The 72,089-nt window shown below is 36.2% G+C and overlaps 1 protein-coding gene across 3 annotated transcripts; it reads left to right on the top strand.

The window, feature by feature from the left end:
* The first annotated feature begins 35,520 nt into the window (after positions 1 to 35,520).
* nr2f5 (nuclear receptor subfamily 2, group F, member 5) lies at positions 35,521 to 67,663 on the top strand. Of its 3 annotated transcripts, XM_058054072.1 has the most exons (5): positions 35,529 to 36,866; positions 41,002 to 41,007; positions 55,063 to 55,343; positions 57,168 to 57,414; positions 62,100 to 67,663. In XM_058054072.1, exons 1-5 carry the CDS (start codon positions 36,491 to 36,493, stop codon positions 62,417 to 62,419), a joined length of 1,230 nt encoding a protein of 409 aa, XP_057910055.1. In that variant the 5' UTR covers positions 35,529 to 36,490; the 3' UTR covers positions 62,420 to 67,663. The 3 variants fall into 3 exon arrangements, with proteins under 3 accessions (XP_057910051.1, XP_057910055.1, XP_057910054.1); XM_058054071.1 differs by lacking the exon at positions 41,002 to 41,007 and having other exon boundaries at positions 35,541 to 36,857; XM_058054068.1 differs by lacking the exons at positions 41,002 to 41,007; positions 57,168 to 57,414; positions 62,100 to 67,663 and having other exon boundaries at positions 35,521 to 36,857; positions 55,063 to 56,689.
* Positions 67,664 to 72,089: the final 4,426 nt, after the last annotated feature.

The raw sequence follows: 72,089 nt of genomic DNA, 5'->3' as shown, positions 1-72,089 counted from the left end.
GGCTACCGTTTAGGTCGCTAGCCCTCTAGTTTGCGAGTTAGCATGTGTCTCAAGACCCTGCAGTTGCGCAATATGTTGTAAATAAAAAGAGTATAAATGTGACTACATCAATTATTAATTAATTATGAATTATTATTATTTATTTAATATTATTAATATTAACTTTTCTCACATTTTCCCCCATCTTTTATTCTTGTGACTCTTTTTTTTCTTGCCATATTATGACTTCCCCAAGTCCCCAAATGTTATGAATTCATTCTTATCATATTATATTTATCATATTATGTATGTATTATTATTATGTATATTATATATCATATTTTGCCACAACCGAATTGTGCATTCATTTGTTTTTTTTCTTACTGTATTATGATTTGGGGGGAAAAAAAATCCTTTTTGTGTTTAATATTTAAATTTATGCCTCCTAAAATATTTTTTTTTCATATATCATGACTTCTTCATCTGGGATTATTACCTCCATCAAACGCAGTTATAGGAGCAAACTTATAATTTGGATATAACTTATATATTTGAATTGTTAGCTAGCTCCTATTAACTCCTTTTCTTAAGTTATAATGCACAGGAAAGGGAATATATGCAGTTTTTCTTCAACTTTTCCTTTGGATGCATGTGGGAAGGAGAAGTGGAATCAATGAAATAGGTGTCTCCAAATGACTTGCATTGTTAGCTAGCTCATATTAACTCCTTTTCTCAAGTTATAATGCACAGGAAAGTGAATATATGCAGTTTTTCTTCAAATGTTCCTTTGGATGCATGTGGGAAGGAGAAGTGGAATCAATGAAATAGGTGTCTCCAAATGACTTGCATTGTTAGCTAGCTCCTATTAACTCCTTTTCTTAAGTTATTATGCACAGGAAAGGGAATATATGTAGTTTTTCTTCAAATGTTCCCTTGAATGCATGTGGGAAGGAGAAGTGGAATCAATGAAATAGGTGTCTCAAAATGACTTGCATTGTTAGCTAGCTCCTATTAACTCATTTTCTTAAGTTATAATGCACAGGAAAGGGAATATATGCAGTTTTTCCTCAAATGTTCCTTGGGATGCATGTGGGAAGAGAAGTGGAATCAAGAAATAGGTGTCTCCGAATGACTTGCATTGTTAGCTAGCTCATATTAACTCCTTTTCTCAAGTTATAATGCACAGGAAAGGGAATATATGCAGTTTTTCTTCAAATGTTTCTTTGGATGCATGTGGGAAGGAGAAGTGGAATCAATGAAATAGGTGTCTCCAAATGACTTGCATTGTTAGCTAGCTCATATTTACTCCTTTTCTTAAGTTATAATGCACAGGAAAGGGAATATATGCAGTTTTTCTTCAAATGTTCCTTGGGATGCATGTGGGAAGGAGAAGTGGAATCAAGAAATAGGTATCTCCAAATGACTTGCATTGTTAGCTAGCTCCTATTAACTCGTTTTCTTAAGTTATAATGCACAGGAAAGGGAATATATGCAGTTTTTCTTCAAACGTTCCTTGGGATGCATGTGGGAAGGAGACGTGTCCTCCACACACATTTGAATCTGTTTTTGACAAAATGTCAGCCTGCTAGCACGCTCACTAGCGCAATGCTCAGTCGTGTTTAGCTGCCGTCGTCCTTCCTCTTTTTGTCGTCTGTCTCATGCGGCCACAAACTAAAAATCAGACAATTTGACCTTCCGATGACGTGAGATGAAGAATCTCAGGGGGGTATTTGCTCCTCCGGGGCAGCGGAGGAAATATCTGCAGCAAATGTCACGGCACTTCATTTCGCGCGGGAGTTATTTAGCAAGACAGTGCCATCCCTTGCGGCGAGCGCGGCCAAGTCCGTCTCTACAGCAGTCAAACAGACGTAGCGTGTGCTTTTGTGATGCTAAAGTGGACAGTCGTGAGCGACGGATGTGCGGTTTTATTCCTGCTCACAGGCTCCCCCTACAGTTTGGACTTTTTATTACCGAAAACTCATATTCCGATGTTATAGTATTATGTTGGTTTTCATAATCGGAAAAAATCGGAAAAAAAATTGCATAAAAATGTCAACCGATATAATTTTTTATGTTGATATTTGGCCGCTAAATATTGTGAGGAAATTAATGTCATTTTAGTAACATTTAGCTGAATTTTTTAAATATATTTTTTATTTTTAGTTGTACTTTCTGTAAAATAATAATATGTAATAACAGGGATATATGCAGGCTACACGCTTAGACGTTTATGTCATCGTAATCGGGAACATAAGTGATCAACCAAGTAGACGATCTAGTCCTGATCGCCGCCCTATCTTTGAACGGTACCTTTCAGGTACAATAGTCCGCTTGTCATCCACGGCACCGCCATTGAAGGCCCCTGGGTGTGAAAACCGTCTCTATTTAATCGGCCACGGTTGGGGATGGAAGGAATCAAAGGATCAAGAGGGCTTTGGCGTAATGGATTGGCTACAGTTGAGGGCTCTCTATACCTAGCGCATCGCCTGCTAACGCTATAAGTGGAAGCACATGGCTAACACGCTCCTTTTCAGCGCTCACCGGCTCACAAAACAGATCATGTGACTTGGGGATGTCGCGTCAATTGATAACAAAATCAAAATGATACAATTGATACTGAGACGATGCGAGGACATGAAGACGCATTTGGATACCAGAGCAGTTCTTGGGTACAGTAGCACCTCGGTTCTTGTCGCCCCACTTTTTAGAAGATTTGGTTTTCTATGGAAATTCATTCTAAAAAAAAATATGTCGGCCAAGTGTGCAAAATACTGTCGTTTTACAAGAATAAAGTCAAAATATTTAGAGAAAAAAATATATATTTAACATGAAAAATGAAAAATAAAATAAATAAAAAATAAAATCATTTTAAGAAATACTAATGAAAAAAACATGTATTATTTTTTTATGCGGACATAACAGTACAAAAGGAAAAATAAAGAATAAAGTCAAAATATTTAGAGAAAAAAGGACATATTTAACATGAAAAATATAATAAATAAAAAATAAAATCATTTTAAGAAATACTAAAGAAAAAAATATGAATTATTTTTTATGTGGTAATATTTAAGAGAATGAGAAAAAAACAAAAACAATTAAGTTGTATTTTTTGTAACTATTAGGTTGGGGGAAAAGTTATAATATGGGAATAACGTTGAAATATTACGAGAAAAAAGAGAAAAAAAGAAAAGGCTGAAATAGTTGGAAATAAAAAAAAACAATACAAAAAGAAAAATAAAGAATAAAGTCAAAATATTTAGAGACAAAAAGACATATTTAACATGAAAAATGAAAAATAACATAAATACAAACTAAAATCATTTCATGAGCATATCATTGAAATACCAAAGCAAAAACATGTTTTATTTTTTTAAGTGGTAATATTTAAGAAACAAACAAAACAAAATCAAGTTGTAATTGTTTTAACATTAGGTCAGGGGAAAGTTACAATATTATTTGAATAAGGTTGAATAAAATGAAAAAGTCATAAAAAATGTTAGAGTTGAAAAAAACACAGCATAAAAACAGCCATAATTTATGAGAATAACGTTAAAATATTGACAGAAAAATTGGCGTATTTTATTGACAAAAACCTGCAATTTTACTAAAATAAAATTGCAATATCATGAGGAAAAATATCATAATTTTAAGAACATTCATTGGAAATATTATGAAGATGGACCATTTCTTTCATTGAAACAGCATTAGAAAAAAAAGTTGACATAGTTGGAAATAAAAAAAAACAGCTGTATTTGTATGAGAATAAAGTCAACATATTGACAAAAATTGTGTATTTTAATGAAAAAAAAATTGCAATATTATGAGAAAAAATATTGTCATTTTATAAGCTCTATGAGACCCTAATGAGGATATCAATTTTAAATATTAAAGAAAAAATACTTTTTTCCCTTTGAAAAGTATGAGAAAAAAACAAAAACAACTTGTAACAACAATTGTTACAACTTGTTTGTAACTATTAGGTTGGGGAAAAAGTTATAATATGGGAATAAGGTTGAAATATTACTGGAAAAAAGAGAAAAAAAGAAAAAGCTGAAATAGTTGGAAATAAAAAAACAGTACAAAAGGAAAAATAAAGAAAAGTCAAAATATTAAGAGAAAAAACACGAATAACAAGAACAAGAATAAAGTCACAATTTTACAAGAATAAACTCACTTTGAGAAAAAAATTATTTTACATAATTACATTTTACATGAAGTTGAAATATGAAAGAAAAAATATTACTTTAGAAAAAAATGTATATTCTGAGAAACAAACAAACAAAAGTATTTTTTTTAACTATTAGGTTATAATAAAATAAATATAAATATTAAATAAAAATATCAAATAAAAATAAAAAATAAATATAATAAAATAAAATAGTTGTTACAAGTCTGGTCTGTAATTTTGTCACAATAAAGTCAAAATATTAGCGAAAATGCTGATTTTTACAAGAAAAAAAGTTGCAATTTTACCAGAACAAACATGTAATAATATGAGAACAAAATGTCGTTTGAATAGCATAGAGTTGAAATGTTTTTTTTTTTTTTATTCATGATGCATCTTTGTATTTTAATAACGTGTGTTTTAAATAAGAAATGAAATTATGACTATTTTGGAGGAAGGAGAAAGGAGGGCAAAATACGATACGTAGTTTCCCAGTGAAAACAGGACGCTTGATAGGTATGATGAACCGTGGAAGCATCCACGTTTGGAAGGTCCACTCATGATATCTATCCATCAATGGCATCCTACTGTGGGTTCTGGAATTGTGTCGTAAAATTACATTCATTTTTTCGTTTTTTCCAACCATTTCAATTTTCTTCTTGTCATTTTTCGTAATTATTTTTGATTTTTTTTTTAAATTTTCTTTGTCATAATTATTGCTTAATTCTCACAATATTTTGACTTTATTCTCGTAAAATTACATTAGTTTTTTTGTTTTTTCCAACCATTTCAATTTTCTTCTTGTCATTTTTCATAAACAAAAAACAAGAATAGTATTGTAGTATGAAGATTAAATATAATCTTATAATAATAACATAATAATATAATATAATTTTTGTAGTTTTAAGTTGAAAACAGGACGCTTGATAGGTATGATGAACCGTGGAAGCATCCACGTTTGGAAGGTCCACTCATGATATCTATCCATCAATGGCATCCTACTGTGGGTTCTGGAATTGTGGTTGACTTTTTCCCACCAGGAGCGTCCAGCGCTGTTATGAAATTGTATGTAAAATTGATATAATGCTAAAACAAACATCATTTGGAGGGAGTGCTGCAATTTGGACATTGAATTAATACATTTACTCAATTAGTACAGCCGCAGATGAATTGATTTGCTGATCAATCATGTCGTCCATGTTGACCAAAAGTGTTCTATGTTCTACACACACACACACACACACACACACACACACACAGTGGTTGAGTTGATGTTCTGTGTCTGTACATAAGATTTTCAAGCTTACGTCCATGGCAATTATCAGCAATACAGTGAAGCCATAGAAGACGAGGGTGGCATCGGAACAAAGCTCTAAATCAAGACGGCTGACACATGGCTCAGCAGACACTTTGCCGTTTGTCACGGTGCATGAATGGAACCAAAAAGCAAAAAAAAAAAAACGTCGGACGCGGACGCAGTTCGCTCGGCATCGCCTCGGACGCGGCATAAGAGGCCTTTTCAGACAGCGGCAACACTGAGCGCATTGTGGCGAGGCCAATCAAAGGGGGAAATGACGAGCGCGGTTATCGGCTATGGCGGACGCGCACAATGTCTTACGGTGGAAATGAGAGGTGGCGAAAGATGCATTTCGGGACACGGGGGGAACTTTTAGGACATCACAGAGACGCGTAAAAAAATGTATGTACGTCACATGACATTGTATAAAATGTATCCAAACACAAGGATTTGTATTCATAGCGTCTGTTTTCGTGCTTGACGATATTCCTCAAAAATATTGACGGACAAGTAATACGTAGTATTCTGGTAATGTTACACTGATATTACCTTACTTTACATTACCTTAACTTGCGCTGCACAAGTTCAGCCGTGGATGCAGTTTAAAAAAAAAAAAGTGTCCTCCCATTCCGTGTGGAAGTGGTACTTTGTTGAGTGCGTACTCGAATGTTTCGAACCCTTTCTTAAGTTGAGAATAAATAAACTGGAGGCGCTAACTAGTTAGCTTGTTAGCTTGCTATGCTTACAAAAATCGTTGAAATCAACGGTGGTGCTCAGAGCGCATTGGAAGACATGCTAGCCTACATATAATACAGATATCATTTCTCTTAATATTTTGACTTTATTCTCGTAAAATTACATTTTTTGTTTTTTCCAACCATTTAAATTTTTTTCAAAATTATTTTTCAAAATTTTCTTTGTCATAATTATTGCTTAATTCTCACAATATTTTGACTTTATTCTCATAACATGAAGTTTTTCCACAACTTTTTGCCAAAAATGACTACTTTATTTATTATTAGTTATTATATTATGACTTTTTTTTTTAAAATGTGTTTTGCTCTGAGCGCATTGGAAGACATGCTAGCCTACATATAATACACATATCATTTCTCTTAATATTTTGACTTTATTCTCGTAAAATTACATTAGTTTTTTTGTTTTTTTCCAACCATTTCAATTTTCTTCTTGTCATTTTTCATAATTATTTTTCAAATTTTGTTTTTGAAATTTTCTTTGTCATAATTATTGCTTCATTCTCACAATATTTTGACTTTATTCTCATAACATGAAGTTTTTCCAACCATTTCAATTTTCTTCTTGTCATTTTTCATAAACAAAAGACAAGAATAGTATTGTAGTATGAAGATTAAATATAATTTTATAATAATAAAATAATAATAATAATATCATATATTTTTTGTAGCTTTAAGTTGAAATACTAACAATTTTTTAAAAAGTCGTAATATAATAACAAAGAACATTTCCAAAAACATTTTTAATTATTGCTTCATTCTCACAATATTTTGACTTTATTCTCAAAACATGAAGTTTTTCACAACTTTTATTAAAAAATGACTACTTTATTCCTTTGTTATTATATTACGACTTTTTAAAAAAAATTTAGTATTTCAACTTACAGGTACAAAAATTATATTGTATTATTATTATAAGATTATATTTAATCTTCATACTACAATACTATTCTTGTTTTTTTTGCTGTTGGGTTTCTCTTGTTAAATAAAATAATGGCCACAAATGGCCCCTCGGACTGCACTTTGGACACCCTTGCTGTAGATACATCTCAGGCGTCATCTTGATGGTGGAACCTGAAAGGAACCAATGAGTGTTTGGCCTCAGGGCGTCCCAAACGGGAATCAAAGTGTGTGTGTGTGTGTGTGTGTGCGTGTGTGTGCGTGTGTGCGTGTGTGTGTGTGTGTGTGTGTGTGTGTGTGTGTGTGTGGGAGAGCAGCAAGAACAGGGGATTTTTTGTATCGGGGAAGAGAGAAGCTCGGGCACTTCATCTTCTCCTCTGTGCACTGCCAAAAAGGCCAAAGGTCAAAAGTCAGGGCGATTGGAGAATTCCGCGCTGCATGCCGACAGATCGGGTTTCAGAGGTGGGGGGAGGGTGCTGCGTGGGCCCTGTAGGGATGGGTGCTTGTCAGTGTGTGTGTGTGTGTGTGTGTGTGTGTGTGTATTAATGTGCGAGCTTGTTGGGACAGCCGCTTTTTGTTTCCCCTTCCCAAAAAGCATCTTGTCACGGCGTCGCCACTCGGAACATTTGGAACTTTCTCTTGATGTTTACTGGAGCCGCCGCACGCCCATTCTCCCCATCCCCCCATCCCCCCCGTGTCACATTGTTGGCGGCCTTCAAACACCTATTCCAAAAATGCCTCAGATCCATTTTGGGGTTTGTTCATCAGTCAGAATCTGTGAAATTCCACTTCTTCCCAGTTCGTTTTTTTTTTGGTTTAGTCCATGAAGAAAGACCTGTATGAAACTTTATTGTCACTGTAGTCAAGACAAACAAGGAAATCACCGAGTACTTCGGTACGGGACAAAAAATTACAAAATTTTCAAATTAAAAAAAAAAAAAACCCAACACCTTAAACTGTATTATGGAAAGCAGGAAGTGAACAAATGTAATATTGACAGTTACTGTGGTACCCATTATGTCATTCGATGCTCATATCACCTCCTACTTCGGCACGGGACAAAAAAATTACAAAATTTTCAAAAAACAAAAAAAAAAAAAACACCTTAAACTGTATTATAGAAAGCAGGAAGTGAACAAATGTAATATTGACAGTTACTGTGGTACCCATTATGTCATTCGATGCTCATATCACCTCCTACTTCGGTACGGGACAAAAAATTACAAAATTTTCAAATTAAAAAAAAAAAACACCTTAAACTGTATTATGGAAAGCAGGAAGTGAACAAATGTAATATTGACAGTTACTATGGTACCTATTATGCCATTGGATGCTCATATGACCTCCTACTTTGCTACGTGACAAAATAAAAAAAATAAAAATTTTTTTGTTTTTTTACCTTAAAACATATTAGGAAAGCAGGAAGTGAACAAATGTAATATTGACAGTTACTGTGGTACCCATTATGTCATTCGATGCTCATATCACCTCCTACTTTGCTACGTGACAAAATAAAAAAAAATATATATATATTTTTTTACCTTAAAACATATTAAGAAAGCAGGAAGTGAACAAATGTAATATTGACAGTTACTGTGGTACCCATTATGTCATTCGATGCTCATATCACCTCCTACTTTGCTACGTGACAAAATAAAAAAATTTAAAAAAATTTTTTTTTTTACCTTAAAACAAATTCAGGAAAGCAGGAAGTGAACAAATGTAAGAGTTAGTGATTGTAAAAGTACCAGATGGAGGGGTAGGATTTAATAAGCTTTGCTTCTTCCTACTCCTTTTGGACATGTGGAACTGGGAACTGATTATGTGATGCACTCAATTGGAATCTGATGCATGTTCAAATGAAATAAAACCATTACCATTACCATTACCATTACCATTACCATGCTAGGTTAATTAGCCACTCCAAATTGTCCATAGGTATGAATGTGAGTGTGAATGGTTGTTTGTCTATATGTGCCCTGTGATTGGCTGGCCACCAGTCCAGGGTGTACCCAGACAGCTGGGATAGGCTCCAGCCCCCCCGCGAGCGGTTCCTAATCAAGTGGTCTGTTTTCAACATTTTACGTCAATGACGTTGTCATGGTTGGATTTCAGCGATGTTGACAACCGCTTATGTTGACGTCTGCTGTAGTTACTCGGTTGATGGAAGCGGCCCCGCATTGATCGGCTCCAACAAAGACTTCAAGCGTCGACTCGGGCGCAATCAATCCCGGGCGACACATCCCGGTTTAAACATTCAGCAGAAGGCGCAGTCATTCAAACGTCCCGCCACGCAAAAGGAACACCGACCTCGGCGAGCGGCCCGCTCCCTTTGTGGCCTTTTGTCCGGCCGTCATTAACCAACATGTGCTCCGGGGGCCTCCGCCGGCTCCCGGGGAGCCCGGACTGATTAGCACAGCTGCGTCTGCATTGTGCCTGCCCCGCGGTGCCGAAACATAACACAACACCCCGGCCGTGGCTATGTGCTGGAATTTATTGTATTTACCTTCCGAGGCGTAAAAAAAAAAAAGCAGCAGTTGCTCGGACGTGGAGGTAACTTTAGGAGCGGTAACGAGTGTCAGCTTTTTTTTTTCCACAAACGGGCGAAGAAGAGCGATTGATTTATGAAGATTCACTGATTCACCGTGCAGACGTGGCTTTATTTACGCTCTAGACGGGTCACAGCATTAGGAACACTTTTTAACTTCCCTGTTTTACGTCAACATTATTTTAGGATAATTCATAATGCCGCCTACAGAGAACATACTAACTCCTTATTTGTAAAATGACAAATACTTCAACTTGCTGATATAGTTCATCTTCAAACAGCTAAAATGATGCATAAGGCTAAAAATAAGCAATTAGCTAAAAATGTCATCCAATACTTCTCTACAAGAGAGGAGAAATATGATCTCAGGGAAGAAGTTACATTATTAAAAAAAACAAAAAAAAAACCTTAAACCTGTCTTATCTGCCTTATGTCTATTTTATTAGTTAATTTGAGTGTAAAGGTGATTATAGGGGTGTTATTTCATGTCTAGGAGGGCTCTAATAAAGTTAAAAAGCATATTTAGCAGGTGGTAAAAGTGTCGTACTTCGGTACGAGGTATATTAACAAAAAAAAAAACCAAAAATTACAAAATTAAAAAAAACAAAAAAAAAAAACTTAAACTGTATTATGGAAAGCAGGAAGTGAACAAATGTAATATTGACACTTACTATGGTACACATTATGTCATTGGATGCTCATATCACCTTGTACTTCGGTACAAGGTGCATTATTAAAAAAAAACCTTAAACTGTATTATGGAAAGCAGGAAGTGAACAAATGTAAGAGTTAGTGATTGTAAAAGTACCAGATGGAGGGGGTAGGATTTAATAAGCTTTGCTTCTTCCTACTCCTTTTGGACATGTGGAACTGGGAACTGATTATGGGATGCACTCAATTGGAATCTGATGCATGTTCAAATGAAATTAAACCATTACCATTACCATTATTAACCATTAACCGTTATTCATTACCATGACATTTTTTAAATATTTTATACAAATTTTATAAGAATTTATAAGCATTTTATGAGAATAAAGTTACAAATATTATGGGAATGAAGGTCAAAAAAATCTACAAAAAAGCTGATAAAAGGGGAATATTATGACAATAAAGTCATAATATTGTGAGAATAAAATTTACCAGAAAGAAAGTTGAAATATTTGGACATAAAAAAAAAAGACAAAAAGAAAAAAAAAGCGGTAGAAAATGAATGAATGAATGAATGAAAAAAATGAGGAATAATAGCTAAGTTGATATTAATAATAGCCAAGTCTTAGAATATCTACATGTGTCGCTTTACAAAATATCAAACAAAAAAGTTGACAAAGGGGGAATATTATGACAAAAAAGTTATAATATTGTGAGAATAAAATGTAAAATTTAATAACATTTTTAAAAGTTGAAATATTTGCACATTAAAAAAAACAGTAAAAATTAGGAAAAATAGCTAAGTTGATATTAATAATAGCCAAGTCTTAGAATATCTACATGTGTCGCTTTACAAAATATCAAACAAAAAAGTTGACAAAGGGGGAATATTATGACAAAAAAGTCATAATATTGTGAGAATAAAATTAAAAATTTTATTAAATTTTTAAAAGTTGAAATATTTGCACATTAAAAAAAAAACAGTAAAAATGAGGAATAATAGCTAAGTTGATATAATAATAGCCAAGTCTTAGAATATCTACATGTGTCGCTTTACAAAATATCAAACAAAAAAGTTGACAAAGGGGGAATATTATGACAAAAAAGTCATAATATTGTGAGAATAAAATTTAAAATTTAATAAAAAAATTTAAAAAAACAGTAAAAATGAAGAAAAAATAGCTAAGTTGATATTAATAATAGCCAAGTCTTAGAATAAAATATCAAAGTGGTAAATTTGTATCCTTTTTTTTAACGTAACAAAACAAAAGCGTCTCTCTTTGCTTCTTGTCGTGTTTCTTTGTGGTGGCACAGGAAGTAGAATAGCACTCGCTTGTGCGTTGGCAGCAGCGTTGAGGACAAGCGCTTCTCTCTGCGCCACCAAGGAGGCACTAGGGTGCGGGTGGTGGGGGTGAAGGGGGGGGGGGGGTCAAAGAGGCAATTGAGATACACAGGAACTTTTTGTATTGCCAACTTACTGTATGCTAATGAAGTCGGTAGCATGTGGGCTTGGGTCACATGTAACTCGTACAAATACGCACAACGTGGTAAGAGAGTATTTGGAATAGGATTTCATTGCTGTTAGTTAGGAGGATTACACTAAAAGGTCCTAAAAGGGTTTCATCTGATCTTTCAAAAGTCTGACGTCTGACTGAAGCTAAAACTTCATGAAAAAAATGCATTTTAGGTTTGCGATAAAAATGAAATAGTCTATTATTCGTATCAACTTTACTCAATGCTTTTTTCCCCATTTTTGCAGTTTTTATTTTTATTTTATTTATTATTCCTATTATTTATTCCTATTTATATTTATATTTATATTTATATTTATATTTATATTTATATTTATATTTATATTTATATTTATATTTATATTTATATTTATATTTATATTTATATTTATATTTATATTTATATTTATATTTATATTTATATTTATATTTATATTTATTTCCAAAAATGTCAACTTTCTTCATTCGTTTTCTTTTTGTAATATTTTGTATAACTTTACTAGCTGCTTTTCCCCCATTTTTGCAGTTTTTATTTTATTTATTTATATTTATATTTATATTTATATTTATATTTATATTTATATTTATATTTATATTTATATTTATATTTATATTTATATTTATATTTATATTTATATTTATATTTATATTTATATTTATATTTATATTTATATTTATATTTATATTTATATTTATATTTATATTTATATTTATATTTATATTTATATTTATATTTTATCTATTATTCATATCAACTTTACTCGCTGCTTTTTCCCCCATTTTTGCAGTTTATATTTATATTTATATTTATATTTATATTTATATTTATATTTATATTTATATTTATATTTATATTTATATTTATATTTATATCCAAAAATGTCAACTTTCTTCATTCATTTTCTTTTTGTAATATTTTGACTTTATTGCCATAATATTATAACTTTGTCCCTGACCAAATTTTTCAACAATTACTACGTTTTATTTATATTTATATTTATATTTATATTTTATCTATTATTATATTACATTATATTACATACATTATAACTTTTTTTGCAACCTATTTTTCGGAAAGATTTTTAACTTTGTATTGTTTTTGTTTTCTTTTCATAATATTACGACTTAAAAAAAGAACATCTTTTTAAAAAAAATATTTCAACTTTATGCAACTGAAATGATGTTATGTTACCTCATAATATTAATAACATTAATAATAATTAATAACAACATTATTCTAGCAAAATTATATATCAATATTATTCTCAAGTATTTCTTGTTGATTGTGCTTAATATTTTTAATTTATTCTTTTAGCTGCTGTGACTGCTGATGTTTCCATTTATGCTGTTGTTGTTTTTTTTTGGTAAAATATATAAAATATATAATATAAAATATAATAAAATATAATAAAATATAATATAATAAAAATATAATAAAATATAATATAATGAAAATATAATGAAATATAATATAATATAAAATATTTTTTAAAAAGCCATGGGGCACTAATGGCCGCCCCTCGGGGGCACTTTGGACACCCCTGCCTTAAATGTCATGAACCCATAGAAAAAAGGTCCATTAAATATGATAAAGTCTCCTAGCTGTGAGGCCTGCATGCTAACCACTCGACTACCGTGCAGCTCAGCATAAATTTTTGTTTTTCTAAACTTAACAAGCCACGAACTTACCACTTCCACACTGGATGCGAGAAGAACCTCTTTTCATGTCGGATATGCCACGGCTGACTTCACGACTTCAGGCAGTGCTAAGGTAATGTAATGTAAGCTAATTTGTCAGTGTTTTGTGACATTACTGCCCCCTAGTGACCAGAATACTACATGTCACTTGTATTTCAATGTATTTTGACTAATAATACACCATAGTCTACCACCAAACTGCAATACAACTTGGGAGCGATTCTTATATTGCCATGTTGCCAATGACGACTGTAATATTTCAGTTATTAAAGCCTCATTTTCTAAAATAATTTAGTTTTTTTTTGAGGGGGGTGGTTAAAATGTTTCTTTTTTCATGTAATTATTCTCAAGCCAGGTAAAAAAAAAAAGTAAAGCCGATAATTGTCATACATAAATCACTGAAAGGTTATAGTTCTCTCCCATTGATTTATGACAAAGAAAATATGAATGAGACCAGTGGTTGAACTTATGGACGCATAATCTACGTACATTCTTAGCGTTTGTTTCCCTGGAGGCGACCATGCTTTTTTTGCTTTTTTTTCCTGCCTACCTTGGATGTTGGCCGATAACGGCCTCCGAAAAATCAGATGTTACAATAATGACAGAGAAAATGTTTAATGACATCAAAGAATGTGAAAACAGCCGTGGCGTGTCAGGCGCCGCACATACATCATCTACCTATCCCAGCTGGAGCCTATCCCAGCTGTCTTGGGGCGAGAGGCGGGGTCCACACTGGACTGGTGGCCAGCCAATCACAGGGCACATATAGACAAACAACCATTCACACTCACATTCATACCTATGGACAATTTGGAGTGGCTAATTAACCTAGCATGTTTTTGGAATGTGGGAGGAAACTGGAGAACATGCAAACTCCACACAGAGATGGCCGAGGGTGGAATTGAACCCTGGTCTCCTAGCTGTGAGGTCTGCGCGCTAACCACTCAACCGCCATGCCGCCTCATAATATTAATATTAATTTTAAAAAAAAAGGTTTGCAATAAAAATGAAAAGTCTATTATTTGTATCGACTTTATTCGCTGTTTTCCCCCCAATTTTTATTTTATATTTCCAAAAATTTCTACTTTCTTAATTAATTTTCTTTTTGTAATATTTTGACTTTATTCCCATAATATTATAACATTGTCCCTGACTTAATTTTTCAACAATTACTACTTTATTTAGTTTTCTTTGTCATACTACTATGACTACTATATTTATATCTATTTTTATTTTTATTTTTATTTTTATTTTTATTTTTATTTTTATTTTTATTTTTATTTTTATTTTTATTTTTATTTTTATTTTTATTTTTATTTTTATTTTTATTTTTATTTTTATTTTTATTTTTATTTTTATTTTTATTTTTATTTTTATTTTTATTTTTTATTTATTTCCAAAAATGTCAACTTTCTTCATTCATTTTCTTTTTGTAATATTTTGACTTTATTCCCATAATATTATAACTTTGTCCCTGACCAAATATTTCAACAATTACTACATTTTCTTTTTTCTTTTCATAATACTATGACTTTACAAAAAATCCATTCATATTAAAATTACTAAATTAAATTACTAAAATTACATTATTTTATAATTACAATATTTTGACTTTATTATCATAAAAGTAAAATAAACACAGAGATGGCCGAGGGTGGAATTGAACCCTGGTCTCCTAGCTGTGAGGTCTGCGTGCTAACAACTTGTCCGCCGTGCTGTCCCATAATATTAATATTATGTATATATATTTTTTATTTATTTATTATTATTATTATTATGGAATGAATGCGAGTGTGAATGGTTGTTTGTCTATATGTGCCCTGTGATTGGCTGGCCACCAGTCCAGGGTGTACCCCGCCTCTCGACGGAAGACAGCTGGGATAGGCTCCAGCACCCCCCATGACCCTTGTGAGGAAAAGCGGTAGAAAATGAATGAATGAGTTCTCCTCCTATTTTGTGTGGAAGTGGTAACTTTTTGGCTTCTTATTTTGTCTTTCCCCACCCTCGGCCATCTCTGTGTGGAGTTTGCATGTTCTCCCCGTGCATGCGTGGGTTTTCTCCGGGTACTCCGGTTTCCTCCCACATTCCAAAAACATGCTAGGTTAATTAGCCACTCCAAATTGTCCATAGGTATGAATGTGAGTGTGAATGGTTGTTTGTCTATATGTGCCCTGTGATTGGCTGGCCACCAGTCCAGGGTGTACCCCGCCTCTCACCGCAAGACAGCTGGGGTAGGCTCCAGCATTCCCCTGCTACTCGGCTAAAGTTGTGTGGCGGATCCGTGGGTTCTTTCCCGTTGTCGAGGCCGTGCATCATGAAACGGGTCATTGATGGATGGCATGGAGTTGTCTAAAACGTGGGGCTTGACCCTGCCTGCCCCCTTTTTTTTCGCCTCCACTCCCGAAGCTGTTAGGAGTGTTGGGATCAGGAGCGAGTCTCCGCACATAATGGGGGCGACTCATTTGGAGGGGGGGTGGGGGGGTGGTATCTTTGATGCCAAACCCTCTAACAATGCGTCCTTTCTGTGCCGGGCAAGAAGCGGCCAGCGGGGTTCCGGCCAACAGGGGAAAACGTAAACGGGGGATTAGCCGGACTAATGGCCCCAACTTGTCATTGATGTTAATTAGCGTTAATTAGGAAGCCCTTCATTTAGCGCCTTGGCCTGGAAGTTTTTGCAAATGTCCCGGGTCATGTTGTAGCATAGTTTGCTTTCGGTTTGTTTGTCATCACGACGCCTCGATGGCCACCTTTTACCAAAGTCGATGTTTGCGGTTAGCGGCAGACATGAAGCCGCTAACCGATGCCTGGAGTTGCTGTTTATGCTTTTTCTAAAAACCTCTTTTTAAACACGTTTAGACCCCCAAAATTTGTAATTTATTTTCAAATAGCTCTAATTTACTGGCTTTACTCATTTCTTATCAATTCCTATACCCACTAAATTAGAAAGTTGGGTTTCGGCAGTAGTCCGGAAGTCCTCGGGAACACATCAACCATTTTGTCAAGCATTAAAATTGACAAGTTTTGCCAAGAAACAGGAAATTCAAGTAAATACAGCTGGAATTGGTGCAGATTCTGGAAGATCTAGAAATCTTTCCGTGTGGGTTATTGTGTGTCGCTGCTCTATAGGAGTCCACAACTTAGTGGAAGTGTGATCATAACCACAGAACAGGAAGTACTCCAATACTGGCTTCTGAGTACAATATGAGTTCAAAGAGGGAGGGAATATGCCTCGTAAAGTGAAGACATGCGTCCAAATTGCATTCCCCCCCCCCAAAAAAAAAAACCGGACCACCGCCCACTGATCCAGGGGCGCATCAAGCGGATTTGTGATCTCTTTGCACCCGCGATTCCTCCGCTGAGACATAATCAGCCACTTTGTCAGCTCAGTTAACCCCGTATTGTCCTGGAGGGGCCCCTTTCAGCCATCCACAATACCCCCGAAGCGCCCCCCCCCCCCCCCCCACCCCGTGTAGCCCTTCCCGGATTCTGGTGGCACATTTACACAACACGCACATGCAGGAACATTCTGGAAGTGACAAACATTGAGGACACGTCCCGCACGCCACCTGAGGTTTGTTTATACTCGGACATCCACCCTTTTCCACGGGGGCGTGGATCGGGTGGTGTGAAATGGGGCCCGCTCTTGGAAGAAAAAGAAGAAGGGGGGTGCGCTCCTCTGTGGGCAACACCTGGTATCACTTTATTAACCCTTGCCTGTGTTGACCCGAGAGCCGGGGAACAAGGCGGGGAACGAGGGGGCGGGGGGGCGGGCGGTCCAAAGTGTGCACGGACGTCACCGTGCAGCCTTTGAAGGGGGAAGCAATGCCGAGCCCCTGAGATGACTTTACCAGTACCGTGACCCCCTTGACCCTGCATCGCCCCCCCCCCAATGACCCCCCTCCCACCTTCCATTCCACCCTTTTCTTGCAGCTGCCTTTGCCTTGCCTTGCATCGCCGTAGCGGGCGTAAAGAAGGCGAAGACGGGGAGAAGGGGGGCCACGCAAAAAGGTCAAGCATTGGTCAGAGGTTTTTATTGGGACTGCAGCAGCGAGGGAGGGGGCGGGGGAATGCGTTGAAGACCACCGTCTGAGATTTTAACTACAGGGAAGGGAATTTGGACTTTTTCCACCCCTGCACACATTTAGTGGCGAGCTTGACACGCCCCCCCCCCCGAGTCGAGTACGGCAAAAAACGCAGTCGCCACCGACGGCGTCCTCGCCTCAACCTCGTTCATCCAGGCGCCCGGCGGGTGGGTAAATCGGTGTCTCACGGCAGGCTGGTGGAAATTCCACCAGAGGACATCACCAGAGGATTAGCGCTGATCCGAGCCGATGTCACCGTCCGAAAAACCCTCAATGAGCCTCTGATTAGTCACTGGCACGGTCAACGGGGATTCGCCGTCCGCAAATAGGACGTGTAAGAGCCAGGTGACCTTTTCATTAAAATCAACTTGGGGGGGGGGCGGCACTGAGGAGGGGCGTGACTTACGGCGTCGACTAGAACCTTTAGCATGGTTGAGTTAGCATTAAGTTAGTTGACCCTAGTGAGGATAAGCGGCATAGAAAACAGAACTATGAATGGAACTATTTTCAAGTATTCAGTATTTTTTAATTATTAAGCTGTCTTAATATTATTCCCATAATATTTTGACTTCATTATTGTAATATTATGACTTTTTTCTCAACCTCATTTTCTGACGTTTCTCGTCATATTATGACTTAAAAAATATTTTTAAATTAATAATATTATATTTACTATATGTGAATGAAACTATTTTCAAGTATTTAGTATTTTTTAATTATTAAGCTGTCTTAATATTATTCCCATAATATTTTGACTTCATTATTGTAATATTATGACTTCTTTCTCAACCCCATTTTCTGAAGTTTCTCATCATATTATGACTTAAGAATATTTTTAAATTAATAATATTATATTTACTATATGTTTGTCTATATGTGAATGGAACTATTTTCAAGTATTCAGTGTTTTTTTAATTAATAAGCTGTCTTAATATTATTCCCATAATATTTTGACCTCATTCTTGTAATATTATGACTTTTTTCTCAACCTCATTTTCTGAAGTTTCTTGTCATATTATGACTTAAAAAAATATTTTTAAATTAATAATATTATATTTTCTATATGTTTGTCTATATGTGAATGGAACTATTTTCAAGTATTCAGTATTTTTTTTTAATTATTAAGCTGTCTTAATATTATTCCCATAATATTTTGACCTCATTCTTGTAATATTATGACTTTTTTCTCAACCTCATTTTCTGAAGTTTCTCGTCATATTATGACTTTAAAAAATATTTTTAATTTAATAATATTATATTTACTGTATGTTTGTCTATATGTGAATGGAACTATTTTCAAGTATTCAGTATTTTTTTTTAATTATTAAGCTGTCTTAATATTATTCCCATAATATTTTGACCTCATTCTTGTAATATTATGACTTTTTTCTCAACCTCATTTTCTGACGTTTCTCGTCATATTATGACTTAAAAAATATTTTTAAATTAATAATATTATATTTACTATATGTGAATGAAACTATTTTCAAGTATTTAGTATTTTTTAATTATTAAGCTGTCTTAATATTATTCCCATAATATTTTGACTTCATTATTGTAATATTATGACTTCTTTCTCAACCCCATTTTCTGAAGTTTCTCATCATATTATGACTTAAGAATATTTTTAAATTAATAATATTATATTTACTATATGTTTGTCTATATGTGAATGGAACTATTTTCAAGTATTCAGTGTTTTTTTAATTAATAAGCTGTCTTAATATTATTCCCATAATATTTTGACCTCATTCTTGTAATATTATGACTTTTTTCTCAACCTCATTTTCTGAAGTTTCTTGTCATATTATGACTTAAAAAAATATTTTTAAATTAATAATATTATATTTTCTATATGTTTGTCTATATGTGAATGGAACTATTTTCAAGTATTCAGTATTTTTTTTTAATTATTAAGCTGTCTTAATATTATTCCCATAATATTTTGACCTCATTCTTGTAATATTATGACTTTTTTCTCAACCTCATTTTCTGAAGTTTCTCGTCATATTATGACTTTAAAAAATATTTTTAATTTAATAATATTATATTTACTGTATGTTTGTCTATATGTGAATGGAACTATTTTCAAGTATTCAGTATTTTTTTTTAATTATTAAGCTGTCTTAATATTATTCCCATAATATTTTGACCTCATTCTTGTAATATTATGACTTTTTTCTCAACCTCATTTTCTGAAGTTTCTCGTCATATTATGACTTTAAAAAATATTTTTAATTTAATAATATTATATTTACTGTATGTTTGTCTATATGTGAATGGAACTATTTTCAAGTATTCAGTATTTTTTTTTAATTATTAAGCTGTCTTAATATTATTCCCATAATATTTTGACCTCATTCTTGTAATATTATGACTTTTTTCTCAACCTCATTTTCTGAAGTTTCTCATCATATTACGACTTAAAAATATTTTTTAATTAATAATATTATATTTACTATATGTTTGTCTATATGTGAATGGAACTATTTTCAAGTATTCAGTATTTTTTTTAATTATTAAGCTGTCTTAATATTATTCCCATAATATTTTGACCTCATTCTTGTAATATTATGACTTTTTTCTCAACCTCATTTTCTGAAGTTTCTTGTCATATTATGACTTTAAAAAATATTTTTAAATTAATAATATTATATTTACTATATGTTTGTCTATACGTGAATGGAACTATTTTCAAGTATTCAGTATTTTTTTAATTATTAAGCTGTTTTAATATTATTCCCATAATATTTTGACCTCATTCTTGTAATATTATGACTTTTTTCTCAACCTCATTTTCTAAAGTTTCTCATCATATTATGACTTGAAAAAATATTTTTTTAATTAATAATATTATATTTACTATATGTTTGTCTATATGTGAATGGAACTATTTTCAAGTATTCAGTATTTTTTTAATTATTAAGCTGTCTTAATATTATTCCCATAATATTTTGACCTCATTCTTGTAATATTATGACTTGTTTCTCAACCTCATTTTCTGAAGTTTCTTGTCATATTATGACTTTAAAAAATATTTTTAATTTAATAATATTATATTTACTGTATGTTTGTCTATATGTGAATGGAACTATTTTCAAGTATTCAGTATTTTTTTTTAATTATTAAGCTGTCTTAATATTATTCCCATAATATTTTGACCTCATTCTTGTAATATTATGACTTTTTTCTCAACCTCATTTTCTGAAGTTTCTCGTCATATTATGACTTAAAAAATATTTTTAAATCAATAATATTATATTTACTATATGTTTGTCTATATGTGCCCTGTGATTGGCTGGCCACCAGTCCAGGGTGTACCCCGCCTCTCGCCCCAAGACAGCTGGGATAGGCTCCAGCACCCCCGTGACCCTCGTGTGGAAAAAGCAGTAGAAAATGAATGAATATTTACTAAATATCTCATAAAGTTTTTTTTTAATTCCTCCAATATTTTTTACTTTATTCTTGCAAAGAATACAGCAGATTTTTTTCATTTTGCCTCTTATTTTATTTTTATTTTTGTTAACTTTTATAACACACTGCCATTGGTTACATTAGTGACTGTTACCATGGCGACAACACAGCCCCCGACCTCCCTGCCAAAAGATGACAACAATGACCAGGGAGCGAGCAGTGTTTGGATCCAACAGTTGGTCGTCATGGAAACCACACCTTCGCTATAACAGGCTTGATGTCACTGGAAGCTACTGTACGTATAAAGTACGTGAAACAAGGCTTTTGTAGTAAAGTCATCAATAACGCCGGTCCTAAGACTCCTTTACCGTGGGACGGATTACTGCCGGGAATTCTTCCAACTCCAATTACGCCACCGCTAACACGTAGCACAAAAAGCACACACACACACAATAAAATAACAACAAGCAAGGTTTAACTCCTGACTCAACCCCCCCCACCCCACCCCACCCCACCCCACCGTGCAGCGTCAACACTCGGCCAGTCACAAGGACTTCAGTGTGCAGAGGTTAATTTAAGGGGTCTCAAACATGCGGCCCGCGGGCCAAATGTGGCCCGCAGGACACTAGTTTGAGGCCCCCGCCTTGATATGAAAGTTTAATGTTTAAGTTTGATATGGATGCTGTATGGTATCATGTACCCAGAAAAAATGATTACGTTTGATTCATGTTCATGTTAAAGGTTAAATAACTGTTAATAGTTATCCTCCCTATCCGTGTGGAAGTGGTAAGTTTTTGGCGATTTAAGTTGAAAGGAAATAACTCGAAGGCTACCGTTGAGGTCGCTAGCTCTCTAGTTAGCATGTGTCTCAAGACCCTGCGGTTGCGCAATATGTTGTAAATAAAAAAAGTATAAATGTGACTATAGTCGTGTATACGTACAGGGCTCTAATAATGCCCGAGTACCCGTAGAAAACCCACACATGCACTGGGAAAACATGCAAACTCAACAAAAAAAGATGGCCGAAGGTGGAATTGAACTCAGGTCTCCTAGCTGTGAGGCCTGCGCGCTAACCACTCGTCCGCCACGCAACCTTTCAGATCATCAAACAAACGTAAACATTAGACAATGACAATACAACTGAAAACAAAATGCAGTTTTTAAAAGGACCTACTTGTGGACTGCTATGGAGCAGCTACACACAAAAGCTTTCTGGATCTTCCAGAGTCTGCACCTATTCCAGCTTTGGATTTCCAAAATGGCCCGCTTCCAGGCACACCCACTCCGCTGTGATTGGTCCCACTCAGCTTGTACAGGTAACAGATTGTACACGAGCACGCCCATATAAGGAAGCATATAAGCAAATCCGACTCCCTGTGACATCACAGGGAGCCAGTGTTAGAAAAAACTCTCTAGAACCAAGTGTTCAGCGCCATAACAAACTCATTTCCAAATGTGCAAACCTCATCATCGGAAACTTTGGCATCCACTCATTTTTGCAGAATTGTTGTCATTCAGCCATACTGGAGGCTCAATAGGTTTCAGGTCAGGACTTGGACTAGACCACTCCAAAGTCTACATTTTGTCTGATGGACTTGTTTGTGGTGTGTTTTGGATCATTGTGAATGGAACTATTTTCAAGTATTCAGTATTTTTTTAATTATTAAGCTGTCTTAATATTATTCCCGTAATATTTTGACCTCATTCTTGTAATATTATGACTTTTTTCTCAACCTCATTTTCTGAAGTTTCTTGTCATATTATGACTTTAAAAAATATTTTTAAATTAATAATATTATATTTACTATATGTTTGTCTATATATGCCCTGTGATGAAAAACATATTTTTACATTAATAATACTATATTTACTATATGTTTGTCTATATGTGAATGGAACTATTTTCAAGTATTCAGTATTTTTAATTAATAAGCTGTCTTAATATTATTCCCATAATATTTTGACCTCATTCTTGTAATATTATGACTTTTTTCTCAACCTCATTTTCTGAAGTTTCTTGTCATATTATGACTTTAAAAAATATTTTTAAATTAATAATATTATATTTACTATATGTTTGTCTATATGTGAATGGAACTATTTTCAAGTATTCCGTATTTTTTTAATTATTAATCTGTTGTAATATTATTCCCATAATATTTTGACCTCATTCTTGTAATATTATGACTTTTTTCTCAACCTCATTTTCTGAAGTTTCTCGTCATATTATGACTTAAAAAATATTTTTAAATTAATAATATTATATTTACTATATGTTTGTCTATACGTGAATGGAACTATTTTCAAGTATTCTGTATTTTTTTTAATTATTAAGCAGCGAAACAGCCCCCAGACCATCACACTACCACCACCATATTTTACTGATGCTATGTTGCTGACTGTTGAGTATTTTCTGGCAAAACTGAGTCAAGCCTTAATGTACTTCTTCCCACTCCCGGGAAGGTTCACCACTCTTCCATGTTTTCACCGTTTGTGGATAATGTCTCTCTCACTGTGGTTGGCTGGAGTCCCAATGCTTTAGAAATGGCTTTATAACTTTTTTCCACACTGATAGAGCTTAATTAATGTTAATTAATGTCAGTTATGTTTTAATATGGTAGCAATCAAGGCCTTTTTTTTCTGTTTGAGCGTGGCAAACATGCAAAAAAAAAAATTATATATATATACGTATATATATATAATTTCTTAGAATGTGGCTGTAAAGTGCAGGATTGTATCAATGTGTATAGATAAAAGTTCTCCTGTGTTCTTTTTTTTCTCTGTGGGCATCTTTTTATGGAAGTGACATTCCTGGAGTGTGGAAACAGAAGCCCTTGTTTAGAGGTGAAACCCTCCCGCCCCATCCCCTTTTTTCATCTTCCTAGTTTTGGAGCCCCGGGTCAAAGGCCGGGACCCCCTCCAGCTTCAGAGACACGTCAGGTCATGCAAGCCACATAGCATTCCCTGTATAGACCCCACCTTCTCCCTCCTCCCCTGCACCCGCCGCCCCTTTCATGCCCAGCAGTGACAAACCTCCTTCTGACACAGGAGGTGTGAGCGCGTGCACGGCTCACCGAGCGTGCACGTGACACGCTTAGAGAATACAAAGTCAGGCTTCAGCAAGTTTGTGCATCGGCAAAAAAAATCCATCAAAAATTACATCAGGGGAACTCAATTTACTTGTGGGCCAAAAAAAAAGAAAAAAAAGCATTTATTAAATACAAAAAAAAAATAAAAAAACTTCGCTTTGGTTCCAATTTTTTTTTCCAAGAAAAGCTCTGATAAAACATTCCACTGTTCTCAAATATCTTAATTCTTATTTTTCTACACAAAATAAGATGAAAAATAAATAAACAAAGCAAGAATAAAGAAAATCAATCAATCAGTAATAAATAAATATAATAATAATTATAAAAAAATTAATAAATAATAATAATAATATAATTAAAAAAATATTTTAGGAGGCATAAATTTAAATAATAAACACAAAAAGATTTTTTTTTCCAAAATCACAATATAGAGAGAAAAAAAATGAATGAATGCACAATTCGGTTGGGGCAAAATATGATATACAATATACATAATACATAATAATAATACATACATAATATGATAAAGATAATATGATAAGAATGAATTCATAACAATATGGCAAGAAAAAAAAAAGAGTCACAAGATAAAAGATGGGGGGAAATGTGAGGAAAGAGAAAAGTTAATATTAATAATATTAAATTAATAATAATAATTCATAATTAATTAATAATTGATATAGTCACATTTATACTCTTTTTATTTACAACATATTGCGCAACTGCAGGGTCTTGAGACACATGCTAACTCGCAAACTAGAGAGCTAGCGACCTACTAAACGGTAGCCTTCAAGTTATTTCCTTTCAACTTAAATCGCCAAAAACTTACCACTTCCACACAGATAGGGAGGATAACTATTAACAGTTATTTAACCTTTAACATGAACATGAATCAAACGTAATAATTTTTTCTGGGTACATGATACCATACAGCATCCATATCAAACATAGTTATTTCCTTTCAACTTAAATCGCCAAAAACTTACCACTTCCACACGGATAGGGAGGATAACTGTTAACAGTTATTTAACCTTTAACATGAACATGAATCATTTTTTCTGGGTACATGATACCATACAGCATCCATATCAAACATTAAACTTTCATATCAAGGCGGGGGCCTCAAACTAGTGTCCTGCGGGCCACATTTGGCCCGCGGGCCGCGTGTTTGAGACCCCTGAATTAGATGGATGTTGTGTGGAAAAGGTAAAAAAAAAACATCTCGCCAGTGTCATAAATGTCAGCTATGATGAGGTTAAAAAAATTTGTAGTTCCTGTGTGTAATGATTAACTGAGGCGTCCCAAGACTTTTGCCAAATACACGCAAAATCCCGGAAACAAAAAGTAATAAATAACATCGACGCTGAATTAAAAGTGTCAGGGAGTAATGAGGAACGCACCATCTCTCCAAACGGGGGGGCAAAGTTGAGCAGATAGCAAAAAAAACAGAAAAGTACGTGTCAAATGAAAACAAGCAATTTTAGGGAGCGTCTCTGCTGCCAAGTGTCAAAGGTCACGAGACTCGCTGGGGCCTCGGCCGCTCGCGTCCGCCGCGCTGACTCGGCAGATGGACTCCAGCGCCGGCGCTCACACGCCAGAAGCCCGCACATGAAAAATGGCATCAGCAGATAAACAAATAAGCAAATAAATCCTGGGGACATTGGGGGCAGGGGGAAGCCACCCCCGAGGGGGGTCAGAGCAGGAACAGATAAATCTCCCGACCGAGATGCCTTGCCTTTCCACGGCTAACCTCTTAATCAACCCCAATCGGCTAAAGGAAACACAAGTGACGCTTCGAGTGCTTGGCAGGGAAACGGGCGGCGCACGTGCGGAGGAAACGCCGACATGGAACTGATGACAAAGCGCGCTCGGCAAATGAAGTCCGCCACGGAAAAAAAGCCGTTAGCAAACATGTCATTCGTACGTAGCTTCTGGTGTCTATTTGCGCCACATGCTCAGGTTACGTACCTGCTGCCCTGATGGCGGATTGTATTTAACCCCCCACGCCCCCCGCCCCCGCCCCAGCCACCCACCCCCGGGCATCCGTCACCCTCCTAACTACAGCGTTGCATCGTCAAGCCCGCCGTGAATTTCCTTGCCCATCCGGTGTGGCCGTGTTTGCCACCCCCTGACACCCTTCGTGTGTCGAGGACGGGGTTGGGGGCGGCACCCCTGGGCCCCCGGTTGACCCCCGCCATCCATCACATCCGATAGAAGTTCTAATAGGGAGAGTAGTTGCAAAGTTGAGCTTGTGTGAGGCCGATCATCAAATCCTCTCCTTGTTTAATGCCCCCCCCCCACCCCCACCCCCAACCTTAACCACCCACCCGACTTTTTGACGACGCTATGCGGCCTTCGACACCCACGGCAAAATGACACAAACCTGGCGGGGCCCTTCTGACCCGTGTTTGCTTGGCACACAGAAGTTATGAGCTTGCGTTTGAATGCAGCATTCAAGGCCCCAAAAGTGACTTTTACTATTAACATTTACAATAAATTTAGCAAGTGATTCTCCTCATGCAAAGTCAATGATTCATGAAAAACTTTTAATGTTTTTTTTTTTTAATGCACATTTAATGGTTTGAATTTTTTTTTTTTTACTTTTTCTAAATGTTTCTTTAAAGGGGGCCCATTATGCTGATTTTGTATTGAGTTGTGGACTCCTGTAGAGCAGCTACACGTAATAACCCACACAGAAAACCTTCTCGATCTAATCTAGAGATGTATTTCTTTGCTATTTCTTTTTTATTTGACGTTATTTGACCACGTTAGCATTTCTACTGAGCTACTATTAACATGGTAGCATTTTTAGCCATTTTCATAGGTAGACACACATATAAATATGTTAACGTTAATGTTAGCATTGCTAGCATGTTTAGCAGTAGCATAGTAGAATTTTAGCCGGTTTTATATGTAAACATTTTGCATCATGCTATGTGTTACTATGCTAATGTTACCATGTTAGCATTTCTACTGAGCTACTATTAACATGGTAGCATTTTTAGCCATTTTCATAGGTAGACACTATCATGCTCGGTGTTAGCATGTTAATGTTAGCATTGCTAGCATGTTTAACAGTAGCATAGTAGGATTTTAGCCGGTTTTATAGGTAGGCCTATGTAAACATTTTGCATCATGCTATGTGTTACTATGCTAATGTTACCACGTTAGCATTTCTACTGTGCTGCTATTAATGTGGTAGCATTTTTAGCCATTTTCAAAGGTAGACACACATATAAATACTTAGCACTATCATGCTCGGTGTGAGCATGTTAACGTTAGCATTGCTAACATGTTAACAGTAGCATAGTAGAATTTTAGCCGGTTTTATAGGTAGGCCTATATAAACATTTTGTATCATGCTATGTGTTACTATGCTAATGTTACCACGTTAGCATTTCTGCTGTGCTACTATTAACATGGTAGCATTTTTAGCCATTTTCATAGGTAGACACACATATAAATATGTTAACGTTAATGTTAGCATTGCTAGCATGTTAACAGTAGCATAGTAGAATTTTAGCCGTTTTTATAGGTAGGCCTATATAAGCATTTTTGCATCATGCTAGGGGTTATTATGCTAATGTTACCACGTTAGCATTTCTACTGTGCTACTATTAACATGGTAGCATTTTTAGCCATTTTCATAGGTAGACACACATATAAATATGTTAACGTTAATGTTAACATTGCTAGCATGCTTAACAGTAGCATAGTAGAATTTTAGCCGGTTTTATAGGTAGGCCTGTGTAAACATTTTGCATTATGCTATGTGTTACTATGCTAATGTTACCACGTTAGCATTTCTACTGTGCTACTATTAACATGGTAGCATTTTTAGCCATTTTCATAGGTAGACACTATCACGCTCGGTGTTAGCATGTTAACGTTAGCATTGCTAGCATGTTAACAGTAGCATATTAGAATTTTAGCCGGTTTTATAGGTAGGCCTATATAAACATTTTGCATCATGCTATGTGTTACTATGCTAATGTTACCATGTTAGCATTTCTACTGTGCTACTATTAACATGGTAGCATTTTTAGCCATTTTCATAGGTAGACACACATATAAATATGTTAACGTTAATGTTAGCATTGCTAGCATGCTTAACAGTAGCATAGTAGAATTTTAGCCGGTTTTATAGGTAGGCCTATGTAAACATTTTGCATCATGCTATGTGTTACTATGCTAATGTTACCATGTTAGCATTTCTACTGAGCTACTATTAACATGGTAGCATTTTTAGCCATTTTCATAGGTAGACACTATCATGCTCGGTGTTAGCATGTTAACGTTAGCATTGCTAGCATGTTAACAGTAGCATAGTAGAATTTTAGCCGGTTTTATAGGTAGGCCTATGTAAACATTTTGCATCATGCTATGTGTTACTATGCTAATGTTACCATGTTAGCATTTCTACTGAGCTACTATTAACATGGTAGCATTTTTAGCCATTTTCATAGGTAGACACTATCATGCTCGGTGTTAGCATGTTAATGTTAGCATTGCTAGCATGTTTAACAGTAGCATAGTAGGATTTTAGCCGGTTTTATAGGTAGGCCTATGTAAACATTTTGCATCATGCTAGGTGTTATTATGCTAATGTTACCACGTTAGCATTTCTACTGTGCTACTATTAACATGGTAGCATTTTTAGCCATTTTCATAGGTAGACACACATATAAGTATGTTAACGTTAATGTTAGCATTGCTAGCAAGCTTAACAGTAGCATAGTAGAATTTTAGCCGGTTTTATAGGTAGGCCTATGTAAACATTTTGCATCATGCTATGTGTTACTATGCTAATGTTACCACGTTAGCATTTCTACTGTGCTACTATTAACATGGTAGCATTTTAGCCATTTTCATAGGTAGACACACATATAAATACTTTGCACTATCATGCTCGGTGTTAGCATGAACATGTTAGCATGCTAACATTAGCATAGTAGCATTTTTATCCATTTTCATTGGTAGACACTATTATGTGATGTATTTCTTTGCTGGCCACAACGTCCCTGATTTAATTTACTCCACTCACGGCCCGTCACTGGGCACACCCACTCCACTCCCAAGCGCTCCGGAGGACTTCCGGACTACCGCCGAACCCCACTTTCTAATTTTGTCGGTATAGGAGTTGATAATAAATGAATAAAGCCTTTGGAGAGCTACTTAAAAAGTGGTTCGGAGCTATATAATAAATATAAAATAAGATAATATATTAAAAAAAATTACAGCTTGCGCTTATGACATGACCAAGTAATGTTTGTGGATATTCCAGCTTCTCCCATGTTCCGTGTTTTTCTCTTGTTGGCAGGGAATCTGCAATTCCAACCATTTCTGCTGATATTAAACTAGCATACACTTACTTCAAATGTTTTCCAAAATTGGATGAATACATTTTGTATACATTAAAGATGATGAAAGCCATAACCCGTTATGTCAAAATATGCTAAACTATCTCAACAAAACAGAAAATTACTATTTTATCAAATAATATATGTCATTAATAATGAATATATTTAATTTGACTATATTCAGAGGGCCAATAAAGAAACACATATGAGCCAAAAAAGGCTCCCCTTGCTGCACTGCTTGAAATAAATATTGACTATTTCTACATTTGTGACATTTTTCCCACTTCCTGCTGAAAAGTGAGACACGAGTAAGACAGAATAAGACACAAGCCAAAGTATCCTCCATGTGGGATTCAGGATCCTTATTTAATAATAAGCTGCTTTTCCGCCCCATTCTGGTCAACTTGATCATAAGCCTCCCCCGTGTCGAGTTTCAGCCTAATTATTAGCCTGCAGACCCCGAGGTGGACTTGGTCAGTGGGCCGCAGCTCGTGGAATCCCCCTAATAGCGAGTCAGGGGGCTAATTGGGGGACAGGTAAGGTTACATGTGACAGCAATTAAGCCGAGCATGGGGCCAACTTTATGGCCTCTGGCGAGCTTCACTCCGGGACCCCCAAAGTGGGCTTTAGCTTTGGGGGGGGGGGACGACTCAAGTAACAAGTCTTAACACACATATACACTCATCAGTCACTTTATTAGGCACGCCTGTTTGGGTTCCATTATTTAGCAGCATCAAGCTCCCAAACTATAAGCAAAATAATAAAGATAATAATCAATCATTATTACTATTGATAATGCGTTGTGGGCCGCACAGTCAGGAGATCGGGAAGACCTGGGTTGAACAGTTTTGGACCCAGTAAAGAACCCTGGGGTACTCCACATTTAAGCAATATTCTCCTTGCTTCACCTATTTCGGTACGAACCCTCTGATTCCATACCTTGTTTGTTCGTTAAAATATTGTGATTAATTGTATCAAATGCGGCTGCACGGCGGTCGAGTGGTTAGCACGCAGACCTCGCAGCGAGGAGACCTGAGTCCATTCCACCCTCGGGTATCTCTGTGTGGAGTTTGCATGTGAATGCGTGGATGCGTGGGTTTTCTCCGGGTACTCCGGTTTCCTCCCACATTCCAAAAACATGCTAGGTTAATTAGCGACTCCAAATTGTCCATAGGTATGAATGTGAGTGTGAATGGTTGTTTGTCTATATGTGCTCTGTCCAGGGTGTACCCCGCCTCTCGCCCGAATGAGTAATGGAGGGTATTGTATTGTACTAAAATTGGGGATGACTGAATCTGTGAGTAATTATAAAGTTATAAACTTACTAATTCTTTTAGAAAATTGTGACAATTGCCTTAACAGCATTAAATGCAACCACTAGAAAGGCTTTTCACACTTTTGAACGGTTTGCACGAGTAAAAGTAGGCAAAAGGTGCATTTTGCAAGCCGTGTGTCATTGCGAGGACATGTGCATAAACACTTTAGTGCAGGCAGTCGCCTCCACATGACAAATCTGGGGGAGGGATCAGCCCCCCCTCCCACTCCCTCATCCCCACTACATGCTGCCTGCATGGAAAAGCCCGCTGGAGTAATTACTGGAATGACCTTTTGAGACAATAAAACATGCCTAAAATCAACACTTTCCCCAAATGGTGAACAATTTTGAGGCGTTTTGTGCGCCCTGGTGAAAAGTTACCACCTTTTGTTGTGTTTGGGGGGCTGGTTTTTTTCACATTCTAATGTTAAAATACTAGCATTTTTAGCCATTTTCATAGGTAGACACTATTGTGTTAGGTGTTAGCATGTTAACTTTAGCATTGCTAGCATGTTAACAGTAGCATAGTAGAATTTTAGCCGGTTTTATAGGTAGGTCTATGTAAACATTTTGCATCATGCTATGTGTTACTATGCTAATGTTACCACGTTAGCATTTCTACTGTGCTACTATTAACATGGTAGCATTTTTAGCCATTTTCATAGCTAGACACACATATAAATATGTTAACGTTAATGTTAGCATTGCTAGCATGCTTAACAGTAGCATAGTAGAATTTTAGCCGGTTTTATAGGTAGGCCTATATAAACATTTTGCATCATGCTAGGTGTTACTATGCTAATGTTACAACGTTAGCATTTCTACTGTGCTACTATTAACATGGTAGCATTTTTAGCCATTTTCATAGATAGACACACATATAAATATGTTAACATTAATGTTAGCATTGCTAGCATGCTTAACAGTAGCATAGTAGAATTTTAGCCGGTTTTATAGGTAGGCCTATATAAACATTTTGCATCATGTTAGGTGTTACTATGCTAATGTTACCACGTTAGCATTTCTACTTTGCTACTATTAACATGGTAGCATTTTTAGCCATTTTCATAGACAGACACACATATAAACATGTTAACGTTAATGTTAGCATTGCTAGCATGCTTAACAGTAGCATAGTAGAATTTTAGCTGGTTTTATAGGTAGGCCTATATAAACATTTTGCATCATGCTATGTGTTACTATGCTAATGTTACTACATTAGCATTTCTACTGTGCTACTATTAACATGGTAGCATTTTTAGCCATTTTCATAGGTAGACACACATATAAATATGTTAACGTTAATGTTAGCATTGCTAGCATGTTAACAGTAGCATAGTAGAATTTTAGCCGGTTTTCTAGGTAGTCCTATATAAACATTTAGCATCATGCTATGTGTTACTATGCTAATGTTACCACGTTAGCATTTCTGCTGTGCTACTATTAACATGGTAGCATTTTTAGCCATTTTCATAGATAGACACACATATAAATATGTTAACGTTGATGTCAGCATTGCTAGCATGCTTAACAGTAGCATAGTAGAATTTTAGCCGGTTTTATAGGTAGGCCTATGTAAACATTTTGCATCATGCTATGTGTTACTATGCTAATGTTACCACGTTAGCATTTCTGCTGTGCTACTATTAACATGGTAGCATTTTTAGCCATTTTCATAGATAGACACACATATAAATATGTTAACGTTAATGTTAGCATTGCTAGCATGCTTAACAGTAGCATAGTAGAATTTTAGCCGGTTTTATAGGTAGGTCTATATAAACATTTTGCATCATGCTATGTGTTACTATGCTAATGTTACCACGTTAGCATTTCTGCTGTGCTACTATTAACATGGTAGCATTTTTAGCCATTTTCATAGGTAGACACACATATAAATATGTTAACGTTAATGTTAGCATTGCTAGCAAGCTTAACAGTAGCATAGTAGAATTTTAGCCGGTTTTATAGGTAGGCCTGTATAAACATTTTGCATCATGCTATGTGTTACTATGCTAATGTTACCATGTTAGCATTTCTACTGTGCTACTATTAACATGGTAGCATTTTTAGCCATTTTCATAGGTAGACACACATATAAATATGTTAACGTTAATGATAGCATTGCTAGCATGCTTAACAGTAGCATAGTAGAATTTTAGCCGGTTTTATAGGTAGGCCTATGTAAACATTTTGCATCATGCTATGTGTTACTATGCTAATGTTACCACGTTAGCATTTCTACTGTGCTACTATTAACATGGTAGCATTTTTAGCCATTTTCATAGGTAGACACACATATAAATATGTTAACGTTAATGTTAGCATTGCTAGCATGCTTAACAGTAGCATAGTAGAATTTTAGCCGGTTTTATAGGTAGGCCTGTATAAACATTTTGCATCATGCTATGTGTTACTATGCTAATGTTACCATGTTAGCATTTCTACTGTGCTACTATTAACATGGTAGCATTTTTAGCCATTTTCATAGGTAGACACACATATAAATATGTTAACGTTAATGTTAGCATTGCTAGCATGCTTAACAGTAGCATAGTAGAATTTTAGCCGGTTTTATAGGTAGGCCTATATAAACATTTTGCATCATGCTATGTGTTACTATGCTAATGTTACCACGTTAGCATTTCTACTGTGTTACTATTAACATGGTAGCATTTTTAGCCATTTTCATAGGTAGACACACATATAAATATGTTAACGTTAATGATAGCATTGCTAGCATGCTTAACAGTAGCATAGTAGAATTTTAGCCGGTTTTATAGGTAGGCCTATGTAAACATTTTGCATCATGCTATGTGTTACTATGCTAATGTTACCACGTGAGCATTTCTACTGTGCTACTATTAACATGGTAGCATTTTTAGCCATTTTCATAGGTAGACACACATATAAATATGTTAACGTTAATGTTAGCATTGCTAGCATGCTTAACAGTAGCATAGTAAAATTTTAGCCGGTTTTATAGGTAGGCCTGTATAAACATTTAGCATCATGCTATGTGTTACTATGCTAATGTTACCACGTTAGCATTTCTGCTGTGCTACTATTAACATGGTAGCATTTTTAGCCATTTTCATAGATAGACACACATATAAATATGTTAACGTTAATGTTAGCATTGCTAGCATGCTTAACAGTAGCATCGTAGAATTTTAGCCAGTTTTATAGGTAGGCCTATGTAAACATTTTGCATCATGCTATGTGTTACTATGCTAATGTTAACACGTTAGCATTTCTACTGTGTTACTATTAACATGGTAGCATTTATTGCCATTTTCAAAGGTAGACTAACATATAAATACTGAGCACTATCATGCTCGGTGTTAGCATGTTAACGTTAGCATTGCTAGCATGTTAACAGTAGCATCGTAGCATTTTAGCCGGTTTTCTAGGTAGGCCTATATAAACATTTTGTATTATGCCGGGCTAATATAATTGAAAAGGGAAATTATGAGGTGTTGTATAGATTTATTGCTTCTCATTTTTATTTTGCTACTCCCCATAACATCAGTAGCGCTTTACAATTTGGGCAAATTGCACATTTATAATCCCAAGGCCAAAGTTGAAATAAATCCCAGCCGCAGACACGCAAGTCAGCAAGCTTTGTTGCTCTTTGAAGGACAGTACGCTTTTCATGGAGGTCTCACTCGCACACCAATATCAGTATCAGCAGAAACACCCATACCGATACGGTCCGATGTGTATTTATCAATACTGATTTCTACATTCTATTATTACACGTGCTTTGTAATGGTAATGGTAATGGTTTAATTTATAAAGCTTATTAAATCCTACCCCTCCATCTGGTACTTTTACAATCACTAACTGTTACATTTGTTCACTTCCTGCTTTCCATAATACAGTTTAAGGGTTTTTTTTTGCTTTTTTTGTATTTTTTTGTATTTTTTGTCGTACTTCCGCACCTCGTACCAAAGTACGACATTTTTACCACCTTCTAAATATGCTTTTTAACTTCATTAGAGCCCTCCTAGACATGAAATAACACCCCTATAGTCATCTTTACACTCAAATTAACTAATAAAATAGACATAAGGCAGATAAGACAGCTTTAAGGTTTTTTTTGTATGTGTTTTTTTTTAAATAATGTACCTTGTACCGAAGTACTCGGTGATATGAGCATCCAATGACATAATGGGTACCATAGTAAGTGTCAATATAGTGATATATATAGCACATCATGACTGGTTCAAGACTCTTCATCCTTGTATTTAGCAAACATCAACTGCTTGTATTGTTTCTTGAATTGGCTCATCGTTGTGCATTGTTTGATTTCCTTACTCAATCCATTCCATAGTTTGATTCCACATACTGAAATGCTATGGCTAGCATAACGTAGTCCTAGCATAGAAGTGTTTCAAATGTACTTCTTCCCTGAGATCATATTTCTCCTCTCTTGTAGAGAAGTATTGGATGACATTTTTAGCTAATTGCTTATTTTTAGCCTTATGCATTATTTTAGCTGTTTGAAGATGAACTATATCAGCAAGTTGAAGTATTTGTCATTTTACAAATAAGGAGTTAGTATGTTCTCTGTAGGCGGCATTATGAATTATCCTTACTGACCTTTTTTTTGCAGTACATTTAGTCAGTGAAGATTGCTTTTATAGTTATTATACCATATTTCCACACAATAAGTAAGATATGGTAGAACCAGAGAGCAATAAAGAGTGTGGAGTGATTTCTGATTGAGAACAAATTTTGCTGAAATTGTTGTTTTCTTTCTAGAAAAAAGGTAAACTCTCCTTCCCAAATGTATAAACATAACTTATGTTTCAAATTAACTAACAAAGTTGAAAAAAAATGACACTTTCTTTGCCTTTCGGCCTGTCGCTGCAACATTCGTTGCTGTCAATCAAAGAGTCTCCCAAACAGACCACCATCCAACCAGGGTGCTTCTCACTTTTGACCGGCCGACCGAGCAGCCAATCGCTGGCGGCCATGCCTGGCTCCCAACCCGGGCTGCCCGCCATGGGAGGCGGCATGACCTTATACGGCACTCCCGCCCTTATATGGAGCCCGCCCGCGGCCAGGGGGCGGAGTGAGAGGGAAGGGGGGCGGAAGGTTAACAGCCTACCGGTGACACTTTGCCCCAAATGTGCAGCTTGGCTGGGACAGAGGTGACCCGTGTTGTCCGATCCCCACCACCACCACCACCATCATCACCATCATCATCCCGCATAGCTCCGTGGACGTGATAGTGCGTGTTCGTGTATCTTTCTCATGAAGGCAACGCGCGCCACATTCGCGTCTTGATCCCAAAAAGGACCGGACTCCGGGGGCTCACCTCCGCCTTCCTCCGCTCCAAAGAAGACCTATATGGGACTACTTCAGAAGGAGAAGTGTAAGCGTGCGGCTTTCGGACTATTTTTGTGTATAATTATTAATATTTAACTTCTAAGCGCCTCCACGCTGACCCGAGTTCCCTTCCTTGGACTCCCTTTCCGTTTCCCGGGACGCTGGTTCCAGGAGGAGGACGTGTTTATGGATCTATGTGCGGTCGCCAGCACCGGGACTCTCATCGGTCATGATCCCCCGCTGCTGCTGGTCTGAACTTTGATTCACACAAGAAGAGAGTTTTTTTTAATTTAAATATCACACAAGCTGACTTTTGCGAGGACGTTCTCGTTCCCGTGTTTTCGCACTTTCCACTCTGAAAGCCAAAGTCCAAAGTGTTTGTGGATAGCATGGCAATGGTAGTAAACCAGTGGCCAGAGAGCATTTCCGCAGACCCGGGCTCGCAGCTCCAGATTTGCGGCCAGGATCCCGGAGGCGCGCCGGGGACTCCCAACGGCTCGACGCCGGGCAACGACGCTCTCTCCGGGGACAAGCTGCCCAACGTGGACTGCATGGTGTGCGGGGACAAGTCCAGCGGGAAGCACTACGGTCAGTTCACCTGCGAGGGATGCAAGAGCTTCTTCAAGCGCTCCGTGAGGCGGAACCTCAGCTACACCTGCCGGGGGAACCGGGACTGCCCCATCGACCAGCACCACCGGAACCAGTGTCAGTACTGCCGCCTGAAGAAGTGCCTCAAAGTCGGCATGAGGAGAGAAGGTAAGGCCGGTGTGTGCGCCGGATGTCAGCAGACATTTCAATTGAATGCAGCATTACAAAAATATTAATAATATTAATATAATAATAACATTATTATATATATCATATAAATATTAATTTGTCAGCACATTTTTTTTTAGTTTTTTTTTTTTCCTGAAAAACACTTTTCATGATGTAACAATTTTCCATCTACAGGTGCAGTATGAATGAATGAATATCTTTGAAAAGTGAATTTAAATCAAGCTGAAATATTCATAGCTTACAGCTAATAAAAACCTCAAATTCAGTTTCTCTGAAAATGTGAAAAAAAATGGAAAAAAAAATGCAAAAACTTCAATTTCGAGCGAAATCACGTAACTTTTTCACCGTACTGTCATTTTTCCGCACATTTCCAAGCGCTCATCATCATCATCATCACTGTTGCCATGGAGACCAAAAATCATCCTCAACCCGCAGCGCCCGGTAGTTCACATTCCTGCGCCGAATGAAGCAAAACAACAACAAAATGGCTTTGTGTTGTCTTTTAATGATGCTGTTTGCTCAGCGACACCCGCGGCCGCGAAGCGCAGGACGCCGCTGCATTTGTTGTATTGTGCCGGATTAACAACGGGTCACTTGGCGCCAAAAGAGGAGCCGTGCAAACGTGTCGGTGGAGGCTCGAGCGCTTCGCCACGGTTGTTAATTATTATTAATTGGCGCTGACGTGTTTTTCAAACGGCGGCCTCAATGTGGGTCACATACGGGATTATTCTCATCCAGTTTACGACCGGCGTAGCATTTGCGTCAAGCGAAATATCTCGATAATGTACAGTATCTCTCGAAAACGCCATAAATCAAGCAGAGGTTGTTATAATAGGTTGTGATGTGGCTAGTTTTTGACGTTCTGGCAACGTAGGAGCAAGATCAGCGTACAAACCCATAGATAGTCGCCTGAGATGATCCCTCATAACTCCTGTGGGTCATGTCCTGTGTGTGTGTGTGTGTGTGTTTGTGTGTATACACACTATATCCTGTACAGAAACCCGCAAGCCACACCAACTCGGTCATGCTCTCGTGTGCTGAAACCCGAGGAAATCTCCTGATGATGTCGCTTCACCAAGGCCTTTAGTGCAACTACACATATTGTGCAATCTGGTCATGTGACTGCAATTTGGGGGGGGTTCTAACAGGTGAAAAGTTGCAGAAATATCCCAAAAGTGGAACATAACAGTTCCAAATAGTCAACTATTTTGGCCTCAAGTAAGAAAATAATACCTCCACTAAGAGAAAATGAACATTTTGGACCTAAATCCAATTGCGTGGGGTGACTTGGATGTGACACATCTGGAGCAGGATATGGTAGTCCACAAAAACGTCAAGATTCTGCAACTAAAAAGGATTTTTTTTTTTTTTACTTTTGATGACTGAATTATGTGATTTTTCTACCGATGTGTTCACTGCCCTCATTGTGCTTAAGACCAAGTAACATTTTGACACGATACAAGCATACGAGGGGAGGATATTTGCAGTCAAACCGCCTCTTGTTTTGATCGGCGACGGATGTCCGGTCCAACGCGACAAATAAAGCTTTTTGACTGCAGCAGAAACTCAGCTCACTCGCCTCGCTCTCTCGTTGGTGCGTTTGAGGTCAGCGGGATTAAACGCTATCCTCAAATCCTCTTTGTGGGGCCGGCTTCTGTTTATCAACACTCATTTGTCCATTTTGGAGACCCCTTTTTTGGAGCGCCTGCTGTGAGATGGAGCATTAAGATGGCCGAGTCATGATTGTTCAAATTGTTTTTTTTACAAACTCGTTCACTGACTAACCTTTGAAACTGCTAGCTAAATTTAAAAAAGAAAGCGGGTAACGTTCATTAATCGTGCGACTATTCCTCTAAGTGCATTTGTGTAAGTGTTTATCCCCAAATTTGACTGATTCACGGATACTCCACGGAGACTCACTGGCTCATGCCATGGGTGTAGGTGTGAGTCATGAACGAATCCTTAACCACTGAACGGCTACAACAGGGGTGGCCGAACCTTGACACTGAGGGCCACATGGTAAAAAAGTAGTTCTATATATTTCAAGAAAAAACAGCAGCTCAGCTTTGGGACGTTTTGTAGGTGAAAAGGCTTATTATTAGGAACAACCTCGCTCTTTGCTTCCCACCCCGTTTTTGCTTTTGTTTTTTTAAATGTCCAAATATTTCAGCTTTCTTCCTTCATAATTTTTGTACATATCTTTCTGTATTTTTATTTTTATTTTTATTTTTATTTTTATTTTTATTTTTATTTTTATTTTTATTTTTATTTTTATTTTTATTTTTATTTTTATTTTTATTTTTATTTTTATTTTTATTTTTATTTTTATTTTTATTTTTATTTTTATTTTTATTTTTGTAATATTTTGGCTTTATTCCCATAATATTATAACTTAAATATTTTAATTTAGTTTGATTCTCATAACGTTACGAATGTTAAAAAAATATTTTTTTCTTTAATATTGCAACTCTGTTCTGCTACTAAAATGACATTACTTTTCCTCATGATTTTATGAGTTTATTCTCGTTGAATTTGGACTTTTTTCCCTAATATTTTAGCTGTTTTTTTGACTATATTCCCATAATATTCTCTTATCATCAGAAAATGATAAGAAAACTTATAAATTTATAACTTATAACATATAAACAACTTATAAATTTAAATTTAAACTTATAAATTTACTTTGAAAAAAGTTGAAATGGTAGGGAAAAAACATCAAAAATAAAAAAAAAAACAGCTGTCATTTTACAAGAATAAAGAGATAAGAGAAAAAAGTCTCAATTTTACCAGAATAAACTCTTGACATTCTGAGGAAAAATAATGTTGTTTTAGTGGCACAGAGTTTAAATATTAAAGATTATGATAATATATATTTTATATCCTTTATTATTATGAAGTTTTTTATTATTATTATTTAATTCGTATTTAATTATTCAACTATTCAATTATTTCATTATTTTATTAAATGATTAATTAATTAGTTAATTAGTTAATAATTATTAGATTTTATTATTATTATTATTTTAAAGTTGTGGTATTATAAAAACAAACAAAACAACAAATAAAGTTGCAATTTTGCGGGAAATTAGGTTGCGGAAAACGTTATAATAGTCAATTATATTTGGAAATAAAGTCATAATTACGAGAAAAAAGTACAAATAGTTGGGAAAAAACAGCGACATACATGGATTCATATTATGAAAAAAATCATTTTAGTAGCACAAAGTTGAAATATTAAGGAAAAATGTTTTAAAAATTGAAAATATTAAGGAAAAATGTTTAAAAATTTGAAAAAAGACAAAACAACAAATTAAAGTAATTTTTAGGAAATTAGGTTGTGCATAGTTATAATATTATGGGAATAAAGTATACATATAAAGTATATATATATATAAAGTAAATATTACAAGATAAAATTGACAAATATTATTGAAGAAGAAAATGCTTATTATAGTTGGAATTTTGTTGAATTATATAAAGTACAAAGATGGACATGTGTTGCTTTCCAAAATATTGTTGCTGTTGAGCATGTGTGACGAGTAAACGTGGTACCCGACCGATTCACTTGCGTGAGCGACTCATCCCGAGTGGAGTCGCTAAAAGCCACGGAGTCGACCGTCTTAATAAGACTTGGAAAAGTGGTTGCGTAGCGAGCAGGAAGCATGGCTTTAAAGCCATGAGCGCGTGTTTCAAGGCAAACAAACGGTGTAAACATGAATATTTGAGAACGCGGACATGATTATTTCATGGCGACAGCCACAGTAAATTTAACGGCGGCGGCGGCAAGCAGGCCGCTGTTAAAAGCGCGGCGTCGTCCACGCGCACGTACGTACATCAGTCACGCTCGCTGTGCATAATTCATCGAGTCGGGGCGCAGGTTGCCGAGGTAACGGCATGTTTGTTCTCTGGTGACATTTGTACTCTCAAACGCATCTCGATGATTCCGCGAGACGCAGAACGACTTTGACATTTTATGCGTTTTTGCGGAATGTGTTTTTCTTTTTAATTTGAAATGCTTGTTGACGACAACCGCCTCCGGGGACAACTTGCATCTGGTAGCTAAAAAAACATCCACGTCTTCATTAGATGTAAACGCCAGTGATTTACTCTGTTAAATAATTAGCGCCGTGTTAGCCTTGATGTGGCGTTCATGACATTTCCAAAGTCACGTTGAAAGTTTAGTTTCATTTTGTACCTTCTGCCCTCGCTCTCCCCACCCCGGGGGCTCCTTTGACCTCTTTGCGGGGCTTTGTATCATTGGTTGATGACTGCTAGTCAGCATGTCTGTGACGGCGGTGACGGCGTCGGCGGCGGCGTCGTCATCTAACCTCACAGAACCTCAGCTTTTTGTCCTTGTCGATGTCTGACAGAGAATGTCATGCTGTATTACGGCCTTCTTTCCATTCACGTTTGCTTTCATTTCACTTATTTTTGATAACGTTAAAAAGTGTGTCTATTGTACACAAAGTGAAAGGAGTGAGGTTCCCACGGCTGGCAAAGTTAGCGTGTGTTTTTAGCCGCCTTAGTAACTTAGTCACATTTCTACTTTTTCATTACCAAGCTGAAGTTACGTATTTTACACGTTTGAAAGTGAGGCGATGTAGCTCTGAGCCTCAGGGCCAGGGCCGGCTCTCGGCTTTCGTGGCCAAAAACAGCCTCAAAGAGTAGTCCAGTTTTCTGTTCTGTTCAAAACCAACCAAAAACAACCAAATCACGCTAATGCTAACAATGCTAAAGTGAAAGTCTGGTTGGAAAAAGTGTGTCTATTGTACACAAAGTGAAAGGAGTGAGGTTCCCACGGCTGGTAAAGTTAGCGTGTGTTTTTTGACGCCTTAGTAACTTAGTCACATTTCTACTTTTTCACCACCGAACTGAAGTTACGTATTTTACACGTTTGAAAGTGAGGCGATGTAGCTCTGAGCCTCAGGGCCAGAGCCGACTCTTGGCTTTCGGCTTTCGTGGCCAAAAACAGCCTCAAAGAGTAGTCCAGTTTTCTGTTCTGCTCAGATACGGATTTGTATAATTCCGAACATGAGATGAATCCCCCCCAAAAAGCCCAAACAAAACCAACCAAAAACAACCAAAAACAAAATACTGCAACAGGAAATATCATACAAATATCATACATGAAATGGCATAACACGAAATACTGTAAGACGAAGTTTTGCTGCCTAACGAGGCTGCGTAACAAATTGAAACAGGAAGTTAATGTACATGCCCAAACACAACTCCAACATCACGCTAATGCTAGTAATGCTAAAGTGAAAGTCTGGTTGGAAAAAGTGTGTCTATTGTACACAAAGTGAAAGGAGTGAGGTTCCCACGGCTGGTAAAGTTAGCATGTGTTTTTTGACGCCTTAGTAACTTAGTCACATTTCTACTTTTTCACCACCGAACTGAAGTTACGTATTTTACACGTTTGAAAGTGAGGCGATGTAGCTCTGAGCCTCAGGGCCAGAGCCGACTCTTGGCTTTCGGCTTTCGTGGCCAAAAACAGCCTCAAAGAGTAGTCCAGTTTTCTGTTCTGCTCAGATACGTATTTGTACAATTCCGAACAAGAGATGAATCCTCCCCAAAAAGCCCAAACAAAACCAACCAAAAACAAAATACTGCAACAGGAAATATCATACAAATATCATACATGAAATGGCATAACACGAAATACTGTAAGACGAAGTTTTGCTGCCTAACGAGGCTGCGTAACGAATTGAAACAGGAAGTTAATGTACATGCCCAAACGCAACTCCAACATCACGCTAATGCTAATAATGCTAAAGTGAAAGTCTGGTTGGAAAAAGTGTGTCTATTGTACACAAAGTGAAAGGAGTGAGGTTCCCACGGCTGGTAAAGTTAGCGTGTGTTTTTAGCCGCCTTAGTAACTTAGTCACATATCTACTTTTTCATTACCAAGCTGAAGTTACGTATTTTACACGTTTGAAAGTGAGGCGATGTAGCTCTGATCCTCAGGGCCAGGGCCGGCTCTCGGCTTTCGTGGCCAAAAACAGCCTCAAAGAGTAGTCCAGTTTTTTGTTCTGCTCAGATACGGATTTGTACAATTCCGAACAACGGATTAATCCTCCCCAAAAAGCCAAACAAAACCAACTAAAAACAAAATACTGCAACAGGAAATATCATACAAATATGATACTGAAAAAGTGAAAGGAGTGAGGTTCCCATGGCTGGTAAAGTTAGCGTGTGTTTTTAGCCGCCTTAGTAACTTAGTCACATTTCTACTTTTTCACCACCGAATTGAAGTTACGTATTTTACACGTTTGAAAGTGAGGCGATGTAGCTCTGAGCCTCAGCTCTCGGCTTTCGTGGCCAAAAACAGCCTCAAAGAGTAGTCCAGTTTTATGTTCTGCTCAGATACGGATTTGTACAATTCCGAACAACGGATTAATCCTCCCCAAAAAGCCAAACAAAACCAACTAAAAACAAAATACTGTAACAGGAAATATCATACAAATATGATACTGAAAAAGTGAAAGGAGTGAGGTTCCCGTGGCTGGTAAAGTTAGCGTGTGTTTTTAGCCGCCTTAGTAACTTAGTCACATTTCTACTTTTTCATGACCAAGCTGAAGTTACGTATTTTACACGTTTGAAAGTGAGTCGATGTAGCTCTGAGCCTCAGGGCCAGGGCCGGCTCTCGGCTTTCGTGGCCAAAAACAGCCTCAAAGAGTAGTCCAGTTTTCTGTTCTGCTCAGATACGGATTTGTACAATTCCGAACAAGAGATGAATCCCCCCCAAAAAGCCCAACCAAAGTGAAAGGAGTGAGGTTCCCACGGCTGGTAAAGTTAGCGTGTGTTTTTAGCCGCCTTAGTAACTTAGTCACATTTCTACTTTTTCATTACCAATCTGAAGTTACGTATTTTACACGTTTGAAAGTGAGGCGATGTAGCTCTGAGCCTCAGCTCTCGGCTTTGGTGGCCAAAAACAGCCTCAAAGAGTAGTCCAGTTTTCTGTTCTGCTCAGATACGGATTTGTACAATTCCGAACAAGAGATGAACCCCCCCCCAAAAAGCCCAAACAAAACCAATCAATTGTTCTGCGTGTTTCTCCCAGTCTGAAAAAGCCGTGTGCAGCACATGGCTCGGTAATACCCAAATTCAACACGCACAGCGGGACACTCGGCCGCCTCCTGTGACCCATATTGCACTCGTAGCAAAACGCGGTGCCTGCGGAATATAGGTCAAGCAAAACTACAACATTTAAAACACAGCGAGAGAGAGAGAGAGCAGGCAAAGTCCAAATGTGAGAACCTGTGGCCGGAGGGGGGTGGGGGGGTTGGGGGTTGCGGCAGGCTCTGCCGTCCCACCGGAGCGCTAAAGTTCAACAGGCGCTGTTGCCTAATCGTTGCTCCCAGCGGGCCTGCAGCGTCCAAGCTGTACGCACGGAAATCCTTCACTTAGCTTTTTTAGACGCTGACAAATCCTGATAGCAGATCCTTGAATACGCTTCTCTTGGGGATGCATTTTGTTACTATTAACTTCACTAACAATTACAAATATACAACATAAAGTGGCTAGAAATATTTCAGTATTGAACAAAGCAAAATTAGTTCTCAATCAGAAATCACTCCACACTCTTTATTGCTAATAACTATAAAATCAATCTTCACTGGCTAAATGTACTGCAAAAAAGGCCAGTAAGGATAATTCATAATGCCGCCTACAGAGAACATACTAACTCCTTATTTCTAAAATGACAAATACTTCAACTTGCTGATATAGTTCATCTTCAAACAGCTAAAATAATGCATAAGGCTAAAAATAAGCAATTAGCTAAAAATGTCATCCAATACTTCTCTACAAGAGAGGAGAAATATGATCTCAGGGAAGAAGTACATTTGAAACACACAAAAAATTACAAAATTTCAAAAATTAAAAAAAAAAAAAAAACTTAAACTGTATTATGGAAAGCAGGAAGTGAACAAATGTAATATTGACACTTACTATGGTACACATTATGTCATTGCATGGTTATATAACCTCCTACTTCGCTAAGTAACAAACAAATAAAAAATACAAATAAAAAAAATAAAAAATTCAAAGAAAATTCAAAAAAAATTCAAAAAAAATTCAAAAAAATTTCAAAAATATTTCAAAAAAATATAAAAAAACTTAAAACTATATTAGGAAAACAGGAAGTGATCAAATGTAACAGTTAGTGATTGTAAAAGTACCAGATGGAGGGGTAGGATTTAATAAGCTTTGCTTCTTCCTACTCCTTTTGGAGAAATATGGGCTAATAACTATAAAATCAATCTTCACTGGCTAAATGTACTGCAAAAAAGGTCAGTAAGGATAATTCATAATGCCGCCTACAGAGAACATACTAACTCCCTATTTGTAAAATGACAAATACTTCAACTTGCTGATATAGTTCATCTTCAAACAGCTAAAATAATGCATAAGGCTAAAAATAAGCAATGAGCTAAAAATGTCATCCAATACTTCTCTACAAGAGAGGAGAAATATGATCTCAGGGAAGAAGTACATTTGAAACACTTCTATGCTAGGACTACGTTATGCTAGCCATAGCATTTCAGTATGTGGAATCAAACTATGGAATGGATTGAGTAAGGAAATCAAACAATGCACAACGATGAGCCAATTCAAGAAACAATACAAGCAGTTGATGTTTGCTAAATCCAAGGATGAAGAGTCTTGAACCAGTCATGATGTGCTATATATATCACTATATTGACACGCACTATGGTACACATTATGGCATTGGATGCTCATATCACCTCATATTTCGGTACGGGACATAAAATTACAAAATTAAAATTTTTTTTAAAAACCAACAAAAAAAAACAACCCAAAACAAACTGTATTATGGAAAGCAGGAAGTGAACAAATGTAATATTGACACTTACTATGGTACACATTATGGCATTGGATGCTCATATCACCTCCTACTTCGGTACGGGACAAAAAAAAAAAAGAAATAAAAAAAAAATTCAAAAGAAATTCAAAAATATTAAAAAAAAACAAACAAAAAAAACTTAAAACTATATTAGGAAAGCAGGAAGTGAACAAATGTAACAGTTAGTGATTGTAAAAGTACCAGATGGAGGGGTAGGATTTAATAAGCTTTGCTTCTTCCTACTCCTTTCGGACATGTGGAACTGGGAACTGATTATGGCAGGGGTGGGCAAACTACGGCCCGGGGGCCACATGCGGCCCGCCAAGCGTTTGAATCCGGCCCGCCAGTTGCTTTCTAAGTAACTTCAACTTTTAACATACAAACTGGCAACATGACTTGCAAGTCGGATGTCTGATTTAGTAAAAAATAAACAACAAAACTGTAAAATTAAATGACATAGTTTGATGTGGTGTGATGTTTAAAGTGCTCCTAAAAAAGGGACATGAGAACATACAACTGATATAGGATAACACTTTTACAGATAAAATTAGACAAATAATTCAAGGAAAATGATAAGCATAAAATAGTGTGTGTGTGTTAAATATATGTTCTGGCCCCCCAGACAATTTTGTTAACTCAATGCGGCCCTCGAGTCCAAATATTTGCCCACCCCTGGATTATGGGATGCACTCAATTGGAATCTGATGCATGTTCAAATGAAACACTCAATCCATTCCATAGTTTGATTCCACATACTGAAATGCTATGGCTAGCATAACGTAGTCCTAGCATAGAAGGTAAATGCTGTACTTAACCCTTGATTCTTTGGACAAACATGGCCGTCTGAGGGTAAAAGCAGGATGAAAAGTGGATGTAAGGATAGCGTGAATCGGAGTCAGCGAGTGCACGGCCAAGTCGCTTCACTAATTAATTCAGGAAGCGCCTCATCAAAGTCTGAAAGGCTGAGGCTGCAGCATCCTCGCAGCAGAAGGGGGGGGATGGGGGAATCAAACTTTTGGATGGATGGAAGTCTGCCTCCTCCTCCTCCTCTTCCTCCTCTTCCTCCTCCTCATCTGCCCTCGCCGTGTCTGTCTGTCTGCGTCACCATCTCCCGACTTGCCACCGCCGCTTGCGCTTCTTCTTCTTGTGTTGTTGACATTGTGGCTCGTTTATCTTCCGCACGCCAAATGTAGCCTTTCGATGCACAAACGCCGCTATTAGCGCCATCATGAGGGGTGTCCAAACTTTTTCCACCGAGCGCCTCAAACTCAAAAGGATGCGGGGGCCATTTTTACGTTTATTTGAAATGCAAATACTTTATTTAGATTGACAGAAGAAATCGATGCCAACGCGTATTATTAGTGTGAACCTACATTACAGTAATACTTCATTTATTTTGGTGAATTGATTCCAGACCTGCCCATGATAATACAACTAAAATAATAAATAAGGAAGATTATTCATCGGTCGGAAATATGGGCTAATAACTATAAAAGCAATCTTCACTGGCTAAATGTACTGCAAAAAAGGCCAGTAAGGATAATTCATAATGCCGCCTACAGAGAACATACTAACTCCTTATTTGTAAAATGACAAATACTTCAACTTGCTGATATAGTTCATCTTCAAACAGCTAAAATACTGCATAAGGCTAAAAATAAGCAATTAGCTAAAAATGTCATCCAATACTTCTCTACAAGAGAGGAGAAATATGATCTCAGGGAAGAAGTACATTTGAAACACACAAAAAATTACAAAATTTCAAAAATTAAAAAAAACAAAAAAAACAAAAAACAAACTGTATTATGGAAAGCAGGAAGTGAACAAATCTAATATTGACACTTACTACGGTACCCATTATGTCATTGCATGGTTATATAACCTCCTACTTCGCTAAGTAACAAACAAATAAAAAATACAAATAAAAAAAATATTCAAAAAATTCAAAGAAAATTCAAAAATATTTCAAAAATATTTCAAAAATATTTCAAAAAAATATAAAAAAACTTAAAACTATATTAGGAAAACAGGAAGTGAGCAAATGTAAGAGTTAGTGATTGTAAAAAGCACCAGATGGAGGGGTAGGATTTAATAAGCTTTGCTTCTTCCTACTCCTTTTGGACATGTGGAACTGGGAACTGATTATGGGATGCACTCAATTGGAATCTGATGCATATTCAAAAGAAATAAAACCATTACCATTACCATATTTTGATAATTAGATCATACAATACCTGTTTAAGACCTTCTGTGTAGTTTTGTTATTATTATTATTATTAGAGCACTCTGGACATGAAATAGCACCCCTATAGTCCCAAACCTCGATTATTATTATCGTTATTATTGTGCCTGCAACAACTGCTGTTGGGTCAGTGGTTCTGAGTTATTTTCTGTCATGCCCCCCCACCCCCGAAGGGAGAAAGAAATACTAGAGAGAGAGAAACCGATATCTATTTATTTATGTGTACTGTTCAGACTGAATTTGAAATTGAAACCAGGAAAATGCAACAAAATGGAGAGCATCGTGCCCCCTCAAGGGGGCCTGCCCCACTATTTGAGAAGGCCAAGAATACGTGAAATTTGCTTAATATGCATATTTATTCATTCATTTTTGAAAAACAGTAAAGTGGTGAGGGGGGGCTGTACATTTTTTTTGCTTGTAAGTATTTTATACTTTTTTCTCTTTCCTTTTTTTGTAAAATGATGGCTTATATTTTGGCTTTATAATTGCAATATTATAACTGTTGCCCAAACTAATTACCATAAAATTGCATATTTGGTCTCTTGTTTCTCTCTCTGAAAAATGACATATTGGAGTCTTTAATATTTAAATTGTATGCTATTTTTAATTTTTATATTATTATTTAATTGTAAAAATATTTATTATTTATTCTAAAAAAAATACAGATTTTTATGGCATTTTTCCTTTTTTTTTTTTTTTAATATTTTCTTGTTTAATTGTATTTTAAGAATGTGCCGAGGCCCAACAAATAAAATAGACACATGCTGCAAATGGCCCCCGGGCCGCACTTTGGGTACCCCTGCACTCACTGAATGCATCAAGCCGCATTGTGGAGCCCGTGCACTACGTGCACTCAATGCTGAACATTTTAAAACATCCTGGTAATTATTAAAAATATGAAAGTACGTCACTTTACTTCATTACTTTCCAGTCATTGAAAAGTACATATTTATTCTTCATGTGTTGATTATTATCTTTGTTATTCCCACTCCAGTGACCTTTACCTCCATGTTACACATTAGCTCTCGTGCCTTCCTATCTTGATTCCACTTGGAGCCTTGCCCGCACTCGCCGACCCGCGGGTCAAAGTTCGGGGCCAAAATAAAGCCGGCAGTGGCAGGAAGGCGTCACATGACTCAGCTGATAGTGTTGGCAGCAACTCCCATCCTGCACGCTCATATGAAGCTCATTCATATCATAAACGATGGTTGCAGCGAGGGTGTCCAAAGTGCAGCCTGGGGGCCATTTTTAGTATGCACCTGGCTTTTTATTGGTGTTCGCGTCCTTTGATTTTTCAGTGTGGGGCCCTCGGTGGAAAAGGTTAGGACACGTCTGCTGTGGACCAAAACTCTGATCACAATATTGGATCAGTTGAGTATCCATATACAATATATATCCTGATGTTTTATATCCCATAATACCCATTTTTGCTGGGTTTTTTCAACATTTTGAGGGGATTTTTTTTGTGTATTTTGCAGTGTTTGTTATGGAGGACCAAAACTGCCAAATTAAAAAATAAATATAAATGGAAATAAAAACAAAAATAAAAAAATATTTACGTATATATTTTTTTATTTTTGTTTTTATTTCCATTTATATTTATTTTTTTGTATTTAATTTTTTGATTTTTTTTTTCATTTTTGTTTTTATTTTCACTTTTATTTATTTATTATTTTGGCAGTTTTGGTCCCCGAAATGCAGAAGGAAAAACTATTCAAATGAGGGGGCGTGTCTTGGGTTGAACTGTTCGCCTATTGGTTGATCGACATGTGAGTGCGAAAATCGACTAGGTATGCCTGCAATAGGCGAACAGTTCAACCCAAGACACACTTAGGACCGCCCCCTCATTTGAATAGTTTTTCCTTCTGCATTTCGAGGACCAAAACTGCCAAAATAATAAATAAATAAATAAATACAAGTGAAAATAAAAACATAAATGAAAAAAAAAAATCAAAAAATTAAATACAAAAAAAATAAATATAAATGGAAATAAATACAAAAATAAAAAAATATATTTAAATTAGGAGTGTCCTTTTTTAGTAGCCCAACAAACATGGAGGCCCAAAACTGCCAAAATAAAAAAATCAAAAATAAATAAAAGTATAAAAATAAAAGTATAAAAATAAATATAAATGGAAATAAAAACAAAAATAAAAAAATATTTATGTATATATTTTATTATTTTTGTATTTTTGTAAATAAAAACAAAAATAAAAAAATATTTATGTATATTTTTTATTTTTGTATTGGAAATAAAAACAAAAAAATATTTATGTATATATTTTATTATTTTTGTAAATAAAAACAAAAATAAAAAAATATTTATGTATGTATTTTTTTATTTTTGTATTTATTTCCATTTATATTTTTATACTTTTATTTTTATACTTTTATTTATTTATTTATTTTTTATTTTGGTCCTCCATGTTTGTTGGGCTACTAAAAAAGGACACTCCTACAAAAAAAACAAAAACAAAAAAATATTTATGTATATATTTTATTATTTTTTAAAATAAAAACAAAAATAAAAAATATTTATGTATATATTTTTTTATTTTGTATTTATTTCCATTTATATTTATTTTTATACTTTTATTTATTTATTTTTTTTTTATTTTGGCAGTTTTGGTCCTCGTTTGTTGGGCTACTAAAAAAGGACACTCCTACAAAAAAAAAACAAAAATAAAAAAATATTAATGTATATATTTTATTATTTTTGTATTTTTGTAAATAAAAACAAAAATAAAAAAATATTTATGTATATATTTATTATTTTTTTTATTTCCATTTATATTTATTTTTATACTTTTATTTTTATACTTTTATTTATTTATTTATTTTTTATTTTGGCAGTTTTGGTCCTCCATGTTTGTTGGGCTACTAAAAAAGGACACTCCTAATTTAAATATCCACCAAAAAAAAAAAAATGGATACCCTTGTTGACTTTTGAGAATAGAAATGCAAATAAATGGATAGCGAGCTTAAGTGAGCTAAACAGATGGTTGTTGTAATCTGGTAAATCGGTGGCGCGCGATACCCTGCGTCATCTGGACGGGGTTCACGTGAGGTCGCGTGTTTGTTTATTTTCCACTGGGAGGTGAAAGCTTTAGAAGCGGAAAAAAAAAAAAAAGCTTCTTATTAAAGCCAACTGTCGCAGCGAGCCAACTCCGTAATGCGTCTGCGGTGGCCTCGGCACCGTGACCTTGGGGTCCAAATGTTGCCGGGCTTTAATTGTATTTCGCCGCCGTAATTCCACGAGCAGTCTGACCCCACGGGCTAATCCAGGGCATCCAGGCAGCGAGGCGTGCGCTGCGCCAGCTGCCGTTTGCTGAAGTGGCATTTTGAAAGTGGCAGCTGAAACGTCCCAAAGGTACCTCCACTTGCGTGCCGCGCTGCCCTTGCTTGCCCGCGTCCTCATTTTTATGGTCCACATCAACACGGGACACGATGGAGCTCTTTGGCAGAACGGGGGTGTCCAAAGTGCGGCCCTAAAGGGAAACATAAGCAGTCATTTCAATGAGAATAAAGTCAAAATATTAAGAGTAAACGGGGGAAAAATTACTATTTTATGAGAATAAACCTGTAATATTTATTATTAGTAGCATAAAATTTAATTTATTAAAGACATAATATTATGAGAAACAAGCAAAACTACTTATAAATTTATTAAATAAAATTATTGGAAAACTAGATTGTGGAAAAAGTTATGTTACAAGATTTTTAAAAAGTCACAATTTTGAGTAGAAAAATGACAAGAATAAAGCTAAAATATTTACAAAATTATAAAACAGCAGAAATGGGGAAAAATGCTGTGATTTTGTGAGAATAAAATCAAAATATTAAGAGTAAACGGGGAAAAATTACTATTTTATGGAAAGAAACCTGTAATAATTAATATTAGTAGCATAAAGTTTAATATTAAAGAAAAAATATATATTTTTAAAGACATAATATTATGAGAAACAAGCAAAACCAGATTGTGGAAAAAGTTATGTTACAAGATTTTTAAAAAGTCACAATTTTGAGTAGAAAAATTACAAGAATAACGCTGAAATATTTAGAAAATTACAAAACAGCAGAAATGGGGAAAAATGCTGTGATTTTGTCAGAATAAAATCTAAATATTAAGACGAAACGGTGGAAAAATTACTATTTTATGGGAATAAACATGTAATATTTAATATTAGTAGCATAAAGTTTAATATTAAAGAAAAAATATGTTGTTTTAAAGACATAATATTATGAGAAACAAGCAAAACTACTTATAAATTTATTAAATAAAATTATTGGAAAACTAGATTGTGGAAAAAGTTATGTTATAAGATTTTTAAAGTTTTTTTTAAGTCATAATTTTGAGTAGAAAAATTACAAGAATAAAGCTGAAATATTTAGAAAATTACAAAACAGCAGAAATGGGGAAAATTGCTGTGATTTTGTGAGAATAAAATCAAAATATTTTGAGTAAAAATGACTATTTTATGAGAATAAACCTGTAATATTTAATATTAGTAGCATGAAGTTTAATATTAAAGAAAAAATGTGTTTTTTAAAAGACATAATATTATGAGAAACAAGCAAAACTACTTATACATTTATTAAATAAAATTACCTTCCAAGTAAATTGGCTATGAAGACTGACTTACCTTCCCGCTAGCTTGGCTAACTTCCTGGTAGACTGCCTAACTTACTAATAGGCAGGCTAACTTCCTGGTAGACTTGATAACTCCCTTGCTAGCCTGGCTAACCTCCTGGTAGATCGGCTAACTTCCAGACAGCCAGGCTAACTTCCACAGTAAATTTGCTGAACTCACTTGTAGCCTCGCTAGCTTCCTGGTAGATGAACTTCACTTTCTGGTAGCCTGGCTAACTTTCTGGTACAATAGATCCACTTAAACTCCCGGTAGAGAGGCAGACTTACTACGAGCCTGGCTAACTTCCTGGTAGACTTGCCTAGCTTACTCATAGGTAGACTAACTTCCTGGTAGACTTGATAACTTCCTTGCTAGTCTGGCTAACCTCCTGGTAGATCGGCTAACTTCCAGACAGCCTGGCTAACTTCCACAGTAAATTTGCTGAACTCACTTGTAGCCTCGCTAGCTTCCTGGTACATGAACTTCACTTTCTGATAGCCTGGCTAACGCTTAAAGTCCTGGTAGAGAGGCAGACTTACTACGAGCCTGGCTAACTTCCTAGTAGACTTGCCTAACTTACTCAAAAACAGGCTAACTTCCTGGTAGACTGCCTAACTTCCTCATAGGCAGGCTAACTTCCTGGTAGACTGCCTAACTTACTAATAGGCAGGCTAACTTCCTGGTAGACTTGATAACTTCCTTGCTAGCCTGGCTAACCTCCTGGTAGATCGGCTAACTTCCAGACAGCCAGGCTAAATTCCACAGTAAATTTGCTGAACTCACTTGTAGCCTCGCTAGCTTCCTGGTAGATGAACTTCACTTTCTGATAGCCTGGCTAACGCTTAAAGTCCCGGTAGAGAGGCAGACTTACTACGAGCCTGGCTAACCTCCTGGTCGGCTAACTTCCAGACAGCCAGGCTAACTTCCACAGCCTCGCTAGCTTCCTGGTAGATGAACTTTGTTTTCTGATAGCCTGGCTAACTTTCTGGTACAATAGATCCACTGAAACTCCCGGTAGAGAGACAGACTTACTACGAGCCTGGCTAACTTCCTGGTAGACTGCCTAACTTAGTACTAATAGACAGGCTAACCTCCTTGGTAGTCCGGCTAACCTGGCTGGCTAACTTCCACAGTAAATTTGCTGAACTCACTTGTAGCCTCGCTAGCTTCCTGGTAGATGAACTTCACTTTCTGATAGCCTGGCTAACGCTTAAAGTCCCGGTAGAGAGGCAGACTTACTACGAGCCTGGCTAACCTCCTGGTAGATCGGCTAACTTCCAGACAGCCAGGCTAACTTCCACAGTAAATTTGCTGAACTCACTTGTAGCCTCGCTAGCTTCCTGGTAGATGAACTTCACTTTTTGATAGCCTGGCTAACGCTTAAAGTCCTGGTAGAGAGGCAGACTTGGCTAACCTCCTGGTAGATCGGCTAACTTCCAGACAGCCAGGCTAACTTCCTGGTAGACTTGATAACTTCCTTGCTAGTCTGGCTAACCTCCTGGTAGATCGGCTAACTTCCAGACAGCCAGGCTAACTTCCTGGTAGACTTGATAACTTCCTTGCTAGTCTGGCTAACCTCCTGGTAGATCGGCTAACTTCCACAGTAAATTTGCTGAACTCACTTGTAGCCTCGCTAGCTTCCTGGTAAATTAACTTCACTTTTTGAGAGGCAGACTTACTTTGAGCCTGGCTAACTTCCTGTTAGCCGGGCTAACTCCCATATTGTTCAGCATTACTCTAACTCTAAAGGGGTCTGTTATGGTTCTGGGTCACGTCTTCGCTCCAGCCCGCCCATGTGACCTTTTGTTTGACATTCAGTTTCCCAGAACGTGGGTCACATGGACTTCGTCGTCGTCTTCTTCTTCTTCTTCTTCTTCTTCTTCTTCTTCCGAGAAGTTTAAAAGTAAAACTCGACCTCCCGGTGCTGCGTTTAATTGACACAGCTGTCGGGGACAACAGCTGATTGGAGCGCTGCATTTTCCGAATCCCCCCCCCCCCCGTTCCCCGAAGCCTTCTTTGGCGTCCACCTGTCTCTCAAGTCCTTTCACCTCACCTCATCGCCTCCTGACGTCGCTTTGTACGACGGCAGACGTGGGGATGTTGAAGAGGTGTTTTCCTTTCCGAAAAAACTCAAACGCATCCCCGTCATCTTTGCAGAGAGAGTGGGCGGGGGCTAAGTGTGCACGTACATGCACTCACGCGGAGTGGGACGGAAACACAAAAAATCTCTTTCAGGTTTCTTGGCGATTGTTTGAATGTCGGACAGTCCCTGAATGCACCACAGCGGTAGACTTTAAATGCAGCATATATTTGTTCATTAGCCGCTCATTCAATTTAATTGCATATGCTAAAAATGTAAGCTAGGTCTAGGTTTTTGAAAGAGACCCCCCCAATCATTTGATGAGCACATATCTGATCTTTGTCCGTTTTGGTCTCCATCAGCCGTCCAACGAGGACGCACGTCCAACTCCCAGAGCAGCCCAGGTCAGTACCTGAGCAACGGCGGCGACCCGTACAACAGCCAGCCATACCTGTCCGGATTCATCTCTCTGCTGCTACGCGCCGAGCCGTACCCCACGTCGCGGTACGGCGCCCAGTGCATGCAGGGAAACAATCTGATGGGCATCGAGAACATCTGCGAGCTGGCCGCCAGGCTGCTCTTCAGCGCCGTGGAGTGGGCCAAGAACATCCCGTTCTTCCCCGACCTGCAGCTCATGGATCAGGTGAGCGCCCGTGCTGGGATACCAAAAACTGTTTGTTACGTTTTATATTGTGTAAAAGGACAAGACAATGAAAACTTATACAGAAGTTTTGGTAATGGTAATGGGAATGGGAATAGTAAAGGTAATGGTAATGGGAATGGGAATGGGAATAGTAAAGGTAATGGTAATGGTAATGGGAATGGGAATAGTAAAGGTAATGGTAATGGGAATGGGAATGGGAATAGTAAAGGTAATGGTAATGGGAATAGTAAAGGTAATGGTAATGATAATGGTAATGGTAATGGGAATAGTAAAGGTAATGGGAATGGGAATGGGAATAGTAAAGGTAATGGGAATGGTAATGGGAATAGTAATGGTAATGGGAATGGGAATGGGAATAGTAAAGGTAATGGTAATGATAATGGTAATGGGAATGGGAATAGTAAAGGTAATGGTAATGGTAATGGGAATAGTAAAGGTAATGGTAATGGTAATGGGAATAGTAAAGGTAATGGTAATGATAATGGTAATGGGAATGGGAATGGGAATAGTAATGGTAATGGGAATGGGAATAGTAAAGGTAATGGTAATGGGAATAGTAAAGGTAATGGTAATGGGAATAGTAAAGGTAATGGTAATGATAATGGTAATGGGAATAGTAAAGGTAATGGTAATAGTAAAGGTAATGGGAATGGGAATAGTAAAGGTAATGGGAATGGTAATGGGAATAGTAATGGTAATGGGAATAGTAAAGGTAATGGTAATGGTAATGATAATGGTAATGGGAATGGGAATAGTAAAGGTAATGGTAATGGGAATAGTAAAGGTAATGGGAATGGGAATAGTAAAGGTAATGGGAATGGGAATGGTAATGGGAATAGTAAAGGTAATGGTAATAGTAAAGGTAATGGTAAAGGTAATGGGAATGGGAATAGTAAAGGTAATGGTAAAGGTAATGGTAATGGGAATAGTAAAGGTAATGGTAAAGGTAATGGTAATGGTAATGGGAATAGTAAAGGTAATGGTAATAGTAAAGGTAATGGTAAAGGTAATGGTAATGGTAAAAAACTAAAATAAGCATGAAAAGCAATTTATGATATTTTGCCAATGCAAAAAAAATGCTACTAGCTAAATGCTAAGTATGAGCGTTAATTAAAATGTGAACTATGACCTCCAGACCACATGACAGTAAACATTTTTACTTTTTTATTTGGATAAGGAAACAACATTAACTCGGCTAATTAACTAATTAACTAATTAACTAATATGGAACGGGCATGACTAAAACAGCAATGTGCAGTATTAGATGGCATAGTACATGATTTACATTTATTATTATTATAATTATAATTATAAATAATACATTATAACATAAATATTATAATAAATTATAAATAATAATAATTATTATAACTATTAATTTATTATATTATTATATAATAAATTATAAATAATAATTATTATTATAATTATTAATTTATTATCTTATTATATAATAAATTATAAATAATAATTATTATTATAATTATTAATTTATTATCTTATTATATAATAAATTATAAATAATAATTATTATTATTATTATTAATTTATTATCTTATTATATAATAAATTATAAATAATAATTATATTATAACTATTAATTTATTATATTATTATATAATAAATTATAAATAATAATTATTATTATAATTAGTAATTTATTATATTATTATATAATAAATTATAAATAATAATAATGATGATAATTATTAATTTATTATATTATTATATAATAAATGATGATTATTATTATTAGTTGGACTGAATCCAGCAAAGCGATGACGCTGGCTGTCATCTTCCCAGGTGGCGCTGCTGCGCATGTCGTGGAGCGAGCTCTTCGTCCTCAACGCCGCACAGTGCTCCATGCCGCTGCATGTGGCGCCCCTGCTGGCGGCGGCGGGCCTGCACGCCTCACCCATGTCGGCGGAGCGCGTGGTGGCCTTCATGGACCACATCCGCGTCTTCCAGGAGCAGGTGGAGAAGCTGAAGGCCCTGCAGGTGGACACGGCCGAGTACTCCTGCCTCAAATCCATCGTGCTCTTTACGTCCGGTGAGTAGAGACGACGACGACGACGACGGTGGCGATGGCGGCGGTGCTTTCACGTTCACATTCTCACGCATGATAACGCGGGTGAGGGCGAGCGTCCACATGTTTTTTATGTTCTGCTGGAGGCTACACAAACCAGCACAGAAGTGAATTCCTCGACTTACGTAGACGTCGGCCAATGGGAAACATTCGTGAAAGAAATATGAGCGGAATGTGTCACATGCAAGCAACATTCATCGTCGCCATCCCACCGCCTCTCACCTCCACTCCAAGGCCGTGACACAGCACAATATCCCCTGAAACGGCGTACAACTAAAATATTACTCATAAAATATTAGCACAATAATAATAAAACATGATAGTGTTAAAAAGTTCCCATTCTTTTCATATTTTCCTGCATTATTTTATTTGATATTATTCTAATCCCCCAAAATAAAATACACTATGTACATTTACTTATTATTGCTTTATTATTATTATTTTTTTATTATTGTTATATAATGAATTAAAAAATAATTACTATATAATATAAAAAATATTTTAAAAAATTTAATTAATTTTTATTAATTAAATTTTTCGCAATAACTACTCATAAGAGGAATTTAATACATAATGGTATTGCTGTAAAGACTTTTTAAAACAAATATTTCTGTATTATTAATCCGAATTTTAAACCTTGTGGAGAAATGTAATGTAAATGTAATATAATGGCAATACCATTATCGTATTTATTACTTGTATCATTTTTTAATGATTAATTATAACATTAATTCATTAAATACTGTATGTAATGGGAATGTTTTTTGATAAGTTTTTGTTTTATTATTTTTGTATATGGCATTTTTATTTTTAATTTGTCGTTTGTAATGCCTGAAGTGAAAATGTTTTTTTTGATAAGATTTTGTTTCATTATTTTTGTATATAGCATTTTTATTTGTATTTTTAATTTGTCATTTGTAATGCCTGAAGTGAAATTTAAATAACATAATTGATTTTTAAAATATTTTTCAATATCACAATATAATATATACAGTATGTATATTATATTATATTATAATATGAGATTTTTTCATTTCATTTTTATTACTTCTGTACTTGTTACTATCAATCATAATTTTAATATTTTAATATGAAATTTATTATTTTGTATTACTTTATTTTTTATTTTTTATTTTAAAAATATATTTTTTAATTTAAATAATATTTTTTAAATTTTAATAATATTTTTTAATTTTAATAATATTTTTTAATTTTAATAATATTTTTTAATTTTAATAATATTTTTTTAATTTTAATATATTTTTTTAATATTTTGTTATATATTTCAGTTTCAGAGTCAGAGCCATTTTGCTATTACGCCGCGTCAGCACAAAGATTGTCGCTGCAGCCGCCAGTTGCAGCCAACATGCCGTCCCACCCTCCCTGAGAGATCATGTGCGCGGTCACCCCGCAGGCCCACGTGCGGTTTGGGGGGGGGGTCGGTTGGGGTGAAGACGTTAACACTGCTACCTTTTCTCCCCCCCCCCTACATGTGTCTCGTGTTTCTCCCTTTGCTTGGTGGCCATCATCATCATCATCATCATCATCATCCATCGCTTCCTTCATGATCTCCTATCGAGCCCCCCCCCCCCCCCCCCCCCCCCCCCCCCAACCCCCCGACCCCCCCAGGCCCCTGCTTCCCCCACCTCTGGACTTAAAATATGCATAGCGGGTTGCAGTGAGACGGTATTGTCCACAGCACAGCCGTGACCTACATAACCCCCGTAGCCCTGAGCAGACCATGTGACTTCACACACACACCCCCCCCCCCCAACAGAAAACGATGTAGCATTAAAATGTAGATGCTAACAAGCCCGGACAAACGCCTCCCTTGGAGTGCCCATCATGCCGCATCAAGAGGACGGCCGTCTCGGCGACGCCGCCTCTCTCACCCCCCCACCCCACCCCCCCACCCTGACCTGGCGTGCCCCCGCCTGGACAAAAGAGAGGCGGCGCTTGCTCGGCGTAAAAAAAAAGCCCGCTGAGATGTCGCTTCGGCACGCGAGAACGGCTTCGCTAATCTCTGCCGCCGCCTTGTCACGCAGGAGCTTCCAAAATGGCCGACATGCTGAGCTGAGGGGGTGGGCGCTTGATTTAAAAAAAAAAATTATTATTTGATTTGGGGTCGGGGTGGGGGGGGGGGTACATCAAAGCGTAACAAGAAGCAACGCCGATTTAAAGCGACAGGTCAAAACAAAAGTGTCCGCTGTGAAAGGACGGCGAGAGTTCACAGGGGGGTCAACGCAAAGGGGGGGGGGGGGCGTACAGTAAAAATGTATCTTTGTTGCGATTTCACGCAGCCGTGACCTCTTTCCACAAATCCCTTGTGACCCCCCCCCAAACGCCCCCCCCCCCCTCCGTCCGCCAACGCTGAGGGTGTGAAGAGTGGAGCGTAACACCCTGTCAGCTGTGCCAGAAGGGGGAGGGGTGGCGCTAACGTTATCATGGTCTCTACGCTAGCATAGCTAAGTGATGCTAAAGTGCTAGCATTACACAGCAAGATTATGCTAGGTTAGCCTACTCATCGAGGACAAACAAAACTGTATAGCTGACTAGCAGAGCACCAGGCTGCATTTTAAGATATGTAGCGAAGCCTTTTTTTTTTTTTTTTTCAAAGTGGTGGTCATATACACAGTGCGTGCTCATCCAGCAAATAGAGGATCTTTGATCATCAGATCGTCAAAAAAACAGAAGAACATATACTGTATTACACAGTATTAATTATTAGTACACATTAAGGAGCGGAACAGGAGGTCACAACACTAGCTAATAGGTGTTGCTAACATTGCTAACATGCGACACGGTACTAGGTTAGCTTATTCACTGAAGAAAAATAACGCAATCAAACTTGTAGCCGTATTTTAAGATGTGTAGCGAAGCCTTTTTTTTTTAGTCTACATTTAGTTAAGGGTCTTTATGAAGTACATTCCTAAAACCAGCACAGCACTCCTACCAAATAGAGGATCTGTGAGCAAAACACAAGACATACTATTAAAGACGCCAACGCCATACATCACATATAGCATAAATGTCACGTAGCAAAAAAACGTTAGGAGCACTAGCCTTATGTGATTATTATTATTATTATTTTTTATTATTTTATTTGGGCAAATTTATATCAAATTAAATAAATAATAATTAATTCAATAATTAAATTAAATCATTATAGTTATAACAATTTTTGGATTTTTTTAATTTTTTTAAATTTTTTTTAAAATTATTTAATTTTACAGACTTCATTGCTTCTTGTAGAGTGCTGTATCATTCCATCTGTTGTTTTCTGAAATCTGCAGTATTTGTTCTTTTATTGACAATTTATTAGCCCACTTTTTCCCCCCTAAGTGTAACATTTACATATCATTTTATGGATTTCATGTGTTTAATCTTGTGTATTAACGCTTAGATGGAATGCATAAATGGGTCAAAAATGACCCGGTCAGGTTGTTTTCTTGAAATATCTTCATAATGAAAATTTGTCATCATTTCATATTCCAGGTATTCCTAAAAAAAAAAAACATGTTTTTAATATCATTTTTAACTTATCTTTTATACATTTTAAGAAATTGTAGTTTTTGTGTTACTACCCCAACCTTCCATAAGTGGGTCAAAAATGACCCGGTCAGGTTGTTTTCTTGAAATATCTTCATAATTAAAATTTTTCATCATTTCATATTCCTGGTATTCCAAAAAAAAACATGTTTTTAAAATCATGCCAGTCATAGTTTTAACTTATCTTTATACATTTTAAGAAATTGTAGTTTTTGTGTTACTACCCCAACCTTCCATAAGTGGGTCAAAAATGACCCGGTCAGGTTGTTTTCTTGAAATATCTTCATAATGAAAAATTGTTATCATTTCATATTCCAGGTATTCCTAAAACAAAACATGTTTTTGATATCATACCATTCACATTTTTAACTTACATTTTATAAATTTTAAGAAATTGTAGTTTTTGTGTTACTACCCCAACCTTCCATAAGTGGGTCAAAAATGACCCGGTCAGGTTGTTTTCTTGAAATATCTTCATAATTAAAATTTTTTATTATTTCATATTCCAGGTATAAAAAAAAAACATGTTTTTGAAATCATGCCATTCATAGTTTTAACTTATCTTTATACATTTTAAGAAATTTTAGTTTTTGTGTTACTACCCCAACCTTCCATAAGTGGGTCAAAAATGACCCGGTCAGGTTGTTTTCTTGAAATAACTTCATAATTAAAATTTTTTATTATTTCATATTCCAGGTATTCCTAAAAAAACATGTTTTTGATATCATACCATTCACATTTTTAACTTACATTTTATAAATTTTAAGAAATTTTATTTTTTGTGTTACTACCCCAACCTTCCATAAGTGGGTCAAAAATGACCCGGTCAGGTTGTTTATTTGTTTTTTTGTTAGCAGTGTTGGCAACACAAACATTTTTTTTGTATAATTTATTAAATACAGTAAAACATGTACGTACTATTTGTTTGGTTATACAGTACTCAGTGGTATACAGTATAATTATGAAATATATTGTACAAACATTTATAATCGTCTGTGATTTGTGTTTTATGTTTTTATGACCCGTATATGCCGCGGGAGTTATCATGTGATGAGGTGAAAAGTAACGTCCATTGTCCCCCCCTCCCCCCTCCCCCGCAGACGCCATGGGGCTGTCAGACGTGGCCCACGTGGAGAGCATCCAGGAGAAGTCCCAGTGCGCCCTGGAGGAGTACGTTCGCAACCAGTACCCCAGCCAGCCCAACCGCTTCGGGCGTCTCCTGCTCCGCCTGCCGTCGCTGCGAATCGTGTCGTCGCCAGTCATCGAGCAGCTCTTCTTCGTGCGCCTGGTGGGCAAAACGCCCATCGAGACGCTGCTGCGAGACATGCTGCTCTCGGGCTCCAGCTACAACTGGCCCTACATGCCCGCCGTGCAGCGCGAGCGGCCCATATCGCTGCACTACAACGAAAACGGGCCCTGAGAGGCCGCCCTCACCTTCTCCCGTCCCCCCTCACCATTCCACTCCGACCCCCCCAATGATGTCACAAGATGGCGGTGGTAGAAGTTCACCAGCAGGTCTGGACTGTCAGGCAAAACTTTGTCGTCGTTCTCGGTGCTGCGCCTCCACCCACCAGTTTGATAAATAATACAGAACAAGGGCTCTTTGGACTCATTGGCCCTAAACTCCCACCCGCCCCCAACGCCCCCAATGCCCCCTTTTGAAAACCACAAGCCATTAAAAAAAACTCACCAAAACGTCTTTTTGGACCTTTTGCAGAGGACTTTGTAGTTGAATTGCGTGTTTATACGGAGACATGATTGACAGTATACGTATCATTCATCATCTATTGCTTGATTGACAGTGGGCGGGGACAGCTCAGGTGGACTCCACGGGCCTGACGATATCAAATTTATGGTGCCAAAGCCAAATTTAAGAGTCTTTTTGGTAGTCGTTTTAAAGTCGGGTGGTTTGGGGCTCAAATGTGGAGCTCATGATGTCTTGGAGTTTTTGCTTGTGTGGGTTCACTTTCCGAAAACGAAACAAAAACCGTGCACGTTCAATTTATTGGAGAATCTAAATTGTCCCTATGTGGGAATTCAATTCAATTCAATTCAATTCAATTCAATTCAATTCAATACATACGTTTCAACAGCTCATTCCTTCTATCTGGTCAAGTACTTTAGAGTAGTCAGTGCACAGCTTCTATTGCAGTATAGATTCACTATCCACCGAAAAGGAGTCGTCATTATTAAGGGAAACTGGGCCGTGTTGCAGTTTTCCAACATAATAAGAAGCCCAAACACAGGAAGACACCTTCCGTCAGTGAACCGCAGCTCTACCAGTGTCGGCGGCACTCGTGCATACTAACACCAAATTCCCTTTCGACTCACTTTTATGGGAAATCATGCTTCCATTTAATAAACCATAGCTCCCCCAGTGCTAGCAGCACTCATGCAGCCCAAGACTGTAATAAAGACACCATTATGTTGCTAAAAGACAAGAAAAAGTCGCTACTTTTATTATCCTTGAACATTTATTTTTGGAACAAAATGTGCTTGATTTGCACGAAGACATATGCATATGATTTTGCAGCATAACAGGGAGGGGGTCATGCTGCGCTTCACAATGTGTGGCAATGTAACCTTGGCAATGAACCGCAGCTCTACCAGTGTCAGCGGCACTCGTGCATACTAACACCAAATTCCCTTTCGACTCACTTTTATGGGAAATCATGCTTCCGTTTAATAAACCATAGCCCCCCAAGTGCTAGCAGCACTCATGCAGCCCAAAATTGTAATAAAGACACAATTATCTTGCTAAAAAACAAGAAAAAGTCGCTACTTTTATTATCCTTGAACATTTATTTTTGGAACAAAATGTGCATGATATGCTGCATATGGTTTAGCGCCATCACAATGTCGCAGTCCCTTTTGGAATGTAACCTTCCCGTCAATGAACCGCAGCTCTACCAGTGTCGGCGGCACTCGTGCATACTAACACCAAATTCCCTTTCGACTCACTTTTATGGGAAATCATGCTTCCGTTTAATAAACCATAGCTCCCCCAGTGCTAGCAGCACTCATGCAGCCCAAAACTGTAATAAAGACACAATTATCTTGCTAAAAGACAAGAAAAAGTCGCTACTTTTATTATCCTTGAACATTTATTTTTGGAACAAAATGTGCTTGATTTGCATGAAGACAGTGCATGATATGCTGCATATGGTTTAGCGCCATCACAATGTCGCAGTCCCTTTTGGAATGCATCTTTCCCCCTCAATGAACCACAGCTCTACCAGTGTCGGCGGCACTCGTGCATACTAACATCAAATTCCCTTCCGACTCACTTTTATGGGAAATCATGCTTCCATTTAATAAACCATAGCTCCCCAAGTGCTAGCAGCACTCATGCAGCCCAAGACTGTAATAAAGACACAATTATCTTGCTAAAAGACAAGAAAAAGTCGCTACTTTTATTATCCTTGAACATTTATTTTTGGAACAAAATGTGCATGATATGCTGCATATGGTTTAGCGCCATCACAATGTCGCAGTCCCTTTTGGAATGTAACCTTCCCGTCAATGAACCGCAGCTCTACCAGTGTCGGCGGCACTCGTGCATACTAACACCAAATTCCCTTTCGACTCACTTTTATGGGAAATCATGCTTCCGTTTAATAAACCATAGCTCCCCCAGTGCTAGCAGCACTCATGCAGCCCAAGACTGTAATAAAGACACAATTATCTTGCTAAAAGACAAGAAAAAGTCGCTACTTTTATTATCCTTGAACATTTATTTTTGGAACAAAATGTGCATGATATGCTGCATATGGTTTAGCGCCATCACAATGTCGCAGTCCCTTTTGGAATGTAACCTTCCCGTCAATGAACCGCAGCTCTACCAGTGTCGGCGGCACTCGTTCATACTAACACCAAATTCCCTTTCGACTCACTTTTATGGGAAATCATGCTTCCATTTAATAAACCATAGCTCCCCAAGTGCTAGCAGCACTCATGCAGCCCAAGACTGTAATAAAGACACCATTATGTTGCTAAAAGACAAGAAAAAGTCGCTACTTTTATTATCCTTGAACATTTATTTTTGGAACAAAATGTGCTTGATTTGCACGAAGACATATGCATATGATTTTGCAGCATAACAGGGAGGGGATCATGCTGCGCTTCACAATGTGTGGCAATGTAACCTTGGCAATGAACCGCAGCTCTACCAGTGTCGGCGGCACTCGTGCATACTAACACCAAATTCCCTTTCGACTCACTTTTATGGGAAATCATGCTTCCGTTTAATAAACCATAGCTCCCCCAGTGCTAGCAGCACTCATGCAGCCCAAGACTGTAATAAAGACACAATTATCTTGCTAAAAGACAAGAAAAAGTCGCTACTTTTATTATCCTTGAACATTTATTTTTGGAACAAAATGTGCTTGATGTGCAGGAAGACAGTGCATGATATGCTGCATATGGTTTAGCGCCATCACAATGTCGCAGTCCCTTTTGGAATGCATCTTTCCCCTCAATGACCCACAGCTCTACCAGTGTCGGCGGCACTCATGCATACTAACACCAAATTTCTTGTCGATAAAAGGGTCAATTCACTTTCGACTCACTTTTATGGGAAATCATGCTTCCATTTATTAAACCATACCTCCCCAAGTGCTAGCAGCACCCGTGCATCTTTCCCCTCAATGAACCACAGCTCTACAAGTGTCCACGTCACTCATACACACTACCACCACCACCATTCTTGTCTGTAAAAGATACAATTTTCGTCACTTTTGTTGTTTCCCCTCGGTTAACCACATCTCCCCAGTGCAGGTAGCACTCGTGCAGCTCCAGAGGCTGCTAAGACTCAGTTAGTGCTGCCAAAAGACAAGAAACGTGTGCCTCAGTAAAGAAACATGCTCTGCTTCACTATATCACGGTAGATAACCGCAGCTCACCAGTGTCGGCGGCACTCATGCATACTACCACCACCACCATTCTTGTCTGTAAAAGATACAATTTTCTTACTCGTCACTTTTGTTGTTTCCCCTCGGTTAACCGCATCTCCCCAGTGCAGGTAGCACTCGTGCAGCTCCAGAGGCTGCTAAGACTCAGTTAGTGCTGCCAAAAGACAATAAACGTGTGCCTCAGTAAAGAAACATGCTCTGCTTCACTATATCACGGTAGATAACCGCAGCTCACCAGTGTCGGCGGCACTCATGCATACTACCACCACCACCATTCTTGTCTGTAAAAGATACAATTTTCTTACTCGTCACTTTTGTTGTTTCCCCTCGGTTAACCGCATCTCCCCAGTGCAGGTAGCACTCGTGCAGCTCCAGAGGCTGCTAAGACTCAGTTAGTGCTGCCAAAAGACAAGAAACGTGTGCCTCAGTAAAGAAACATGCTCTGCTTCACTATATCACGGTAGATAACCGCAGCTCGCCAGTGTCGGCGGCACTCATGCATACTACCACCCCCACCATTCTTGTCTGTAAAAGATACAATTTTCTTACTCGTCACTTTTGTTGTTTCCCCTCGGTTAACCGCATCTCCCCAGTGCAGGTAGCACTCGTGCAGCTCCAGAGGCTGCTAAGACTCAGTTAGTGCTGCCAAAAGACAAGAAATGAAAGAACAAACCGTGTGCTGCATGTAAAGAAACATGCTCTGCTTCACTATATCACGGTAGATAACCGCAGCTCGCCAGTGTCGGCAGCACTCGTGCACGCTACCACTGCCATGCAAGGCACAATTGCTTGCTACTCACTTGTGTTGAGCCCTTATGTAGACATAACGGCTGTGTGTTAATATAGTAATATAGTATGCTGCTATACAGGATGCACACTGACTACTCTAAAGTGTATTGCGTTGTATTGCGCAAGATGCAATGTCAAAAAGAGCTTGTTGAACCCGGGTAAGGGATGTACACTTAAGTGAGAAACTGCTGTGATGGACTGGCAACCAGTCCAAAGGCAGCTGGGGTAGGCTCCAGCCCAACATGAATGAATGAATGAATGAATGAGTGAATGAATTGTTTGTTTGTGGAAGTCAAAGCTGAGGCACTTGCATGGTGAAGAACACTTAGTCATTCTTGGTCTTCATGGGAACTTCTCACGCTCACTTTTTTCTACGTATGATTGTCACAGCGGACCTTTTTCAAACTTTTGTTGTTGTTTTTTTTTTCTCGGGTGGTGGGCGGGGCGGGGCGGGCATGGGAGGGGCGTTTAGCTGTACTTGCCTTAGAACAAAGACTTTGAACATTTATCTTATGACTGTGCCATAATCTCTCGTCGCCTGTTATAACAGGTATTATGTCCTGTCCCGCAAAGAGGAGGACAGCGTGGACCTCCTTGCAGGTTCTTTTTGTCACCAAGAGGAATAAAAATGCGTGTTTGGAGACGATAGCGTAGAGAAATGTATCACTAACCTCTGAAAACCTCAAGTCTTTGTTACATTATTATTATTATTATTATTATTATTATTATCCCACTTGGACTTAATGACTGTGACGTAGCGTAGGACTATAATTTACGTTGTCCCCTCTTCTTCCCTCGTGGTGGAAGGACGTTTGTCTCCCATTTCCAACATGGCACTGTGTCCTTGCTATTGGAGAAGCCATTGTGGAACCATGACAGAAATGTTCCCATGAGTTTGTTTTGACAACCTTAGTTTGGAAGTATGGACGACAGCGATTATTGAAATAAAATGTTGTTCACACTGACTTTGCTTCCTGTCATCTTTGGACCTTGAGGTGTCCCCTCGAGGATGCTAGTTGCTAGGATGCTATCTCCAGGTTTACCGTTTGACCCTGGAAAACAATGAAATTATGTTTTTACATAAATATCACGCAGCATGAGCGCATCAGAGCCATAAAGATGGATCCCTGTGCAGTAGATGTGCATATATATATATATATTTTTTAAATATAAATATATATTTATTATATATTTTTTTATATATACATATATTTATATATTTATATAAATATATATATATATATTTTTTTATATATATATATATTTATATAAATATATATATATTTTTTATATATATTTATTATATATGTATTTTTATATACATATATATATATATACATATATACATATATATATATATACATATATACATATATATATATATATATAAAATCTTCTCCCAATATGACTTTATGCTTCATAATATTGGGAGAAAATTATATATATTTTTTTTAATTTTTGTATTTATTTATATATATTTATTTACTTATTTATATAAATATAAATATAAATAAAAAATAAAAATAAATATAAATAAAAAAATAAAAAATAAAAAATAAAAAATAAAAAATAAAACATAAAAAATAAAAAATAAAAAATAAATAATAAAAAATAAAAAATAAAAAATAAAAAATAAAAATCAAATTTTCTCCCAATATTATGACTTTATGCTTTATGCTATAATATTATTACTTTTATCCCAAAAAATGTTTTTGTTTATTTTTCATAATATTATGATTTTTTTAACTTCTTTAACTTTCAAACTCCTAAATTGACTAAAAATTTTCCACAAATTACGAATTAATTTATTAGAATTAAACTTATTTTCTCTTAATATTAATCATGAAAAAATATATACATTTTTTTCATTTCTGCTGTAATATTTGTACTTTATTCTTATATTTTCTTTTATTTGTAAAACTGTATTTGTTGTTTTTTTTATACATGTATTATATATTTTATACATATTTTATACATATACACAATTTTTTTTATTCATCTTATTTTTCTCTCATAATATTACAATGTTATTTTTGGAAAATCACCACATTTTCTCATTAATATCTTGACTTTACTTTGATTCTGTTGAATGAATCAAACATTCTGATTGTTGGTTCTAACAGTAAGAATCATAGCATTCATTCATTCATTCATTCATTCATTCATTCATTCATTCATTTTCTACCGCTTTTCCTCACGAGGGTCGCAGGGGGTGCTGGAGCCTATCCCAGCTGTCTTTGGGGCGAGAGGCGGGGTACACCCTGGACTGGTGGCCAGCCAATCACAGGGCACATATAGACAAACAACCATTCACACTCACATTCATACCTATGGACAATTTGGAGTGGCTAATTAACCTAGCATGTTTTTGGAATGTGGGAGGAAACCGGAGTACCCGGAGAAAACCCACGCATGCACGGGGAGAACATGCAAACTCCACACAGAGATGGATGAGTGGGGAATCGAACCCGCGTCTCCTAACCACTAGTAGTCTGTAGTCAGCCATTAGTACATTTTGACATACGTACTTTTTTAGTAGTTTTACATGTAAAGAGTAATTGTAAATACAATAGTAAAAAATGATGAATGAAAGGGATTATTATTATTGATAGATGAGATTATTATTGCTAGATGAATTTATGTGATCAGTGATGCTGATTTTTAACACTTATTAATCTTAACACACACACACACACACACACAATGGGGTGACATGGTGATTGGCGGTGCGGATGGAAGGGACTGGGGGAGGGTTTTTGCCGGGTGCAAAGGGCGCAAGGTTACCATTTGGAGCATGTGCATGCATGTGCATGTGTGCATGTGTGCATGTGTGTATTTGTGTGTGTGTGTGTGTGTGTGTGTGTGTGTGTGTGTGACTGACCAGCACACGATTGACTTATGCCTTCATTTCAAAGCTGTCACTCCTGGCCAAACACCATGACCCCTCAACCTCCATTTTGGAGACGTACATTATTTTTTCTCTCCCCTCCTCCTCGCCGTATGAATATAAAAAACACATGTGGCCCAAAGGTGTGTGTGTGTGTGTGTGTGTGTGCATCATGTGTGCATGTGTGTGTGTGTGTGTGTGTGTGCAGGTAAATCAATGTGCTGTCACTCTTTTGAATGGCAGCAGCTGAATGACTTTCTGCACTCCAATTTTGGACGTTGGCCATTTATGCCACTGAAAGCTCAGCATGGAATAAAATACTATCAATAAAAATAAGAATATTTGTTTGTTGTGCACACATGTATAATATGCACACATTACTTTACTGCACCAAAATGACTTCACTGCATGTATACAATACATTTTTTATGTAATATTTTTCTATGTATTACATACATAGATTAATATAACATGGTGTTTTATTTATCAATATGTAAAAATATTAAAAACATAAAAGGAAAACATATTACATACGTATACAAACATATACAAACATACGTATGTAGCATATTATCATATTTATAATCTGTAGGACCCCGCTATTTTTTATTCATGGGGGTTATTTTGCAAGTACATTTTTTAATGTTATATTTTTCTATTTATTACATACATATATTAATATAACTTATGTGCATGATGTTTAATTTATCAATATGTAACAAGGGAAAACATATTACATAAGTATACAAACATATGATAATATGCTATATGCTTATGTTTGTATATGTTTGTATACGTATGTTTTCCTTTTATGTTTTTATTTATGTAATAAATAGAAAAATATAACGTGAAAACATTTATTGTATTCTTGCAAAATAACTCCCATGAATATAATATTTTTTTTTATATTATATAAAAAAAATTTAGATTCAAAGCCAATCTGTAGAACCTTGCAATTTTTTATTCATGGGGGTTATTTTGTAAGTACACAATACATTTTTTCATGTTATATTTTTCTATTTATTACACACATATATTAATATGACTTATGTGCATGATGATTTATTCAACAATATGTAAAACATATTAAAAACATAAAAGGAAACCATATTACATAAGTATACAAACATATACAAACATGCGTATGTAGCATATTATCTTATTTATAATCTGTAGGACCCCGCTATTTTTTATTCATGGGGGTTATTTTGCAAGAATACAACACATTTTTTATGTTATATTTTTCTATTTATTACATACATATATTAATATAACTTATGTGCATGATGTTTTATTTATCAATATGCTAAACATATAAAAAAACATATAAAAAAATAAAAGGAAAAAAAGGAAAACATATTATATACTTATCATATGATATTATCATATGATAATATGCTATTTCCATATGTTTGTATATGTATGTAATATGTTTTCCTTTTATTTTTTTTATAAGTTTTACATATATACTTATGTTTGTATATGTTTGTATACGTATGTTTTCCTTTTATGTTTTTATTTATGTAATAAATAGAAAAATATAACGTGAAAAAATTTATTGTATTCTTGCAAAATAACCCCCATGAATATAATATTTTTTTTTATATTATATAAAAAAAATTTAGATTCAAAGCCAATCTGTAGAACCTTGCAATTTTTTATTCATGGGGGTTATTTTGTAAGTACACAATACATTTTTTCATGTTATATTTTTCTATTTATTACACACATATATTAATATGACTTATGTGCATGATGATTTATTCATCAATATGTAAAACATATTAAAAACATAAAAGGAAACCATATTACATAAGTATGCATACATATATAAACATACATATGTAGCATATTATCATATTTATAATCTGTAGGACCCCGCTATTTTTTATTCATGGGGGTTATTTTGCAAGTACATTTTTTTATGTTATATTTTTCTATTTATTACACACATATATTAATATAACTTATGTGTATGATGTTTTATTTATCAATATGTAAAACATATAAAAAAATAAAAGGAAAATATATTACATACTTATACAAACATATGTATATAGCATATTATCATATGATAATATGCTATATACTTATGTTTGTATATGTTTGTATACGTATGTTTTCCTTTTATGTTTTTATTTATGTAATAAATAGAAAAATATAACATAAAACATTTATTGTATTCTTGCAAAATAACCCCCATGAATACAATACATTTTTTTTATATTATATAAAAAATTTTCAGATTCAAAGCCAATCTGTAGGACCTTGCTATTTTTTATTCATGGGGGTTATTTTGCAAGTATATAATACATTTTTTTATGTTATATTTTCTATTTATTACATACATATATTAATATAACTTATGTGCATGATGTTTTATTTATCAATATGTAAAACATATTAAAAACATAAAAGGAAACCATATTACATACGTATACAAACATATACAAACATACGTATATAGCATATATAGTATATAGCATATTAGCATATTATCATAT

The sequence above is a fragment of the Doryrhamphus excisus genome, chromosome 17 (genome assembly GCF_030265055.1).
Source record: "Doryrhamphus excisus isolate RoL2022-K1 chromosome 17, RoL_Dexc_1.0, whole genome shotgun sequence".
Classification (NCBI taxonomy): domain Eukaryota; kingdom Metazoa; phylum Chordata; class Actinopteri; order Syngnathiformes; family Syngnathidae; genus Doryrhamphus; species Doryrhamphus excisus.
Note: the sequence above shows the minus strand (reverse complement) of the source record. Positions and strands in the feature narration are given on the sequence as shown.

What these genes read in the sequence shown, in the direction of transcription:
- nr2f5 (XM_058054068.1), top strand. Translation starts at nt 36,491, where the DNA reads ATGGCAATGGTAGTAAACCAGTGGCCAGAGAGCATTTCCGCAGACCCG. An exon ending in AGTCGGCATGAGGAGAGAAG is followed by an intron (nt 36,858 to 55,062) that starts GTAAGGCCGGTG and finishes GGTCTCCATCAG; the next exon opens with CCGTCCAACGAGGACGCACG.